At 40.1% G+C, this 72,089-nt stretch overlaps 1 long non-coding RNA gene across 1 annotated transcript; it reads right to left on the reverse strand.

Moving 5' to 3' along the window:
• Positions 1-47,830: 47,830 nt before the first annotated feature.
• Positions 47,831-57,582, reverse strand: LOC306805505. The gene is made up of 3 exons (XR_013775232.1): positions 57,546-57,582; positions 49,701-49,838; positions 47,831-47,952 (listed from the first exon to the last, which is right to left on the reverse strand). It is a non-coding gene; the product is annotated as an uncharacterized lncRNA (long non-coding RNA).
• Between the last annotated feature and the right edge of the window lie 14,507 nt (positions 57,583-72,089).

A 72,089-nucleotide genomic window follows, 5' to 3' on the forward strand; every position in this document is an offset into this window, starting at 1 on the left:
TGTGAGAAATCCTGCAGTCATAAATCTAGTATTTCTCATTACAAAATTTACATCAGCCACGAGGTGATTACTTCTAAAATTACAAACCCTTGTGGGCAGAAATATTAGTGGGTTACCAATTGCATTCTCATGAGTCATGAAAAAGCAGTTCAAGTCATAATAGTCTTGTTAAAAACAAAATATCAAAAGAATTAATTGTCTCATTATAGACAAAGTTTAGGGCATCCATATAACAAGCATGTGGGCATCAAAATACAAAGGCCAGCAGTAAGTTCCCACCAAAACTTTCAAACATTACTCTGGAATATCCAAGCAATACAGGCTTGCCACATCTTTCCAACATACCTCCATGAAAGCAGTGAATAGAATCATAAATAAAATAAAATCTGTTTAACTCATCTGGACTCATGCTTCATGTACATTAAGAAACTTCTCTAGTCCAAATGCAGAGAAAGCAGAAAGAAAACTCAAAACACTATTACCTAGAGATGGATAAAATTTAATAAGCATATTATGTGTCATTCAGCTTCATATTTAGTCATTTCTGCTTCTCATATTTAAAACCATCATCAGTTAGATTTTCTCTAACCTGGGGCTGAGGTCTACTGACCAGCACAGAGGGGCAAATATTCTCCTCCTTCCTGCTGGGGAAGATGCTCCACTACTCCTGTGATCAGCAGAACAGATAATCCAGATACTCTTAAACCCCATATTAAATTTTTCCTTTTATTTCCTTACTACTCTTAGACAATTATGAAGCACATTTCATTACAACCTCAAACCAGAAAGTTTTTACAGAGCAAATGCATCTTCAACAGCAGCCAAGCTACTTTCCCTGCACTGCTAATCCAGCAGGACATGACATCACCCATAATCAAGATCAGTCATCTCCACATGAAATTGCTTTTTGCCTCTTTTAAAAAGATGCTTAAAGATGAAAAATTATTTTTGATATTAAAGTTAAAACACTTCATCTTGAAACTGTCAAAATGAAAACTTCCAATTTCCTGGATTGTTTATTAAAAATCTCAAAATAGTTTTGCTATTTTTCAAAGCCTGGTCTGGCAGGGAAAGAACTGAGAAGCAATACTGTTCACTAGATCAACTATGGCTCTCATACTTCCACTTCTTCCCCTCTCCAATTAAAAACAAACAAATAAATAAATAAATATTAATATATAATTTTTTACCTTGTATTTTTTTGAAGACTCTAACAAACATGTGGTGAAAACACTATTTCAACTCCAAATCTTGCAGAATTCCTTTTGAACATTTTCATTACAGATTTTAATGAAGAATTGAGATTGATAATAAACTATTAAAATTAATTAGAGCAATTAGGTCAGGGGAATGCAAAGCAGCATATCTTTGCAGCATATTTTCACGCAATGAATTCCCCCCCCTAAGAGGCTGAACTAACATCAACAGCATCTGCACAACTGGTCACTCTTCAGATTCCATCAGGAGATCAAGTTATGAAAATTAATCTCTCACAGAGAGACTTCTTCCGACGTTGCCAGAGCACAAATCCTGTGCCTAGAGCATCTCTCAGTGTGGAAACACCCTCCAAACATCCTCCTGCAGGGTCTGTCCTCATACCTCAGGGCAGAGTTTACACCTGGCATCCAGTGCAATTTAAACACATTTTCCTCCTCCAAACACTGCTAATTTCACAAATCTGATTTATAACCCACCTTTTTAGGGGGTACATGACCGAGCTGAGCTAACAGGTGCTGTTGCTGTGGTTTGGAGGATGAAGCAATTTACAGGTTGCTTTCACATGGGCTTTTTCAGGGATCTGTGCTCAAGCTTGTGAAACTAAAATGTCCTAAACGGACTAGAAATAGAATGAATAGGGATATGAATGTTCTTACTGGAAATATTCCTTTCCTTGTCAAATACTGACTTGTCAAAATTTCAGGATTGTTCCAAAATTTTTGGAGCAGTCAAAAATGCATATTAGAAATTATTAGGAAAGGAACAGACAACAGAAAGATAATATCTTGGCATATCTGCATAAAAAAAGGAATATTTGCTGCTTGAATTCTCTCGTGTACTTCCACTTTGCCACATACTTTAGCTTGAAGGTGTAAGAGGAAAGTTAAAAGGTGGAAAGCAAATTCTGTCTGCAATATGATGAGATAGACCACAATGCCTCAGCAGGGCAAAGACAACAGAGGTGGTGACAGACAAACATCCAGGTGACAGAGACAGTGGGAGGGAAATCATGGGTCAAAAAGAGACACTGGAAATATCAAGAGATGTCACTTCATCCAGTGAATAACTGAACTGAGGGAACTGTCTGCTAGGGGAATTAGGTAATAAAGATTTATCTAATCTGGGGAAGTCTGGAGAAAATTCTTCAAAAGCTGCTTCATGTAAAGATGTCCTTCTGGCTGAGGAAGTCCTGAGCAAGTTATAATATATATCCCCCAGTCTTTGTTGGGGGATCTTGTAACATGTGCCAGGGAAGTAATCCTACACTCCTGAAACATTCCTTGCTCTTACCTACTTGGATTTCTTTAAAAATAATCTAACTGTACCAGCTAGAGAGTGTGAAAAAATAGACACATTAATTGAAAAAAAAATTTATTCTTCCCAGATAAGACTACTGTTACCAAATTATCCCAGTGAGAAATTTTAAAAACTGGCATGGGGTTGTTGGTTAGACTTTATTGCTAGTGAAATATATGTTATTGTGTCATGTCATAAACAGAAAACTGAAGCACCCTTTTTAAATCCTCAACACTGCTGACACTTCCAACAAGTACTTCCATATTGGTTTTGGTCTTATCTGTTTCTAACAGACAGCCTCGTGCCTTGGAAATCTGACCTGAAAGAAAAATTCAGCCCCAAGTATCTGCTGTCAATTGTGCAGAAAATAGGAGATGACAGCAAAGTCACTCCTGCATGCCAAATTAGATCTCCTTCCAACATCTTCTAATGTCATTATTAGCACTCAAATACACTGTGTCACAATGTGTCTGTATAGGGAGATGGACCAGGCAACATCAAATTCATCTCTTAGTCAATATGACAAGCTGGTTTTGATTCAGATTTCTGGATAGGAGAGCCTCTTAGGGAAAAATATCTGCTCCATCATGAAGGTTTGTTTACCAATATGGATATTATAATAGATGGAAACAGGAAAAAACTGTATTATGCAGTTTAATTGGACTTCTGGAATCAATAGTGTAATAGGAGTTACAATCATCAGTGTGAGCCCTAGGGCCAACACTCCAAAGAGTCAATGGTGCAATGCAGAGCTACAAGATCAAATTCAAGAAGACTGTCTGCTTCAGAGAAAGCCTTTACAGAAAATACTCATTCTAAAGCAACCACATAAATGGGAATTTAAGTGTACCAGATGGTTTTAGAGCAACATTCAAAGGACTGAAAAGGGAACCACATCTGCAAAGATTAAATTCCAGTAATTTCTTCACGGTTTTATTTCTGACTAAATGCACCCAAATAAAAGTGAATACCCAGACACAAAAGGCATTTAACTACTGACAGAAAAGAATTCCTGGAAGATCAAAGTTTTTCCCTGTAGCACTAAGAAAAAATAGTGTATCATCTAAATACAGTGTCACTGCTTAGTATGTAGCAAAACCAGTAGACATTACATCTGTACAGCAAAGTTCAGAAGGTTAATAGAAGAAATTAAATAAACCACAATGAAAAATATCTGGAGCCTCATACACATAGGACTATTAACTAACCTAAATAGAAGAAAAGACTGCTTAATCCCACTAAATAAATGGATATCAATAAACTTCACCTTTTCTAATTAGCAAGATTCTTCCTGTTATTTCATCTTTATATGACTTAACACCCATTTCCTTCCACCCAAGGCCAGACAATTATTATTTCACAGAAACAGAGTTCTGAACCTTCTCATTAAACTTGGATAACTCTTAAAAAATTTAGAAATTTTACATTTTACAATTTACAGTTACAATTTAAACATTTAGGAATGTTTAAGTACTTTGTGTTTTGCTCTTAGTGAGCATGGGAAGTGGCTGTAAGCCATTTACACTTCCCATCCACAACAGAGGTGATCATATTCTGCCTTCTGACCTGGGCTTACAGACCCATAACTAGCACATGGTGTGTACTGAAAATGCTTAGAAAAAAAAAATACAGTAATAGCCAAAGTAGTACAAACCTTTCCATTCTTTAATCAAATTTAATCCTGTATAACAAGAGTAAGTTTGTGCAAATTTTAGCATTCTAATTTCTTAACTTCTTAAGGCATGGGATGTTAACCATGATCAATGCATATTTTAGCACAAAGTATCTCATTATCTTTCCTGAAGTGACTTTTTACTTTCTCCTATGTTAATTGCAAGCACTTCTGAAGTGAATTTCACAATACAACTTTAACACAGATTTTAATCATCTCATTACCATAAAATGACACAGTTTCTCATACCACAGAATGGTACTCCTTAATAGAGGAGCATGGTATCATTTCACTTGCTGTGTATACACTCTATATATGATGCACCAATATTGCCAGCTACAGCAAAATGAACTCTTATTGATTCAGCTCATTGCCAAATTAAGACTGAGCAAAAGACATGCACAGATGTTTGCTCATAACCTTTCCCCCTTTCTATTCCTTTTTCCAATAACCATTTTTTCAAATAACCATTTGTATGTAGGTTGCTTCCAAGGTTTAAAGTTTTGACTGTTTGTCCATTTCTATGAAAAGAGTAAACTCACAGTTGGTTTATTTGAAGGGATAGAGCGGCACAGCTCTACCACCTCTCCCCTAAAGTAAAAAAAAACCCTCTGCATTATTTTTAATCTCATCACAGAAGAATAAATCCAACCTAGCCTGGCTCCACACCAGGAAAGAGAAGTCAATATCAAGCTTATTTTGGGGTAGGGAGCAGGGGCAAAAGGCACAAGGACAAACACTGGCTATGGTCACTGTCACTCAGATAAGCCTTTCCAGGCTGTAAAATCATCTTGATAACCAATTAACTCCTACAAAAACAAGCTAGCATAGTCTTGAGCTATATCATCAGCTGCCAATTGATAAATCTTACACAGGAGTCTCAGGCTAGTGTTCCTCCAACAGACGTACCAAAGAAGATCAAAGGTTTTTGACAATAAATTGTAACAAGATGTGGGTACAAGCAAGGTCCCTGCTGTAGCCAAGGATGAATACAACAAACAAGGCACTGCTTCTAAAGCAGCTCCTGATAAAGGCTGAGCAGGGCCAGGCACTGCTCCACAAGGGCACAGCTCAGAAGTGAGGGTGCAGACAGGAAGGAGAAACCCAGGAATTACTGAGGGGATGTAAACACTGTGGCTGAGAGAACTTGAGCTCAGCTCAAGCTAAGAGCTGCCTCAGCGGGCACAGCACAGCCATGGGCTTCAATGGCTCTACTTTGGTCCCTTGACAGGGCATGGAAGAGATTTTTCACAGATGGACAAGTACAGGGAAATATCTGGAAATTCAGTTCTAGCAAGGATGACACAACAGGAGCACCTACACAACACAAGCCATCATTTGCCAGAGCCTCTACCCCAAATAACACAATCTCTAAATTGAGATTAGGTTAGGAGAAAGCTGTCAAGTACTTCTCAAATGCACTAATAAAGAGGCAGCCAAATTAATCTGTATTCCTAGCTTTCTCTTCTGTTTTCCCACAGACAGACAGAATTTTAAAAATAAAATCCTTAAAGTCTAGACCACATGATTTTAATCCTGTTAAGCATTTCCTGAGAGAGACAGATAGCTGTCAGGGCCACACAGTTAACCCTGGAAATCAGCTGCATCTGTTTTTTATTTCTCAAAAAGTTTCTAAGTTATGAATTAGATGAAACAGTCACCTTCTTCCTGTCTCTGCCAAGTAAATGGCAGTAACAGTAGAAACCAGGAAAAAAAAAGTTAAATTGAAGAATCAGGTAACTAAAACTGATGAAAGATCATAACAGTCTTCATAAAAATGTAATGTTTAACATCAAAATGCAACCTCCAGGCTCCTCCTGCACATGAAGGAACCAACAGCTTGAGGTGGTGACATGGGATGAAGTAAAAGGTGAGAAAAAGGCACATAATGAAGCACTGAGTTAGCACAGATGAATTACAGATACACTGCTTACCAAACATGTCTCCATGCCAATATCTTGACATTTAAGTTTGGTTTTCAAATATCTCCTGTAGCTTTAGCCACAATTACCCTACTAGTAACTTTCAAATCCTCTGCACAAGATGACAAACAACCTTGGTATGGTCTGTGACCAGAAGGAATGAACTGAATAATTGGTGACTTTTACTGGTGCTTTTGGCTGCCTCCAAACTCAGTGACACAGCAAACCAAACACAGGAAGAGCCACAGCACTCTTACCTGTCACTACCCAAATCCACTGCACCTAACCTCAGGGGGAAAAAAAAAAAAAAAAAAAAAAAAAAAAAAGCAAGGGGAAAAAAACCCACAGGAATTACCCAATATCTCTTAAAAAATTATCAAATCTAACAAGTAAATAATGAAGTCAAAGCAACTCCTCTGGGTACTAAGTACATATAATACAGTACTTGATCTTCAAGTCACACAGATCTCTACTCAATAAACCAATTGTAATGGTACATAGGATGTGTGAAGCTTCCCTCACTGTGCAGCAGAAGGAAGTTTCTTGCTCAAGGAATAATTAGATTTCCCTAAAATGATCTCATCTCTCTCTCCTGCACAGGGGAGCCAGGCCCACTCATGCCATTCTACCTAAGCAAACAGATTCCCAGAGAAAAAAAAAAAAAAAAAAAACTGATACAAATTAGCATTCCTCACACTGTAGATGGCCATGAAAATAGTCACCAAATAAAATTAAATAAATCACTTTTTTCCATTTGTGTGTGTTTAGATAAAACATCAAAGCAATCAATAACACTTTTCAGACTATTAAATTTAATTAATGGGAACATCCATTAACAGAGTAATTTCTGAACCTGTAGATATTAATAATTTTCTTTCAAAACCTATTACTCATTTTTATGACTGGAAGGCTATTGTGCACCCAGGAAAATGGCCATATTAATGCTCAATATTTACTCTCTGTTTTACAAAGTGTCTTCCAAAGAGCCTTACCAGACAGATCTAACAGGAATGTACATCCCACACATCCCCCAGCACTGCCTGTCCTGGCTAACAAATGGGGTTTTATGGCCTTATACTGACCATTATCAAAGTTCAACTTCAGAGCCTTTCCATAAAGCCACCTGGAACATCAGAGATAATACAAAGGTCCTATAAGAATTCAGGATCTATCTAGACTACTTTTCTATGTAATTTATCTTTCTGCATAAACTCTTAAGAGAATTAATATACTTTTAATGAAAGCTAACTATTTTTGAAACATTGCAGAGGATGTTTTGTTTGGTTTTGGTTAGTTAAGTTTTTTTAAAAAAAACTTGAGTTTCACTTTAGGAGAGCTAAGATTTTGACTTCTCATAGTAGAAAGACTCATGAAAAACAAAAAAACAAAAAACTGCACAGCCACAGTTATAAAGAAACCAGGTCCATGGGTATCCTCATATTTCAAAATGAGGCAAGTCAGTCAGACCCAGGCTTTGAAATAAACCCTAAATTCAATCTATTTCCATTTATTTTTCCACAGAAAAGCCATATTCTAACAGCCAGAGCAGATTATAGACTTTCTGTTGATGATTTGCCTAGGAATTTTACAGACACTCACATTAATAAAAGAAACAGCATTCTCTGTATCAAACTTATAACTAGTAATGTCAATTTTGCTTTAACTATGCTCAGTCGTGGTTTTGGGACCCACATATAATGTTATAAACAAATCACCCCACTGCCTAAGGGAGAAAAGGGCAGAAAATTACTTCAGCAAAAGTGAATGAAAAACACACTTTCTAGCTATAAACTCATATATTTGTGGTCAATATTTAATAGTATTTGTGTAGCAATATTTCTGCAATTAAGTTTATGCACACTGTGCACCACAGTCCCAATGAATCAACACAAATATCACTTTCATTTGCAACAGTTTAATTTCTGAAAAGAACATAAAATTAGCTACCATAAAGTTGGCTGGTGTTTGGGATTTTTTTTTCTAAAAAAGTCATTTCAGAAAGAAACTAGTTGGAAGTATATTTCTCTCAAGTTTGCAGGTCCAGTAGCACAAATTTGTGTTTTATTTCTCCATTTGTTAATTAATTAACACATGCACAGAGGGCAAAAAAGACAAAGATCGACTTTGATAGACTCATTCCCACTTTATGCTCTCTTCCCAAACTTTAATAGTCTCAAAAAGAAATGGCAACAATGGCATTAATTTCCTCCAAAATCCCCTTGTTCAGGGGCTGAAGGACTTCAGGACTGTGCAAACAGTTGTACATTCAGTTTTTCTACCATCCACTTACCTTCACATTCTGCTCCAAGTTCCATGACCATGATACTAAAATCATCCAGTCTGTCAATCCAGCACCTCAACTGCAACCACTAAATTTGTATTACCAACTGCTGGATCCAGAAATGTGTTACCAATGCCTTCAGCACAATAAAACATAATAAAAAGAAAAACCACACCACCACCAAACACAAATAAGAAGTAACTCCTGTGAAAGATCTTCCCAGCACCTTCAGCAGCAGAACAACTCAAATAATTCACTGACCATCTCTGGCCAGACTTTCCACTGAGTGCCCCCAGTTATGCTGCTGTTCTCAAGCAGCCCCACTCATTTCCTGAGTTTGATGTACTAAGCAGATGTACTTCAGCACCTTTTATAAGGCACCTTTCTAATTCCTTATGAGATTTTTCATTTCCTGTGTGTGTTTGAGCTGCCATGTTTTAAGGACTTTGCTGCTAATTTGAGCAGCTTTCCTTCTTTCCAGGCCATTTTGCTACAGTACCCTCCACTGAGGCATCTAGTGAGGTGAGCTCCTGAGATGTCTTAGTAATCCCTTTACTGTGAGACACATGTGGGGGCTTCTGATAACTTTATTCTAATAACTGTATTGTTAATAGCCCTCAGAGTGCTTATAGACCTTTTAGATTAATTCTTTAAGGGCTTGTTTCCAGTTGTCTGCTTGCTCTGCAGATTCTCTACTTGGAATCAAATGACCATGTGCTGCATGAGTTTCTTGGGCTCTCTTCAGTTATAGTGCTCAATGTGATCTTATGACAATCACTAATTACCAAGCAGCACAGTGCCCCACTCCATGTCCAGAGTTTCACCTTTCTGGATGCTCAGGAAGCAGACACTTTGCACATCTGGATGTATCCTCTCTTTTTCCCATCATGATAAGGCACCAATCCAGTCTCTACAGGGCACCTGGTGAAATATCTCACTTTTGCAGCCTGTACTGAATTTGAAGTTTTCTATTCTCATTCCACATTTCCTGAGCACTATTACAGGTCTGAGCAGGGGACTGGTAACACAATCTTAGTACTGCACTTTCATTAGAGCACAAGATTTCTCCCCACAGTGGTTCTATGGACCTGCTCTTCTCCCATAATATTTTTCATGCTGTTGTGCTCTATAAAATGCTTCCTCTACAGCACCACTCCCTTACAGCTGTATGTTGCTCTCATCTTTCCTATAAAGTTGATATAGCCTGGCAGCATTGACTACCCTCCTTTCACCAGGTCTGTTTTCCAAAGTTAACATTTCACACCAAATTCCCTCATCTTAGGCCTTAAATCTGGTGGGACAGAGCTCAAGTTTTTCTTTCCTCCATCTCTCATTACTGATTCTTCCTGCCACTGTTAAGTGGCATTGCAGATTGTTCTGAGAGGACTCCCCTTCTTCTTCCACTGTGCTCCTCTGAAAATCAGCCATGCTCCCATGGCAGCCTCTGACATCCCCACCCCTGAAGATGCCCCTGCTACAGGAGCAGCTCACTGCAAGAAGATGCTGCAGCACAGCTGGCAGCAGCTGCATCTGAGCAATCATCAGGCCACTCTTTCCTGGCAAGGGCTTCCCTACCCAAAACTTGCATCCTGCACAGCAGAGCAGAGGCTGCTGCCCTGGTGGAGGCTGCACCTGCAGCCTTGCTGGAGTCCCACTGCTTTGTGCACAGCTGATTGAAGGCACACAGAGCAGCTCCATGGGGCTTTTCCACTCAGTGTTTAAAACAAGTCATTGAAACAAAGCAGACAAGAAGAACGAAGAAGAAAAAACACCGAATGGGCAAGGTCAGGCTATAGGAAATCAGTCCTGATCCCACTATTACAACTTAACTAATATTCAACATCTCATCAAAAAACCCTGCCTACATTCTGCACTCCTTCCTCAGCAACATCCATCTGTCAAATGATGCACTCCTTGCTGAGACCAGGATATTATGGCTGCAAGAAAGCATTTAGCCCATCGTGGTTGCTATTTCAAAGTAATAAATAATACTTAAGGGAAAGGAAAAAGAAAGTATGAGGCTTTTTTTAATTCCATTTGACTGAGTTGATGGCCTTCACCTCTTAATGTTATGTTGTTATTGCTACAGTAGGAAGACATTTAGCTTCCAAGAGTGTTTGAGACATCTGTGAATGACTCATTATCGCTTTCTTTTCTTAGAAAATATTGGCTTCTGGCTCAACTCCAAAAAAAACCCCACTGGAACACCTGGACACCAGAACCACACTGCTGTGGCTACTCATCCATCTGCAAAACAAGCTGGCCACCTGCCTGATCCAGGCCAGTTCAACAGGGAGATATTTCTCATGATTCCCTGTAGGGATGCATCCCTCGGCCAGAGACAAGGGGCATTTTGTTAGCTGCTCACTAAATCCCTTTGTTTCTATCAAGGCATTTTGGGAATCAAGTAATCCCTAAAACATGGCACAGGTGCAGGTCAGGTGTTGCAGTGCATCAGAAGAAGAATCAGAAACAGATTTTAGCAAATGAACAGGGACTTCAATGTAGCAATTTATTTTCAGTGGGAGACATTTGATTATTGACGTGGTTTATCAGTTTATATCCCATATTGAATTCTGATTGCAATAAAGGCACCTGAACAACTTTAAAATATTTTAACTGGTCTGCATGACATAACTGATAACCAGAATTTATCTAGAAAGACAAATTGCCTTTTGACTGGCTGTCTACTATAATAGTTACAAGCTGAATAATCAAATCCTTTCAAAATAGCTTCCTTTTGTCAAAAAAAGTATGGAACTAAAACAGACATAACATGCAACTTCTAATGTTTTTCTCTTTTTCTCCCCTTATAATTAAAGGGCTTCACATTCCAATAGCTGTTTTGTTGTTGTTTGTATTAAAATGGTTTGGAATTATTCTAAAATCTCTTTCGTACGTAGACAAGCATTTTCATGATATCACACTACCACTAAAAATAAAAAAAAAAATTACTCAATCAGCAATTCATTTTTACTTCTTACAATGGACAAAAATATTTCCCACTGGCAATATCTTTTTACCCCCAGCTGAGATCAACTAAAGCCAAAAGTAGTTTTCCATAAAAATAAGGAATTATAGGAAACATTTGCTTTTGGTTTGAGAAGTTAAATGTTCTACTTGCAATAAGTCATTTTCAACAGCTTCACTATTTCTAACTCCTAAAGCAAAACAGGTCATGGCTGGAGAATTTTCTCTCTGGGGCACCATCCTCAAGGATTACATTTAGAAGTTCAGCCTTCTGAGTTAATGGGAAATCCCAGTTCTCAGTCCAGCATAGCAGAAGTATGGAAAAGCATTAAATAAAACAAAAAATATTTTTAATAATCAGCACACTAATCTATTACCCATCATTATTAGATCAGTAAAAGCCAGTGGTATATCTGACTAAAGTTAAATTCTGCATTTTGCAATGATGAGTTTGAAGTGACAAGGCAAAGGGGGATTGTTATGAACACAAAGTGCTAATCTGCTGTCTAAGTCTTACTGAACCTCACCCCTAACACTTTATCTAAAATCCTTTCAGCTCTTAAATTCACCTTCTAAAACCAGTAGGAGGTTAAAGCAGGACCCAATGGGAGGTTACATTTATTTAATATTCAGTTCTTTCTCAGATGAAATATTGCAGTCTGTCCTCCCAGGTATTTGTCAAACCATTAAAGTAATGGCTTATAACTATTACTTGAAATAGTAGTTCTATTTGTAACTACCACTGACAAAGGGTAAGCAAAGTGCATTAATTTTCTTTGAAAAATACCCAAAACCTTTGCTGCAGAGCAGTGAGGGAATGTGCCCCATTAACTCATTCAAATCTGCAAGCTGAGGCAATGTTAGCAAATGTGGTTTAGCTAAAATGAACCTGCATCTCTGTAAATCTTCTCCAGCTCTACCCTCTGTGCTCACAGCTATTCCTCACTACAGGTGCCTCCTGCAAGCTCTGGCACAAGTTCAGTTCCTGTATCTTCACATATTAAAAGCACCTATAAAGATAATATTCATAACCAGATCTAGAAATTGGCTATTTTAACAGCCACTACATTTGACATGTATTATTGTACTTATATTTTTCTAGTATCCATTAGAAATAAGATCATCAGAAAGAAGCAACAATAACACAAAATTCACAGAACCATCAAAGAAATCTTTCTGTGCCATTTCCATGGCATGCAATGCACACAGCTTCCCTTGATTCTGCAGATCTCAATTTCAAATCTGCACTTATGCACTGTGATCCATTTCTAGAAGTTTAATTTTTACCTTTGTCTCTATTTTTCAAAGGAGAATTTAAAGAAGTAACTAGAGAATAACATACTTATCTTGTTCAAACAGGAATCTTAAATGTGGCAAATGTGGCCAGGCAGTTTTGACTTACTTGTGTTAAAAAATTTTCATTTATGCATCATTCTTAGTGACAGTAGATAAAAGAGCAATAATTAGTACTTGTTGCTACCACTTTGAAAGCTATCCTTTAATTAAAAGCAAATTTGATGTGCAACACTGCCTTTTCATTGAGAACATCCAGTTCATGAATTGTTTTCTTCAATTCTGCTAAAGAAATCCACAAATCTAGTATTTTTATAATTTTGCAGTCAAGAAATAATTGGTGATGAGAATAACATATAGACTTTGCCACTTTATTTTGATTCTTCAACAGCTTTTCCCAAAGAAAACCTGTTTGCTCTAATTTAGGTTTCTGCTTTTAAAAAAAAATATTTTAAGCTTGAAGCCAGCTGTGTCCCTTCAGTGTCACAATGAGCACACCCAGGGCACAGCTCTGGGCCCTGCCACCCCCACTGGATGTGGATGGTGTCTTCAAAACACCTGCATGTAAGGACAGATAAAAAATTCTCAGGTTCCTAAGCATGACATTCTTCCCTTTGCACCCAGCCACCATAAAGCTGAAGCTATACTGCTGAAAATTAGGTTGTTTTTCTCATATCAGTCCCTCCTAAAGAGACTTTCCTGTTACAGCATCCTGTTATACTCTCTATGAATATCTGCATATCCAGCTGCTACTTTTATTATTGTCTCAATTCCAGAATTTTTAACATATTTTTCCTTTCTCCTTAAAAAAAAAAAAAAAAAAAAAAAAAAAAAAAAAAAAAGCTACACTTAAGGTATGGAACACCTATAATTACCTTTTATGTATAGTCAATTAATTATGATGGTTAATCACAGCCTTCTCAGGAGGAAAATGCTGCCGAGTTACACCATTACAAATGCAGACACACTGCCAGGCAGACAAACTGACTCCCAACCACTGCTTCCCACACAACCTCCTAGCCCTTTATTTTTGTTCACATCTCCCAAAACTGTTAAGTCAACAGCATTAAAATGCTACAGGCACAAGTGCAGCATCTGTGCCAAATCCAGACAGATTCATTTTCACCACTAGCAGTGACTTTACGATGATTTTATGAAATAGCAGCAACAGCTGATGGTTCGTGTGCTCTGTCCCAGCACCAGGCACCAGAGGAGCCAAAGCCACCACAGGGGCTCAAGAGTTCCCAAAACAGGGACATCCCTGCTGGCTGCCTGGCACCAGATTGCACCTTGATACTCTGCCTCAAGGGGAACTAAATGGGTCCTTTCTGTTCCTCTTAATGACTTTTTACAGCAAAAACTAAGTGGGAAACACTAACACTGATGAAGACAGCCTGTAAAGTTTCCAAGGATGCCAAGAGCCACCCTGATGTCACACAGCTTGCCCTGTTGAGTACAGTCCTGGAAGCACAGCCAAAACAGAGCTCCTCAGAGGTGCAGGCACACTGGCAACATAAGGGTTATATATACTAAGGATTCAATTGCTAGTTTGCTTCTTGGCCTTTGATAAGCAGAAATCAAATTGCTTTTCTGTTGCATAAAGTATCTTTCAAATTCAATTGCTTATCTCCTCATTCACTGAAGAAAGGGAGACCTCAGATTCACAGAAATGAGAGCCCACAATAGAAATATACTATATTAGACACAGAACAGACACCTGAAAAATAATCAAAACACACTCTATTGATTTTAACCTTCAATATCAAGGTATCCTTCAGCAGTCTCAACTGGATCCAGGCTATAAGAATTTCCAATTATTTGAATATCATTACACTGGATAAGCATTTAGTTATCAACACCCACAATAAAACATATTTTTGGCTGTTATTAGGACACTATTACTATGAAGAACTGACTGCATTGCTATTTCAGACCACACTGCCACTGAAGGGAGAGCAGCTTCAGACAAAACCTCCAGTGCCAGGGTGGGCACCCTGAGCAGGGCAGGGATGCTGCCAGGGGGGCAGAGCAGGGGCAGGGATGCTGCCAGGGGGGCAGAGCAGGGGCAGGGATGCTGCCAGGGGGGCAGAATTCCCTGCCAGGCTGCACCAGAGGCACTGTGCTCACACTCTGTTCCAGCACCCCAGTGTGTCAGGCTGTGTGAGGATTTGCTCAAAGCACCAGCAGCTCTGCTCACTGAAAGGTCACGTTAATGTGACAGGCATATGTGCAACTTCATGTTCCTTGAGTGTCTGCAGCACCAGCAATGACATCTTCTGCTTCTTAACTTCCAGACTCTGTGGTTTTGAAGAATTGCTGTGAATGAGGGGAGCAAGGGGGTGTGGGTGGTCCCACATTGGATCAGGGCAGCCCCCATGGGGTCTGGCAGAGCCTGCAGCTCCTGCCTGGGCACCACCAGCAAGAGCAGAGGAGGAGCCTGGGGCACAGGGGCTCTCCACTCCCACCATAAATTCTCTCTCACTGCAAGAGAAAAGAAGGAGGGGAACCTTTCTCCACAAATACTTCTTGCCCAAAATCCTCTGCCACAGATAGCCCAGAGGGAACATTGGGGTCTGTAGCAGAGGCAAGCACAGCTGGCTTTCCAACACAGGTGTTGAGGGGCTGGGCTGGCACATCATCCTGCTGCAGCCACAGCAAGTAATGGCTTCAGGGTGGCAATACTGCAAAGAAGTACTAGTACAGATATATTCAGAGATTAAAATAAATAAATAAAAATCTTATTTTAAACTTTTGAGCATTTCCACAAACACCAACCCAGAGTTTTACAAACTTACTCTAAAAAGGTAAAACTGTCTATTCAAGTAGCACTTTTGATAATAGTAAAAAATATATATATATAAAAATTTTAACTAGAAATAATATAAAAAAATAAAGTACTAATATAAAATTCTCATTGATTGATGCTAACAAAACATCTAAGGCACTGTTCCTGATGAAAGGACAAGCACCACATCTGAATGCAGAATAAAATCCTCCAATTTGTACACAAACTCTAAATCTACTGACTAATAGACTACATTTTCAAGGTTACATATAATTCCCAAAAATAAGTTTCTGATATTTCTCATCATTTTACTTTAACTTTCCCATCAGAGGTATTGATAGTTGCATTTTTTTGCTCATGTGGCAGATCTTAAAGAGTTTCTCCAAGCTATTTGATGTTGGGGTTTTTTTTCCATATCAACTCAAACATCACTTCCCTAATTGTAACCTCAGTAGCCAAGAGAAGGAAACAAGCTCTAGAGCAGATGTCTGGACAGCACTATCCACCTTTGCAGCCTCAGGCCACAGACAGAGCTCCTTCAGCACAGAGCATCCACCCTGACCTTCTTACAAGGTTTTTATCAGAGCTACCTTTAAATTAACAACTGATATGAGACAACCCTATTTGGAGACAGGGATACTTTTATACTTTTTACACTTTCTGACCAAGGCTTGAACAGAACACTTGAAAAGCAGACACTAAACTGTCTCCAAATTGTAGCTGCAGAGCCTTGTCAGACTTCAGCTCTAGACAATTATAGCACATGAAGCAGCTCTCCAAAATTCAGGGGAATTTTGATACATTTCTGTCTGTGTCACCTTAACGTGTACGTACAGCATGCATTAGCTTATCTTGAGAAAGACTGATATTCCACTTAGTATCAGACACCTCTACCTACTGTCATTATGAGCTGTAAAGTCTAAAAGGATGATTATAAATGAACCTTCTCAAGGTAAAAGTAATGATGTAACTTTTAATAGTTTCACAGTTGCATCTTTATAATAAAAAAAAAGAAAGATATAGTGTCTGACCTTTATAAATTTAGCTGATTTTAAACATCCAAAGTAACTTCTAATAGGTATCATTATGGAAAAACTGACACTAATTACTGTGGGTTCACAGTTTCTCATTAGAATAGCTCTTTTTAGGTAATCCTTCGGATTTGCCAACATCTTTATTATTTCCTGCACTGAACCTAGGAGCAGAGTATCTTTATTTTATGTTTATTTTAAATGTTGCAAAAGGAGTTTGATTACTTGTAGGCCAACTTACACCTAAAGAGAGTTCAGAAAACAATGATGTTAAGGTAGTAGTTAATAGAGAGGTTTGATGAATATCCTTTAACAGCAGCGAAAAGAACCACATTTTATTGTACTCCCATGACACCACCAAGCAGCAGCAGCAATAATCCTTCAACACACTGTATAATGAAAAAAGCACTACAACTTAAAAAAAAAAAAATTACAATTCACTCTAGCTTTCCTTTAGAGTGCTATAAAATGCAACCACATTCACATGACAGTGTGTGCGTGTATGTGTCTCTTAATAAAGCTTCTCTGAAGGGCAGTACAGCACGTACCATGGAAACAGGGGTTGCCATGGAAAGAGTGCTTTTTAGTAGATGGCAAAAGAAATGAGGAGCTGATTCCCTCCTTCTCACTTGTCTTAAAAAAAAATATATAAATCTGTGCAACTATTGACATCAGCAGAGTTATTCCTGAAGAACGTCAGCACGAGCGAACAGACGCGATACGCTCGCGGGAGAATTTCTGTGCCAGGGATGCGGTGCCGTGTGTGTGTCACAGGGATGCGGTGCCGCCCGTGTGTCACAGGGATGCGGTGCCGCGAGTGTGTGTGTCAGGGATGCGGTGCCGCGTGTGCGGCACAGGGATGCGGTGCTGTGTGTCACAGGGATGCGGTGCCGCATGTGTGTGTCACAGGGATGCGGTGCCGCGCGTGTGTGGCACAGGGATGCGGTGCCGCGTGTGTGGCACAGGGATGCGGTGCTGTGTGTGGCACAGGGATGCGGTGCCGCGCGTGTGTGGCACAGGGATGCGGTGCCGCGCGTGTGTGGCACAGGGATGCGGTGCCGCGCGTGTGTGTGTCAGGGATGCGGTGCCGCGTGTGCGGCACAGGGATGCGGTGCTGTGTGTCACAGGGATGCGGTGCCGCGCGTGTGTCACAGGGATGCGGTGCTGTGTGTGTGTGGCACAGGGATGCGGTGCCGTGTGTGTGTGTGGCACAGGGATGCGGTGCTGTGTGTGTGTGGCACAGGGATGCGGTGCCGCGCGTGTGTGGCACAGGGATGCGGTGCCGCGCGTGTGTGGCACAGGGATGCGGTGCCGCGCGTGTGTGGCACAGGGATGCGGTGCCGCGCGTGTGTGGCACAGGGATGCGGTGCCGCCCGTGTGTGGCACAGGGATGCGGTGCCGCGCGTGTGTGTGGCACAGGGATGCGGTGCCGCGCGTGTGTGTGGCACAGGGATGCGGTGCTGTGTGCCAGGGCTTCATTTTCAGGGCACTCCCCAGCTCTCTGCTGCTCACAGCAGCCAGCTCTGCAGCCAGCCCCCTCGGGCAGCCCTGTGACACGTCCTTTGGAGCACTGCAGAGCCAGAGCCACAACAAGCCACGGGAGAAGGGATGTGCAAAGCTGCTGTTCCTCACTCGCTCAATCCTCGTGCAGAAAGTGCCAGAACCTTCTACCTGCCAGATCTTCTCTTTGCTGGAGTACAAAACATTTTCTGTTATAATATACGTGGTGTTACAAATGAATGAAAAGCGTGAATCAAATTAACTTAAGGCATATTGGTTTTCAGACATGCTTAAAACGAAGACTGTATTGATGTGTTTCATCCAACTTATTCATTAAAATGGCATTCCTAATGTCCTCCTGTTACCATAATCTCTGAAGCACTGGACAAACAAGTACATTTGTTTATCACTCTTTCCTTACTAAAGAACAGGGTTTTATTAAAGAGATCAATCACCTGTGTACAGTTTAATAGCCTGAGCCGTGCATGTAAGACAGAGCTTGCTTCAATAGCCCACAACTCCCAAAGTATAGAGGGACATGTAAAACCATTTGTTGCTTTAATAAAACAAAATATTTCTCAGAGCTAGCAAGCAGCCTATTAAAATTAGCAATCTGAGACAGAAAAACAGTGCTTAGAAGAAACTAATTCTAATAAAAGGTGCAGAATCAATCCTGTTCACTTACTTCCATGAGACCCTATGCTTCCAACCAGAAACACAAAAACACTTTACATGCTTAATGCACTGCCTTCCTTCTTATTGAATCATGCTTATTGTGGAAACAGTCTTTTGAGGCTTCTAGCTGGTTTGAGGTAATTGGAGGATTGCTGCTTCTAATGAATGGTCTCCTCATAATGGAGGCCAAAGTGTTCAAAACAATGTCAGAGGCAAAGCATACAAAGGAAAGCCTGTCAGAAATGCCAATGAACAATCTTGAAATACATTATTCTACTAAAAGATGATCTTTCTTACTAGGCTACAGCTATAGCGTAATGAAGTTGTATTAACAGAGGAAATAATGTTTTACTAACACTGCTGAATTTTACTCCAAATTGCAACAGCCATCCCTTTTATGATGAAAGGCTGAGAAGAAATCTAACATTAATTAAGATCACACCTTTGAAGACTTCCATTTTTCACAATTAAGAGTCAGTAAACAGCCAAGCTCCAAAACTGTCCTTTTACCTACATTAGAGTGAAGAACAGGAACTTTCTCATTAGATAAAAATGTGCAGTGCAGTTCCCATCAAGTTTTTGAGAGTTCTAATTAATTTTTTAACTATTTAGCTTTATAGCAAGATTATCTGTTTCATTTGGGGAAAAAAACCTCCCTTTAACTGCCAACTTTGATTAAACAGTGGTTTTAGCAAATGGACATGCAATGCAAAGAAGCTGTTAGCAGCTGTAACATGAAAGGTAAAAGCTATTGAAATCATATCTTATAAGAAAACAAGCCCAATATGGGTAGCAGCAACTAAATAAAACACTAAGATGACCAAGAAGTGTTCCACAGATTTTGAAAATCAAGTCAAAAACACAGAAGAAAACCAATCCTCCATCTCCTATCAGCTGTCCCTGTTGCCAATGATTATGGCAATATTTCACAGAGAACATATGGCAGTGTTTATAGCCATCAGGCAGTATTTCACAGAAGCTGCGACACCATGTGTCCACCAACTAGCCTTTCTGATTGCAATTAATTAGAGAAGAAGCAGGAGGCACTTTTTAAATAACATTACATCTTAGAGATTCCTGAAGTTTCATGGCCCATGTACCAGACTAAGTGACAGGAAAGTGTATTAAAACTGTAACAAGCCTAGTACAGTGAGTCTGTCCTTGAGGAACAAGACCTAATAAAAAAAATACCTTCCTTAAGGAGCATAAGAAAGAAGAGAAATATAATAAGCCATTCAGGGTGGTGCTTTGGAAGCCTGCCACAATAAGGAAATATTGAAGACCTTTAACAGGCCATTTTATGAAACAGATTCTGCAGAAAAGCTGCCATAGTGAAAGCTATAGAGTTGATTATAGTTGCCAGACCCAAGAGGATGTGTACCAAAATTACATGGGGATCTATTAAGGAGCCAAACTCACAAAATATACTGTGGCAGTCATTTCATGACTCCTATTTTAATAAAAGCAAAGAAGAGAGGAACACTAAGGGTAATAACTACCCAATAGGTTTTCATATGGAAGTGTAAAGCTGAGCTTCCCCAGCCAGCCCCTGCAGCTGCATCCAGCACTTCCAGGCAGCCCCACTCAAAGATAAAGCAGGGGCTGGCCAGCCCCACCCCACACAGCAGCAACTTCAGCAGCACTGCACACCAGAGTACAATTACTACCATGAAAAAAGCTTTCCAGTGCAGAGGTATTTTCCCAACTCAGTGCAACCTGACCCATTAGGAATGAGCCAGGTGAATCACACAAGCTCAAAATTGCACCAGAACTGATCCAACAGGCAAGACACAAGTCAAAACTGATGTGAAGAAAGTTCAGCATCAAGTTCCTGCATTTGGGATGGGCTCACAGCATCCTCTGTCCTTATTGGACACCTTTGCCCCATGCAGCCTGCTTCCCTGCTGCTCCTTGTCTTGACATGGGGTTCCATTGCCTGGAGAAATGGAGTAAGACAGCAAGTTTGGAGGACACCTGTCCAGCTGTAGCCTTAGCAGAGCTCATTTTTTCCACATCTCTAAGCTCTGATCATATAACTGAGCTCACCCTGCAGCTCTTCCCATGGCTGAACTACAAATGTATCTCTCTCAACTCCAGACTCTTATTGTCATACAACTTCTAGAAACTCAACACCTTTGAGATCCTTATAAGTTGCCCAGCAGCCTCAGAAGTTATTAAGACATATTAACAGTGCAGCCACCCAAGCCTCTTTTCCTTTAGAAAACAGGCTTTTATATTCCTCTGCCATTACATTCTTGTTATTTTAGTATTTCCTTAATTTTCCCAAACCTCTAACCTGTAATTCTTATTACAGAATTCTTATCTTGGGACACAGGAAATGCAAATGGCATTGGTAATAATGGATACATTTATTTTTATTATTCTTAAGAGCAAAATTCCACAATATACCCATGGTGGATCTTGAAAAGGTAAACTAATGACCACAATACACCTGTCTAATTGTAATACAACAACCTAGGATCTGTTGTCACACATGTGACATGACAGAAAATACAAGCCATGTTTAAAACTGTGTCAGGCTGTTGAGATTGGAGCTGGACATGTTATTTAAAACTCCAGGTGCAGACTCAACATGAAGCAGCAGCCAAAAATGAGCCACCATTCCACCCACCACTACACTTGCATGATGACAATAGGGTAACTTTATAAATAAATAAGTACCAAAATAAAATGACAGCTGGCAACTTCACCATCCTTGTCTACACTTCCCTAAGAGCAGAGCTAATATTTTGAGCTGTGCATGCAGAATGCTTTCAAGGTTTGTACTCCATCAAAAAAGTTCCCAAACTGCAAGGCTGACAGCTGCCACCAACTTAACAGCTATACTAAAGTTCCTGGCACAACTTGCAGTGGCTTCCCCACTTTAGGAGCAGCTTCAAAGATGAAAGAAAATTGCAATATATTCCTTAATGAAACATATTTCAATGGAAAGAAGAAAAAGCTCAGAGAGAAATTCCAGTGCAATATGCACCCCCAGTTGTGGTGCCATTTCTACAGCACTTATAAAGTTATTTTTAGAACAGTAACACAAATGCCACAAAGAGCTTTAGCAGGGATCACCCTCCCCAGTTAAATCCCCTTCCAAAAGGCTCCCATGGGTGCCCTGCTTTCCATGTGGGTTGGGAGCTGGACAGGCACACACCCACAGCCCCAGGATGGCCAGAGGCTGCAGGCTCTCCCTTCCCTGCTGAAATGCACAGGCAGTGCAAGGCATAGCTTACAGCCTTGGACTGGTCCAACCCAGTGATCCAGGTCCAGCAGAAGCAGCCTAAAGCCAGGAGAGGGAGGGATGAAGACAGCAGGATGGGGTCTGAGTGTGGGCAGCAGCACCACTCTACTTCAGACTGAGCTTTTACCAACATCAGCACAGCTTTGGATATGACCCACTACATACAATTGTGGTCTTTTGGGGAGGGAAAAAAAAGAACCAAACCAAAACAAAAAAAGCCTAAAAACATTAAGGATTTCAGCAGAAAGGAGGCATCACACACAGAGATACTCTACCTCACACAGTGGCTGGTCTGAAAAGATAAGCAGATGAAAAGTAGAAGAGTAATTTATTTCCCCGCTAGCTAAAGTGGGAAAACGATAAATCGTCCCCAAAACACCAGGATGCAACTATACAGCCTTTTTTTTTTTTTTTTAGGAAAAAAAAGTATTCTTGACTCAACTACATGCATAGTTATCCTTGTAACAGTCATGTCAGCAGAAATAGTCATAGCAATAAAAACAAACATATATAGGATACTGTGAAAAGCTGCAGTTTGAGCCCCAGCACTCTGCACTAGCCAGCCTCCTAACAGCAGACACCCAACCAATCCCAATGCCACATTTGAAATGTTTCTTCTTCTGAAATCTGAGCTGTACAACCTGGCACCCCCCTGGTGAGGGATCACTGACTCCAGTCCATCACCTGGTACCCTGCCAGGCCACTGAGTGACCAGATAACTCATGAGAATGAAATGGAAAAGCAAGATGGTTCTGGCAGTGACACCTCACACCTCTGCAGCACTGACACTGCCCCAGGAGATAACAGAGCAGCTGATGATCAGTGCCCCATCCATTCTGTATTGCACAGACTGGGCCCTGCCACTAGTTCACATTGCACAAATGAGAAATAATTAGGAGATGTAAATGGTCATTTTAATGAATAATTGACTGCTACTGTAATTATTAGAACTCTGATCACCTCCAGAATTTATTTGTACAAGTACCTCAACACCAAGATTAAATTAATTTTCTCTTAGGCTAACAAAGGAATTAGATGAATAGTTGAGTTGCAATAAGTTTTCTTGATATCAAGCAAAGCTGTGAAAAACTGAATTTCATAGTTCCTTTCTGCACACACCTTGAAAGAGTCAAGTTGAAAACAAACAAATGTAGATTTCCAGTTCTTGTTTAACAAAGCAAGTTACACTTAAAAAGTTCATGTAATTTTTAGAACTCTTAGTAGCTGGAAGAACACACATCAGTCAGTCTGAATGAACTGTATCTTCAGTGTAGATTAATTAAAGATGTCCCTACACACATCACATGCCATTATCTGAACTACCTTTAACAAGAACAAATGGATAAGACAAAATATGCTCTTTTTATGCTTATGGAATTTGGCAATATCCTAATTTCCTGGCACAGGCTGTTTAGAAGGCAGTGCTATTATCAGATGTCACAGGCTACTGAACACCCTGCACAGATCTCACAGAGGAGTGACCAAGGGCACCAGAATTCTTCACCTGAGCCATCTTAAACATGACACACTTCAGATTCTCTCTGCCCAGAATGGTGAGGCTGCAAAACAAACAAACCATTTAAAATCTAAGCTAGATCAAAATAAGTTTTTTTCACTGCAAAAACAGCTACAGAAACCACACTGAACAAACTGTTTTGGAAGAACTTTTAAACTATATTTCTTGATCATTACTTCATTCTTCAGATGCTTTAAAAGTTTCTAATTGAAAGACATGAAAACAAAAAGCAAAATAGGAATCAAAATGAAAGTTGCTTTTTTACTAATAAAGAATTTTCATTTGATTTTTTTTTTTCCCCTCAGGAAAGGTCATTTAGATTGAAATGTTAAGATTTTTCTCCCTTTTAAACAGGTGCTTCAATTAAAATGATCTGAAAAATTTTCCTTGTTCCAACCTTTCTTTTGGTCAAGACTGAGCCAGAATCAAGATCATTAATTACAACAGAAATTCAGCATTAATTAAAAAATGAAGGCAAAACCCATCTTCAACTAGATAAAGAAAGATTAAGAGGAAGAAATATGCATTTCTCCATTTTCTGGGCTCTATCCAAGAGCAAATGGATTCCACTGGATTATGGATCAGAACCTCAAAAACATCACTGATCACAAAGTCATGTGGACAGATCAGGTCAGACAGAAACAGTGCAGAAATCCCTAAAGAGGAGCCAGCAGCAGCTCTCCTCTGGCCAGACCCTAATTTGAAGCTCCTCTGACCTCTCCAGCCATTTGTTGGCCAGTTTGGTCAATGCTGCTCCTCTGACAGAAAACTCAACAGGCCCTCAAAACATATAAATAAAAGCAGAATTTTAAAGGGAAGTCACTTCTACTGGGACTAATTAACATAGTGGTGGAGCCTAAAGAGAGAACACACTGTGAACAGTGAATGCATCCTGACAGTTGTTTATTTCTTGGTCCCCTAGTTAAAATAAAGCTCTTCTCTTTTTCAGTGTCATGTCAGATTGTCCTTCCTTTTCAGTTATTTTTGGGTTTGCATGTATTTGATAGGATTTTTTTTAATAAAAGTGGAGGTGTTCTTGGCATTTCTGCCACAACAGCAGGGCTTGAACTTGAGGTCAAATTAAAGGAACAGTGTGTTCTGCTACCATGACAACCATTCCAGGCTAATATCAGGTACTGAGATGCCAAGAATGAAGTGATAAAATCACTACATTAGTTTAATAAACAGGTTCCATTGTCATCATTTTACTATATATATGGTTCTTTGAAAAAATATCAAATTTCAGAACTTGTTCTGCTTGGCCTGTCATTCATTATGTAGCAAAAAATGAAAAATTATTACCTTTCTCAAGAGCTACAGAATTACAGGTATATTGAAAACTCATTAAGACTGCTATAGATTTTAAAGCCATATTCTAGGTACACCAAATTTTGCAGACCCTAAAGCAAACCCTAATATGACATTTAATTGCAATTCACACTTTACATATTCATACTCTGCCTCAACCTTTTAATAAATGTATAATTGAATTTTAAATATAAATCTTAATGTGTCAAACTATGAAGTTAAGGGCACACCTTAGAAATTCTTCATACCAGGAGGACAAATGAGAATGAAAAGCTTTCTCAGCAGGCATCCAAGAGATGCTGCAGTGAGCCAAGACCTGGGCATGGCTCCTACATCCTTTACCTTAGTCCTGCTGGCTTTGGCCCAAGATAGAGCACCCACAGAGCTGCCTGGAGCTGGGTCCAGCTGCCCCTGCAGCTAGTGAAGGGGACAGAACTTGCCAGGCCTGGGTGCAAAGGGTTTGAGGGAAGCACCTTGAGGAGCTCCTGGAAACCCAGGCCAGGGAGACAGGGAGAAGATGCTGCTGCATTTATCCCTGGAGTGAGAACATCCCAGCTGTTCTTGGCCCTGACCTCCTGGGCAGCCTGGAGTCAGATGGGCAGTGGAGAGGCACAGCACCCTGCTGGATGAGTGCCTCTGTATCAGAATTGCTAATGAGACAAAGATTTAACACGTCATTTTTGGCTACTGCTGACAATAGTGGCTAGAGAAATAATTAACACTGATTTCCATATTACTGATAATTCTGCAAATGAAAATGAATGGGGCCAAATGGTTCTGAGAATTTAAGATAACTCCAGAAAGTCAGGAAATCCAACAGAGTCTGAGCACTTTATTTGCAAAATAATTTGAAATTACTTTGCATAGTAATAGGATTCTGGAGATATGTTGTTAACCATGCAGAACAGCCACATTGATTGAGAGCTGCAGCAGAGAAAAATAAAAGTTTTTTCCACAACAGAGGATTACAAGACATTTTTGTGACCTTTTTAACCAGATGAAAAACAAAAGTCATCCCAATTCACCCACCACAAATCACCAGCACAGCATCACTCAAAGGACAGAGACAGGTCACCAGGCCCCACCAGAAGAGACACTGCATGCTTCCATCTGCCAAACGAGAGCAGCAGGTCCAGACAAAATTCCTGTAGCATTTGTTCACAATTTCCTCATGTGCCCTAAGACATGTTCATATGAAAGTCACATCATCACTGCAAAAAATTAATCTTTTCAGTATATGAGAAAATATTTATAAAACATGCTAATAAATTAATCTTATTTATCTTTTAATAAACATATATACCTAATATTTACCTTTCAAATAAAGCCAGAACAAAATGAATTGCTGAGTTACAGAAACATGCTCATAAGCTGCTCTCAGAGTGCTGCTGGTGCCCTTCCATCTCATACATCCATCTGCTCCCTGGAACATGCAGTTTGACACTGATCTAATGCAATTGCATCAGCCTGGCACCAGTGAAGCAAACACTACACAGGAGCAGCCTCTGTCCCCCAGCCACAGATCCATGCACTGTAAGATGTGACTGCCAGTTCCTCCTAAAAGTCTCAGGGCACGAGGACTAGCTGAGCTAACTGTGGGCTGTTTGAATAGGTTTTGCAGGGAGGACACAGCTAATCCTTGGTTGACAGGCCAGGCAGGGGATTTTTATTTTTTTTTTATCTGTGATTAATGGACTTGACATCCATGTTCCCACAGCTTCTGCTAAACATGCAGTTCAGGCCTTATTGTTAAATACCACCAAGATCCCAGAAAACTAAACTCTTGTGACAGCAGAATGACTATGCCAGAGGGCAAACTTTTCTGAGACAAGTATTGGATTATACCAGAAATGTTACACAGACTAATAGTGCACTACAGAAAGGTTCATGATCTTGGGCCCCTGAATACCTTGCACACTTAAAACTGGACTGACCTTTTTGAACAGAAAAATAGATTGTGATAGTTGAGAGATCTAAAGAGATAACACGCTATTTTAAATGATACTAGGAGATCATACTCACATATAAACTGTTTATTCTACTTGAGTCAGGGCCATATGCAACCAACTTGACCTTTCATTTCGTATTTAGTCACTACTCAAAGCAATATGACTAAAGCATTGATGGAGATCTCCCTCTTATGGAATTCACAGGTTGGAATGTGAGACAAAATGCAAGATTCAGAAATCCTAATTTCTGCTTTTCTCTACATTTTGCACAGATGCCAATAATAAAAGAGTTAAAACATGCCAGTCTGGAATAGAAAAGCAGTGTCAGTTCATAAGGGATGCTGTTCAAACAGTTAGCTCTGTCTGAACTGTTCCTGTTTTAGACTGGAAAGTATTTTAAACATTAATTACTACAGTCTGCAAGACTGTGACAGATCTATCTTTTTCTTATGGGCATCTTGCCAGGATGAAGCATGAATTCTTTTAAGATGACCATACTTAATTAGCACTTGAGCTAACTTTATGGTGCCTACATGATTCAATTGACTACTCCTGGCTTTGGCAAGTGATCTGACTGTTGCAGTTTGGGAGCTTCTAAGGTCAAAGCTATTTTTCATGCATTTTCATAATTTGTCATTATGTCTCATTTGCCCATGGATTTTGATTTCTGTATGTAAAGTACAGACTAGGAAACTGTAATTTTTTCCTGGACCAAAAAAAACCTCACTTTGAATATTCCTTACTGTATCAATAGTCACTGCTCAATTGTTGGTTGAAAATGTTACAGGAGTCAGATATATATTTACAATAACAGCTCTGTATGGCAATAGAGATAATAGAGATGGAAGAGCTGGGTTACTGTCCAGGAGACTATTCCAGACCCTGAAAAGCAGAGTTGGGACACAAGAATGATGCATTAAAACACAGGAGGAGGCACAGATCACCTGGTGAGCACAGTCTTCCTTTAGCACTGCCCATCTCCTCCTGCAGAGCACCCCAGCACCAAGCCATGACCCTGCAGAGTGCAGCAGGGTCCTGTGGCACAGGGGGGCCACCCTGCCCTGGCCCAGCCCCCAGCCAGTGCCAGCCCCAGTGCTCCTCCTGCACTCTGCTGGCTGTGCCTGCCAAGGGGACACGATGACTAAAGTGACAGTCGAGACAGGAGCTTCTTTTAGAACAGGCCTGTCTACCCCAGTAAATCTCTGGCTTTATCAGCTCTGTGCAACTGGCTCATTTGCACCTGCTGGGTGGCAGTCCATCCCTGCAGCCCCTTGTCAGTGACAGCCTCAGGTGCTGAGCGTGGCAGGCTCCACACAAGTGAGACCCTGCTGCGAGCAGATTAACCTGCAGAACCACGCTGGGCTCCTTCTGGGTGTGTGTTCTAGCCAGGCACAGCCAAGCTACAGACTCCATCAGACTTGGGAAACTTGCTTTAGCTCCTCCATTTCCTGAACCTCATTTACATTCACTCTGGAGGATGAATAAAAATAACCAGCGACCCAGGCAGCCTGACTACTCTGCAGAAATCACACGAGCCAAGAAACTTCTAAACAACCTGTATAGCCAAGGACTTCACCAGACAACACTGCAGTGGCTTTCAAAAATCTGCACAGCCATATAGAAGATGAAATATTAATCAATTTAATCTTGAAATATTTGATTAAATTAATATTAATTCACCATTAAATTTTAAGAGTTTCATATTTCCTAAGAAATATCACAGTGAAACTACCAATAGGGATTTAACATGCGAAACCAATTAAACAAGATCATTAAGCAATGCCTCAAAAAACAATCCAAACATTTCTCAGTGATAAAGATGAATTAAATGAATTTTGTTTACAAACTGCTGTTTGTGCAAATTCTCACAAATGTATCATGTATGTTACTAGAACATTAACATATTCTTCAGTTCTGTAATATACACACATGTTCCCATCCTTTTTTTTTTTTTCACTACAGCAATAGAGTAAACCCTCTGAATTCTTCCTATGGTTATTAGTGAATGTTCTTGAAGAAGCTGACTTATTGATAGGTGAAGACAAAAGTATGATTGGAATCTACTATCTTCTGACAAAGCAAAAGGAACAATAGTGGAGGTTTCTTCAAGTGGGCCTATTCAATTTCTGCTAGTAGTTCCAAGCCTTACAGCTAATTTATGCTTGAGGATCCCATTTTCCTTCCCACAAGTACACCTATATTTCTTCCATCAGTGTTATTCTTAAAAAATCATCTTGATAATATCAGATGCATTTAAAGCATAAGCAATAGATTTTGTTCAGTTATTACCTTTCCTTTATATCTTCTTCTAAGGCAGTTCACTTTTGCCCTCTCAAGTATTCATAGCATCCAACAAACTGCAGCCAGAACATTTCAGTCAGTTCACTTCAGATGTGAGCTACCAGCTCAAAAACACACAATGCAGAGTCTTTCACTGTAGCACAGTGTACTCAGACTCAATTTCAGTAACATTAAAATCTTGTTTGTATAACGAGCAACACTGGGCTGAAATGGTGCATGGGGTTTGATAATTAGATAAAGCCATTGTTTGGAGTCAGGCAGAGCCCGTTCACAGTTCAATAAACCACTTGTCACAGTTGCCTGCTCAGAGCAGACCTGGTGTCAATGGAAACAGTTATCACCGAGGTAGCAAAATAAATTGGTCTCCTGGGTAAATAAATTGAACATCAATATGAATATGCCTCATCAGTAAAGACTGTAATTTATAAAGGCTTTATAAATACTGTTTTATATACACTGACATTTAAGGCAATGTCTTGATGCCTTTTATGCTTAATCTTTTTTTTAGAAAGGCTTAGCAATGGTCTTTTGCTCATGATCATACATATTACTGCAAACAATAAAAAATAATGCCAGCACTTACAGCAAAACAGCACTTTGAGTATTTTTCTTAATAAACAAGTACAAACAATTATACCAGATTAAGGTGTGTTTGCATTTCTCTTGTTGGTTTTGCCATTTGGAAGCACCCAAGAGAATCAGACAGAAGCCCACTGAGCACTACCCTGCTTCAGCCAAGATGAAGTGAATTCCAGCACCATCAGCAGGTGAAACCTTGCACACAATTCTCTGGAACTAGAACACAATTTTAACTTTCCATTGTGAGACTGCTTTATCCATAACTCTTCAAATAGGTTAGACTTATTTAGACTTTTGCTTGTGAATAATCTTGAGAAAGGCATTGGTCCCACACAAGATCATATACTCTTAGATAGTCAGTGCCTCTTAGTTCTTACTTGACCAGAACTAGATAAATGGCTAAGAACACAAATAATGCTGAACAGACTGCAGACTAAAAGATGGTCAAAGAAAATTTCATGAACATCTACTGACTTTTAAGAAAACTGGCATGTTATAAACAATCTGAACAGAAAGAATTTTTTTATTTCTGTGTGTGCATAGAAATATATATGGACACACACCCCATAAATTGCAGCTGTTCAAAATCATGAAAATCCCAATACAAAGGTTCCTATTAATACTGCACACATTTTCAAAAGAGATCATTATTTCTGGCCTGTGTCTAGACTGAAGAAAAACTGATGGATTGCTTTTTCTGGAACTCTTCCCAAACCAAAGGACATCAACAATGTTATTATTTCCATGGAAATAGTTTGCTTAGGCCTAAATCAAATTTCCATTTTAACACATTAATCCATGTACATCTATAGAAAGGGAGGGTGGAGAACAATAACATTAGTAAAATTATACATAATTTGGGGAAGAATTAGAGAAACACACTCTGTCTGGCTGTTTCCTTTACTGTTCATTGTAGTTCTCCCTTTGACACTACTATTGTAAGGATGGCAAAAATTATCTATTAGGTTTCAAGTCTAAAGCAATTAATCACATGAAAACTATTGAACTATTTTAAAAGATTCCTCTTCAAAATGCATAACATGTTTGTTCTTAAATGATCATTATTTTATTTCAATGCTATTTATAAATGACTTATCAAACTGAATTGCCTCTTACTTTCAACTCTCAGCATATATTCCAAGGCTTCTGAACTCCCTCTGCATTGCTCACCTAACATTGTTTTTCTGTTCTTTTCTAAAGAAATCCAAAGCATTCTCTTTTGTACAAACTGCAATACTTCCATTTACCAACCCAAAGAAACAATAAATTAATTTGCTGCTCTTTCTTCAGAGGCAATTCTTAGATTCTTTTTTTTTTCTCCAAACATCAAATATTGAACTTTTTATTCTAATTCAGCCCATTCTGTGATCAAATACCAAGTTCATTTCACTTGAGAACAGTTAGTTTTATCTCTCTTTCCAAAGCAAATCTCAGAAAGCAACTCAGGTTCAACTAATTACAAGCAGGTTTATTAGAACAGTCTAGATATGGGTAATTTCAACAGAGATCTCTGCAGGAAGGGAAGAGCTGCACATTCCTGTGGAATATAAGTGACAAGGTCATTACAAGCCCCCTGTGCCTCCCTGAGCACCTCAGGTCTGCTCTCCTTCAATTTCTGTGTCCTCTTTATATTCAAACACAATGTCATGGTTTCACTTCCTCTCTCACTTTCTGCCATGTTGGAAAATTAATTTTTCACTGTACCTGAAGGTTGGCTTCAATGACCCTGATACATACTGTCCAAAACAACTTGGAACCTGCATTTCCTCACAGCCTTGATCTGACAGCACCCTTTCAGGGCAACATGACTTTACTTGCTCAGAGCCATATTTCTATTAAATACTTGCTCTTTTTTTTCCATGCAAATGCCTAAAAATATTATTTTAATAAAAATTCCTTAGATTGTCTAGCTGTCAACACATTTTGTTACAGTGAAACACAAAAGTAGAAATTCTCTGCTCAATACTTATATAAAGCTTGATAATTCAGAGCCAAACTGCAAATAATTTTTTCTAGACATGCCATTTCTCTGTCTTCATACTTTTCTTCTCTTACATACACACAACTCACCAGCATAACTCTGTCTGTACCCACCACAAAAGGAAATTCCCTCCAGGAGGGAACCAAGCTACAGTTCAGGCAACCAAGGAAGAGAAACCAACACAAAGTCAGGAGCTGGGGAATCTGTGAGCATGCAGCCTCTTCTAAAAACATGTCTTTCATCATGATTATTTCAGTGAGTTAATAAAAAAGGTATTGTTGCCACAAGAATAAAATGGTAATTTGATGAAATAAAATTCAGAGACATCCCTAAAATTACCAAATATCATAATCAGATAAATATAGAAACCACAATTGAAACTAAAGAGCTTCAGTCAAAAATCAAACACTTATTTTTCCAAGCTGGACGATAATTCCATTCAGCTGTTTGATTTCTTTTTTCATTTGTAATTGATTTGCAGTGGAGGATCTGCCACGGATTAACCTCATTTCCAGTTTTAAGTTTTTATCTCTAGGAGATAAGTAACACCCCACGACCAAAAACAAGCCCCACCTCTTTCCACACGAATACCACTCTGTCTTCCTTCAATCTTTCCACCATTTCTGGTTCAGAAGTTACAAAAATCAGACTTCTGCCTTTAGCATTCCCCAAAAGACCTACTGTTCTCATAATTGAAAACCATTTTAAACTGAAATGGCATTATGAGCACTATTGTACCACTGAAATAGTATGCAAATTGTAACAAAAGGCAGTACCATAATGCCTGAGTGGGAAAGCCCTAACACATGACACTGACCATGTTAATGCTGGAATCTCCTCCCCCTGCTCAAAGTGTGCCTTTGCAGCCTTCATGTTCCCTTTGCACAGCTTTATTTTAGCACAGCAAGTCAAGGGAAACTCTTTCTTCTTGATTCAGGCTGGTTTTCCTTAAGGTAGATGAACACTGAAGTAGAAAGAAATTGTCAGTGTCATACCCTGCTTGAATGAAATCACTATGCCTCTTATCACAGAGCAGAACCAAGAAATACATCAATAAATAAAGATGTATTATTCTAGACTGTCATTTTGGTTATTAGGGTAATGTATTCCAGAAGGAAGGGAGGAAGAATAGAGTGCTCTTCCAGTAAATATGTGGCTCTGCAGGTATTAACTGAACAGAAATACTGTAGCAGAGCTCCAATTTGCAGGAGCCTGCAGCAAGGTTGCATTCACAATAAGGTCAGTAAAAAATGGCAAACACATTAGCAAGTAAGCTACTCCCATAAGTGTATGACACTTTTCCCATCAATATTTTGTGGGAATTTAAATCACAATGATTTTATTATTTTATAAATCTAGGTTAGCATGTGTATAATGACATGTCAGCTCATGCACAGTGCCAATATTAAATGCCAGTTTTGAATTCAATCAGGCATGTTATTAAAATGAAAACTGATTGACATTTCCAAGAACATTAGCTCCCCCATAAGTAACTCAGAGCAGCCCCCTAAAGAGAGGGAATTACATCCACTTCAGTGTCCAGGAGGCCTCCTACATGGGGTATGAGCAACCACTCATTTCCACACACACCACTTCTGGATTTAGTCCAATAGGATTCTATTATTTTTAAAATAGGGGTGCACACTACCACAGAGATATTGGCCACTGATGGAAAGGTCCAGAAATACTTCTGGCTGCAAAGGAAATAGCACACAGTCACTGTGAAAAAACTTACCAAATTGATTTAAGCATCATGCAAAGCTTTGGCAACTTAAGAAAGAGTAAGAATAACCTGTAAGTGATCTGATCATTTCACTGCTATTTTTCATTTGATTCGTCAGTTAGTGGTTAAATCTTGGTGTCACTGACTTCAACAGACTAAATATGTCCCACCACAGAGACCTTTCCTGAAACTGTAGTCAATAGAAATGTTATTAACTTGTGCAATTGCAGAAAAGATGCATTATTACATCCACCAGTCAGTACATAATATGACAAATCATACTTCATTCAATATCCTGTAATTAAAAATACTTCTTTCAACAGCTGGATCATTAAATGCAGCAAGGCAGCATTCTCTTTCACACTGCACAAACAATGCCTGGCTAAAGGAACTGAAAACAGACCATACCTGTGCCAGCCATAACAATTGCAAAGCTGAGCATGAGAGGACAGAGCAAGTGGAAGTGGTAAAAGAGCCATTGAGTCATGGCTGGGCTCCACCAGCTGAAGGCATTTCAGCAGGGAAGAGAAAACATGGTTTTTGTGGGTCTGCAGAATAGGTCATGACAAGGGTCAGTGAGCAGTCATGTGTGAGTGCAGCTGAAAGGAGTTTAGGAAATCTTGGAAACTGTTGGTGAGAAAGAGATGACAAGTAATGGGTTTTCAGGGGGAGGGGGTGGAAGCTAAAAGATGCCAGCATGGTCCCCAAGACCATGACCAAGGCTCTTGTTCCAGGTCTTCTCTTCAGCAATAAACCTAAAGATTTCTTAAATTTATTTTTATTAAAGTTTTTTTGCCTAACTCTGTCTAAAGCTCTGACAAGATGATTCTGATTAGTTCTCTAGGCATTTATAAATAAATGAAGGCAAGATCCTCTTGCAGATATTTGTCTTCTATACACATACTTTTCCCAAATGTAAACAGCCTGGAAAATCCAGCCATTGGCTGCCTGCTTCTTGCACAGCTAAAAAGACATAACAAGGTATTGACACAAGTCCCTGAACTAATCCATCAAAAACTGTCAAGAGAAGGCAGTGATTACTAAAGCTACCTTATACTTTTCACGACTAATATTATGAGGAGGAGTTATCAGTTATCAGCTGGAGTTCAGGGCAAAATTAAGTGAAGAGGATGCAAAGTAGATATCTGGAGTTTACAGGAAATGTGACTATTAGTAGCTGTGACAAGGAGAAAACCTGAATACCATGACTTTACAGTGGTAGCTGAAAGTGGTACTTTTGGTGGTACAGCTCTGGGTCTGTACCCAGAACAAGTGCAAGAGAACTGGGAGATGATGAGTGTGCACTGAAGCCCAGATGTTCTTAATCAAAGGGGCAGGCAACCAGCTGCCCCCCTCAAAGAGCTTTCCACCACTGGCTAAGAGTACCTCTGGTTTTTACAGAGCAAGATGGGTATTTTTTAACCAGTTCTCATTTTGTGCAATCCCATCAGTCATGCCTGTATTTATTGAATCTACTGCACTGAGAGCACAGTTGCCCTTGCCCTGGGACACAGGGCTTTTCTTCCTCTTAACTCTACTGCTGTTATTATCACTATGCACATGACCTCAGAAACCAGGTATCATTTAGAGCTCCTACAGTGGCTGCATTTCCACCTGACCTTCAGTTTATGCTGCCCACAGACCTGCATCCTGCCTCTCACCTGTGCTATGGTGCACATGCTTATCCAGGTCTGCAGCTGCTTCCCTGGAGCTGCACTCTGGATCACCTGTAGCAATGAGTGCCTAGTCAAACAGAGGTAACAGCACTACAACAAAGAGCTCTGGTTTACATTGGGAAGCTATTTTCCAGTGATTGTCACACCCAGGTTTCAGTGTTTGAACTTGTCTCTATTCATTGCCCTTCCAGGAATTTCTAAAGCTTGATGTGAAGTGTGGCTTTGTCTCCCCACAGAAGAGAGCAGCACAAACTCCTTTAGCTCCTTTACAGTCCAACTGGAGATACTACCAGGGCAGGGGATTTTCACAAGTTTATTATTCGATATTGAAAAACAATTTGCTAATAAGCGATTAAACAGATGTGCTGTTCTAGAGTGTGTAGATATTTTGTTTGTTTTTGATGAAGAGACTATCTTCACCATTAACAAATAATTATCCATTTAAAATATAAGATGTAGATGTAAAAACTTTGAGTCACTTACTACAGTTGGAAATTACTGATGAGTACTGTTGATTACCACTGCAGTTTTTCAAAAAGCTTTAAGATTAAGAGACATTCACTGCTCTTCTTCTGTCAGGTGCCTCAAAAAGAAGCCATGAGAAGAGACATACAATGAAAAACAGCAGGTTATAGCACATGAGACTCCTTATTAAAAACATAAAATGCCTTTCACTCTTGCTTTTATTAAGTCTACTTTTCAAGCCAAATGAAAGTTAGGTGAGCCGATTATAATACAAGTCACGTCCAAGTATTTCATTATCCACGTCCTGCAGCACCATCGCCCACAGAATTCCTTTTGAAAGCTCTGGAGTGACGGCAGCAGGTTGGATATAATGAACAGTGTTACAAATGGGGACATGAGACGACAGGTCTGGTGAAGAAGGAGTCTCCTGGAAACTGTATGGCTGTAATTACTGAGTGCTGGTGCTGTCTCAGTTGGCTTTGAACAAAGGTAACCGCCTTCAGCAAGTTATATTTCCTCAGCTAGCTAAAATGAAACCAGTCAGAGACACAAATATTTATGATACACAATACATAACCAAAGTCATTGTCTGCTTTTATTACCTTATTTTTGTTGTCGCTCTGAAGTCTCCCACATCAACAGCACAAGAGAATTAAAGAGTGAAGCACTGAATTATTTTTAAATTAGACTTCCAAAACTAGAATGTTGAAGTCACACTTATAGGAAGATAAAACATTCTTATTCTGGGCACTTTGTTTCTCAATAACCCATTCAGTTTGTTACTCAATAATCTGTCAAGCAGAATTCAGTGAGAGCTGAGACCCCTGCAAGGGCATGTGAGCACCCCTCAACAAACAGCCAGCAGGAATAGTTTGGTAATAAAGGGAGCATCTGGTGCAGGCAGCATTGGAGACAGCAAGACTGAGGAGAAAGCTCAGGCTAATCTATGTTTTCTCATCTATGATCTGTTAAATCTCAGAAATGGGCTCACCTGCCCATACAGTAAAATACCAGAGAACAGCAGACAATCATGTCATAATTAGAGAAGACACAAGGTGAGAAAGAATATCTCTGTTGAAGTTATTTCTGTTATTATCTGCATGCCCCAGCTCCTGTTTCCCTCTTACCTCTTTTCCTGGAGAATCATAAATCGTGAAAATTCCTTTTCCAACTCTAGTGATAATCATTAGGTTGTATAGGAGAGAAGACAACTGAAGCTATTATATCATTATTCTTCATCTTTATACCAGTTATGGTTTAATGCCTGCTGGCAGCTAAGTACCACACAGCCACTCACTTGCTCACTCCCCCAGGCAGGATGGCAGGGAGAATCAGAGAAGTAGAAGTGAGAAAATTTGTGGGTTGAGATAAAAACAGTGTAATAGGGAAAGTATAAGCCATACACACAAGTAAAGCAAAGTAAAGCAAGGAACTCATTCAGTACTTCAGGCAGGCAGGTGCTCAGCCATTTCCAGGAAAGCCAGGCTCCATTGCATATGATGGTGACTTGGGAAGACAAACACCACCACAGAATCATTGAGGTCGGAAAAGACCCCCAATATAATCAAGTTCAATCTTTCACCAAATGCCACCATGCCCATGAAACCATACAGCTGTGTCACTCCAAACACCCCTCCTCCTCTTCCCCAAGCTTTGTGTGCTCCATGAAGATATCCCTTGGATCAGCTGGGGCCACCTGTCGAGGCTGTGTCCCCTCCCAACTCCTTGTGTACCCCCAATCTCCTCACTGGTGGGTGAGGTGAGGAATGGAACTGGCCCTGATGCTGTGCAAGTGCTGCTTAGAAATAGCTAAAACATCCCTGTGTTATCAACATGTTCACAGCACAACTCCAAAACACAGCCCCAGAGCAGCTACTGTGAAGAAAATTAACTATGCCCCAGCCAAAACCAGCATAATACTGTATTTTATCATGGTCAATTATTTAAAGGAGGCAAAAAAAAAAAAAAAAAAAAAAATTTAAAAAAAGCAAATCAAAATAGGTTCACAGAGGTAAAATGATAAGTACTACAAGTACGGGGGAAAATTTATAATGAGCAATTAAAAGGAAGGGAAAGTTAACTAGTGAAGAGATGAATAAAAGATGATACAAAACAACATAAAATATAATGAATGGAATGAGAGAGGTCAGCCAGGTGCACCTGTACAGCTCTTCAATGTTTTCAAAGATTTCATATCACACAATGCTCTCAATGATACAAGGAGGCAACATATTTTAAAGTGGACAACGTGACACAGAATGAGCCTGCAGAAGTTACTGCAATAGTATTTGAGTTATATCCAAAAAATCCAGAATTTCATTTTATTTGTGGGTGACCAGTTGTGGTTTACCTTTCACTGTGGAGTCACAGAGAATTATCCACAGCAGCTCTCATTACCCAGTTATGGCTCTGTTATTGTCATGGTACAAACACATTGGGAGCCCACATGAAAACTGTTCTGCAGAAGTGGACTAGCAAAGAATTAAATATCAAAGCTTTTTCATATAGACATCATGAAAGAAAAGTTATTTTACCACTATTATCACAACAGGAAACCAGGAAAAAAATGCAGCACAGATTTACAAGGTAAAATCAGAGCCCACACTCTCCATCCCACTTTCACTACCTTGCAAGCCCCACATTCTCCTTTAAGCTTTATGAATGAGAAATTCATTTGAAAGGGGGGTTTCTATTCTTTATTACTCTGTTCTCCCTGAAGAGGCATAACAAAAGCCATAACCAAAGGGAAGCATCTTTTGTCAGATCAAGCATCAAACCTGGGGAGAGTCCAGGACTAGCATCAGGACCAGGGGACACAGGTTTTCAGAGGAGGCTTAGGTTGGACATTAGGAAAAAATTCTTGAACACTGAAATGGGATGCCCAGGGAGGTGCCAGAATCACCATCCCTGGAAGTATTTAACCAAGACTGGACATGGCACTGATGTCTGATTAACATGGTGATGTTGGATCTTATGTTGGACTTTATGTCAGAGGTCTTTTCCAACCTAATTGATTGGTATCCTGTGACTATTTGGGAGGTCAGCATGCAGAATTGCTGAGTCTTATCCAGAAACCCCAAATGGGTAGAAGTTGCTACTGAGCCCCCAAGGACACGTGAGATGAGGAAACAGGGGCCAGCCTGGACAGTTAACGTGCTTCAGACAGAAAGCAGGAGTACAATGTGGCAGGTTTGGCCAGTGAGGTCCCATGTCAGAAGCCAGACAAGTAAGTAAGGATAAACTGCCTACGAACAAGAGTGTCACAGAACTGACACCAGCCCTAGAACACACCAAACAGCTTTTGGAGATTGACACTGTGTGTGTATGCTGGGTGGTGAGCAGCCATTGCATGCAGCCCTGCACACTGGAAAGTCTCCCATGCAGCTAACTCAACCCTTCCCAAGGAGCACCCACACTTCTGCCCTGCTTACCACCCCACCAAAGCACTGCAGGACCAAAGAAATACAGGACCTTCATATTAGGCAAAGAAAGCAGTGACTGTAAAACTTCACACAAATACATAAAAGTAGAGAAAAGCAAGTCTAACTGTCAGTACATATACTCTAATTTTTCCCCAGAGGCTCACATCTTACCACTGCTATAACTACTGTGCCCTAAAGGCCTCTGTGCTGCAACTACAGCTCTGGGTTTTTTAACAGATTCCTGCCCTTCATCACACCTATTAGCACATTACATCTTCCCACTGCTACTCTAAGCACCTTCTATTCACAATACTGACAAAAGGTGATCTCACAAGGAGGGTAAAATAAAGCAGCCATGCTTAATCTGGAGCACACAAATTTACTGAGTGCAAACTATGTTCATACTGTTGGTACTACTTAAAAGTGTTTGGCACTGCCAGTGGCCTGAGAGGCTGAAAATCAAACCTGACTGAGACGTGAAATTTCAGCTTCCATTTCCTCCTGTGCAAGCTGTAAGTATCCTGCAGGTGGCAAAAGGTAAATACACCTGAAATGTCAACCCACTAATTTTCTAGATTTAAGGTCTTGAACTCTCCATCTCAGCTGATAGGGCATTAGGGATGGTTCAGCATTGGACATGGAAAGCAGCAGAGGCCCCAGGTAGCACAGCATGGAGACCTGTGGAGCTGCTGCCTTGCCCTGGCACCCTTCCAGCTGAGCCACCTTGCTGAGAGCTGCACTGCTTGGCCAGACCCAGTTCAGCCCAAACCTCAGTGTCCTGGGGAGCAGGATGGGAAAGGGATGCTGGATCAGCAAATCTGATCCTACCTCCTCCTGTCAAACCACAGCTTAAAACTACTTGGGTAGGTAGAAGGCAAGCTAAGGTACTGCTATTAAACTGAAATTATTGCATCTAAAATTGACAAGTGCTTTTAACCTGTGCTACTAACAGGACAACTGAATTTGCTTTTGGAAAAAAAAAAATAAAAAAAACTTTCTTGAGAAGCTGCTCATCTCAACTACAGATAAGCAGGAAGGTATAGTGCAGCTTCACTCCAAACACAGAAACACCAGGTGATTTCAATCACTGACTCCTAGATAAAATATTCAAACAAATGAAGTGACAAAAGATTGAGAGTCTTTTGCCCTCTGATAACAGTGTGTCATACATGGTAACTGAGGGCATTATTAACACACACATACACTCAGTGATGAAGATCTGAAGGGTTTCTATATACAATATGAGTTTGCAAATTTTTTCATAGGAGAGGCATTAAAGGCATTTCTTATCAGCTTTCTGTGATGATAATATTTTATATGACTAATATGGAGGATAAAGGAGTTTTGCCAAATCAATTTCTAGTTGTACCAAATCAAATACAACAACAACAAAAGTCTATCAGGACAAAAACACCCATCAGGACAAGTACAACAAAACTATCTATCTGCTACCACGTGATTTTTACTACACAAACCATTTTAGGTCAGACTTACAGAAATTTTGACTGCAAGAAAAAATTCAGATCCTAATTAAAGGCTTCTGCATTTGTTTTGAAAGTAAGGTGGCACTGCAAGAACTGTACAAATAAGGAAATCAGCCTGAAACATGTATCAGTAAAGTCAAAAGCATGACCAGTTTTGTTCATCACAAAAAAAACCCAGAGTTCAGAGGTTTTGTCTAAACAGTTTAAACAATCTGTGCACTGTATTACTAGTGGTAAATATCCACTGGCTAACATTTAAGAGACCTGAATGGCCAAGAGGAATTACTCTTAAAATAATGTCTCAAAAATCATTTGGATAAAGGTTTATATCTCTATATTCCTGATCAAAAACTTAGGATTCAACTGAGAATACATGGCAGAGCAGATTTGCCCTACAAAAACTTATACTAGGAAGGAGTTGCAATAATTTTGAGCAGTGATTTTGAAAGAGGAAAAACAAAGAGCAATATAGGCAGTAATTGCTACTGTTAGTCCATTCAGACAATACTATCTGTTATCTGCAGGCTGCCTGTAACACTTCCAGTAATGTCTTGGTAGGCAACCAGCAGTATCTTTTGGTTCTCAGTTAAGAGTATCCCTTCCTATATGCTACAACACTAATATTGTTCCTACTGCTGGTGCTATCAAGCATGTTAGGCTGCCAAGAGTGCTGAAGAATTCAGCATCTGTTATGTATCTTTCCCCTATTTAGGGTAAACAGTGTGTATTTATCAAGAACCCCTCTCTGCTGATTAACCACTCTGTTTCTCCCCTGCTTCCCCATTTGCAATTCTCTTCCACAAAATTTCTGCCTGGACTGAATCTTTGCCTGCACACACCATATGGCACAATGATATAAATGAGATAAGACCAAGTTAATTGATTGTATTCGACCCTACAAAACAGATTTTAAGTTCAATGATGAGCATTTTTTCACCTATGCAGGACACAGAGGTGTCACCCAAGCCATGGAGCAACAGGGTCTTGCACACAAGTTATTGTGCACAGAAGAGAGGAACTCTTCCTTTCAGAAACGGGAGATGAAAGAACAGCAGCCTTTCTATGCATATTTTCTTTATGAAACTGTATTTTTCTCCCTGAAGTGTACATACCTAAGAACTGACACAGCCATATCTAGAGCTCAGAAATATGTGAAAACCTTTACCAAGCAAAGCAATAAAATACTAAGAGTCCAGCAACCACATTCAGTAGCTTTACTCACAGAGAAATTAGAACCAAGCTGGGAGAGACTGCAAACAAGTGACTTTCTCTGCTTTTCCTGTGGGTTTCTTCTTTAATTACTTAATTCTGGGATGTAGAGATACACACAAGCCCCACAAGCATCTCTCATGTAGTTTTACTATTTTTTGCATCGCCTGTGATGAAATCCAAGGAAAAGGAAATCTGTAACTTTAATACAGCTTCCAAATAACATATAACAAGGTATTTTAGAAGAGGGTACTTTATATCTATTCAAAGAAAAGAACAAATGTGAAGCATTTTTCTAGACAAAGAAGAAAAAAAAGGCATAAAAAGAACCTTAATATGCAGTAAAAAAAAGAGAAATACAGAGCTGCTATTGAGCATGGACATAAATCAGATGCTGGTATGCTCCCTGCTGCTTATGTGTGGTGTTGCTCATCACTACCATAATTTATACATGGAAAAAAAGTTCTCATTAAAAAAAAATTAGGGCGCAACTGATTTCAATGCAAATTTAGGAACGTAAACAATGATACTCACAAATATTTTCTACCGAGGTCACCAAGCAAATAGGAATTCTCACAGAGCATAACCAAATTTAGTGCATGAGAAAACATCAGTTTTGAAGATTTTTTAACTTCTAGTAACTCAAAGTAGGTACAGGAGTTCTCAATTTTTGTTTATAGAATACAAAGTATACTAGTTGTACGCTCATTATTTTGTTTAAATGAAACTTCACACGACCTGTCACTACATCATTTTGCATTATTTTTATTCTCAAAATGTAAATAATTTCATATGGAAACATCTTCACTTTCTGAATATTTCTAGAGCCCTTTATACTAAACCTTGCAAAGTAGTTAATCTTTATTTTTTTCCTTTTTCCTCCCTTGCCAGTAGAGGAAGAACCACAAGAGATACAGGTTGCAACTCCAAAGCAAAATTTGGCTCTGCATCAGTGAGTCCCTGCCCTTGGTAAAAGATACTCATGGATTCAAGGGCCAGGAGGGTCCCAGAACCCAGTCAAAAAATCAAGTTTTCCCAAGGACAGTGTTCTCAAGTTAGACTGGGGCACCTGTCTCCTTTAAAAGGCAATCAAACTTTTGCTACAGCCCTTCCTCTGTGAATTGGGTCATTACGGAGCAGGGAGCATTCATGGATGCTCCAGAGAAAAGTGGTTTGCTGTTGGATCAGTTTTTTTCTCAGCCACAAGGGTTAAGGCTCTGTCATCCAGAAAACCAGAACAAATAACATGAGGCTGGTGGCAACCCTGCTCCGAGGGGGCGGAGGAAAATTCAAACCAAAAGAAATAAATGCAGTTTGCAATGTCAAGTCATTACCAAGAGAAGGATTGTGGGGTAAAGTGCTGCCTGAGCAGGTTTGGGAGTGACAAGTGTGTCCTCACTGGGTGCAGGGGAAGGCTGTACACACAGCCCAGGTACACAGCATCACATCAAAGGCACACCTGACTCCACCAGACATTTTCCTGCCTAATGGGAATAACCCCCAGGACCCCAAACACTGCCTAACAGCTTGGATCAAAGAGGACAAGGAAATGTTTGCTGTACTCCTGCAGAACTGGAGTTTGCACTACAACAAAGATAAAAGAGTATTTGTTTGTCCTCATTACATGAGGGTTTTTCAACAAAATAATTAACTGTAGCATAACAGAAAGCCTCACTGGATAAGAATTTTTAAAGCATGTGTTGAAATACAACTACTGAGAATGGATTTGAAAGGCCATGTAGGAATATGGAAAAAAAGATGTGAGCCTTTTTTTAGAACTTTATTTTTTTAATATTTTCTCCCCGCTTAAAAGCATAACCATCAAAGCAAATAAAAGTTTAATAAGTAAAAAAACATTTTAAATGAAAAACTATGATTAACTTATTAAGATCCATTAAGTGTATAATTACAAGGATTCTATTACATTAAGATACCAATTTCTTTAAAGCCAGAAATAATACCTGCTGAAACTTTAATTATTTAAATGAGAAGAGAAAAAGGCATGTTATCTTCTCTGACAAAGATTAAAATCAATTTAATTGCTTCTCTGCTGCATTGACACGATTCTTGCTGTGAGTCAAGCAACCAAAAAGGGAAATTAATACTGCAGCTGTTAATCAAGTGATATTTGTGTGCTTCATCTTATTATAGCAGGAGCAAGAATAACTATGACTTTGGAGAGTTTGTCCACACTATATTTCATAGAATTTTTTTCTTGAAGGAGCATCTTTACTTAATTTGAGTTGCAGGCATCTCCAGGTGACATTCAGCCTGAGAAAATTGTATGTTACATTGTTTGATCCCCTCATAAAAATTGTTCTTCCAAGAGTAAGGTTTATTTCAAATAAATTTGCCCTCAGGTATGTGACTCACTAGTATGAAATTACCAAGTCACACCAAAAAGGGACAGAAATACAGCTGGAGGAGAAGGTTGCCTATGAATCATACTTTCAAGGAAGAAAGCAGGTCAAAGAAATCAACAATTTCAGTAAAATTAGAACATGCATTTGAAAACACATAACAGCTGAGCACACAGCACAACCCATGGCTTCTATCTGCTGATTTAAAAATGTTTATCCTTGCAGTGCCTTTGTTAAACTTCTGCACCAAGTGAATATTCAGCAACATCTACAGACGACAAATTAATGTATCTGATTGTAAGAAAAATGGTATTGTGAGATATTTATGAGTTCTGAAATACAAACCCGTGTGGTGCCTCATCATCTCTTATCAGCCCTTGTTAACTTTACAGATGATGAGAAGCACCAGAATAACTGAGGTTGTCAAAACTAATAGATCTCAGAGGCTCAGCATCAGCACAGTTCAGTTCCATCCACAGTCCACTTTTGAGAAATTTTAACTCCTTCACATCTCTTCACTGAGCAAGAACCAATTCCATTACCTGAGCTGTTATTTACTGTTGGCAGCATCGGGCACTACTCCAGATATTTCAGGAAGAGCAGGCAGCACTTGTGTTTAGTGGCAGAAAAATACCAAGCAGGTCAATTTAAATACAACCTAAATTACTATCTGCATCTTATTGGAAATTCTAGGATCTGGGAACAGAAAAACAGAGGTAAAAGTTTTTGAGAAGGGCATTTTTGGGATAGTATGGGTATATTTGCTAACAGAGTAGAACCATCTGTACCACTAATTATTCACTTAATGCACTAGCAAGCATTAAATAACTAGGTACAGAGCTAAATGACTTTCCCCACTGAAGAACTGGTTTGAGCTTCGTTTATTGCAGGGTCAGTGAATGTGAGGAGTCAAATCTTTTTTTCCCTTTTATACTACTTGGGCAGTTTCATTTTAATTTAGTGCTTTAAACTGAGTATCTGGTCCTTTCACAGCCCCTGCTGTGGCTGACTGTGCTGCTACCAGACCAGCAGGTTATATTCAGTTTGGCCAGAAGTGGCTGTGATGGATCCCAAAGGTTGGTTTTTAAGAAAGAAAAGCTTCAGTGAGTCTTGATACCAGACTGCAGAAAGCAGCCTGGGTGTGGGTTGTGACAGACTCCTAGAGTTCTTCAAACTGAAAGCCAGGGAGCCCTATTTAGAAAGGATTTGGTTCCATTTTAAGATTTGCAGATAGGCTCAGGACTAGGACTGCTTTTGAATGCTTATCTTCTGGTTCACTGAGAGGAAAAAAAAAAAAAACCCACATCATTGCTGCCTCAATTTTATTTTTTACAATAAGTGATGGAGCTCCCTCCATCATCTTGGGATAACCTTGGGAAAACTCCCCTAGCAAGACACACAGACAGAAAATGTCACCAACACAAGAAATGTGTTTCACCTGTGCACATCCTGCCACCCTCAAGGACTCACTATGGAAAGAGACTGGAAACACTCTGGACAGAATATTTCTGCTCACAATGTCAGGGAGGAACGAAAACATCAGACAAGCCACTAAGGATGCTCGTGAACACAGCAGCAATCCACAGCAAGTTTATTTACTGTCTCAAAAACTTGGTCCATAGAAACCTGAATTTGTAAGCCTCCTGGAGGCTTTGCAAGCTCCCCAAGGAGCTGCAGGAAGTGGAAGAGCATCAGAGCAAGTTGCAAGACTCTCTGCACTGGGCACTGGTGGCTGCAGGGAATGCTGAAAACTCAGCCTGGCACACTGTGGAGCAGCACAGTGGGATCTTGGACAAGAAGCCAAGAAATTCAAGTTGCTATTCAGCAGGAGAACAAAGCCAAGGAGCCCAACAGCATCAGCAAAGAAGATTTTCCTCCCTGCATTAGATCAGACTCAAAGAGAGAGGCTGGTGACACCAATAAGGACAGAGAACACGAGCAAGAGTCACTGCAACCATGCAGAAGAAAATAAATCTGTCATGGAGATGAGACAGCAAGAACAGCAAGCTCTGATTGTGCCTGGCAGGCACGGGCAGTGCCCACACGTGCTCACACACCCACAGGCTCAGACAGGAGCCTCAGCTGAACACCACACTGCCAGGGGCTCAGAACAAGCCACAGCATCAGAGGAAAACTTCTCACTCATCTGGCACAGCAAACAAATACATCCAATAACCATCATGTCCTCTGGGGTGTGCAGCAGAACAAAAAAAGAAAGAGGTTTACAGAGGGAGATTGATAGAATGAGTCCAGTCTTATTTCCCAGAAAATGTGACACAGCAAGCTTCACTTGCTCTGATGCCTGTCAGAGGGTCTTTGTCACCAAGAGACAGTCTGTCCATTTTCTAGGAGAAAGTGGGATTGACTTGAGTGGCTGCTTCTCTTAAGAGTCCTAAATGTAATCCTGCGTATCCAGGAATAAACAGACGTGTTCCATCTTGTTCGACAAGGATAATGTTGTGTTGCCTCTCTCCTCTCCCTCACATCTTGTCCATCCTACCTCTAGGATGCCACAGGAATAAAAGAGTTCTTGGAACATGCTGTGAAAGCTAAATATTTGGCAGCAACTTTTTTCAATCTACATGATTACATCCCCATCAGTCAGGGTACCATTACCATTTATATTGGTCTGTATGTGGCCAGCCTCCTCACCAGAGCAATTGACCAGAAATACCAAAAAATAAATTTTTTTAAAAAAATCTGAGAGCCACAAAACTTAAGTCAATAATACCCTTTTGTCATTAAAGCAAAGTGCCCAGAATTGCTGGGTGCACACAACTCAGCACTTCCCAGACAGTCTGGTACCTCCTTTTGGAAGTGCTGCAGAGCCAGCAGCTGTGTCCCACTCCTCCCATGGTACCAGGGCACAGGCCTGCAGAAGCAGCAGAGGGATGCAAAAGAGAAGGATATTTACAGGACAGGGAAATCTGGTGGGAGGGGTGGAGCACCATAAAATCCTCCTGGCTCTAGGTTACTCTGAATCTGCCATTGGGGGATAACATCTAAGCTCCTTGGTGTACCTTCAGCAGCTTGCACCAAGTGGGTTTGAAGCTGTGATCCAGTTCTCAGCAGTGCCCTCCCAAAGCCAGCCCCTGGCCCCAGGGAGCACCTGGAGTGTCCCTGGATGCCCTCACCAGCTGTAACACCAGCACACAGACAAGAGACACAGCACAAGGACTCAGTGATGCTGTCACCCAGCCAGCACTGCCCACAGACCCCCTGGAAATGCTTAGTGCCTCACACTGCTCAGATCCAAGGCTGAACCAAAGAGTCTGGAGAAAGATGGGAAAAATATCATTTCAGGAGTTGGCAGTACTACTCTTTTGGCAGAATCTACCAAGCAAACCAGTTTTTGATATTGATTTCAAATGAAAGACGACAAAAAGTAGATTCAGGCCTTTCTTCTGGACAAAAATATTTTCAACTTGTATTCTACACATTATCATGAAGGCTCTTTCAGAAGGCATTTTACTTTTTCCAAGTACTTCACTTCTACAAATAGCAGACAAACATAGTTTGCAGTTATTAGCTTTAAATCCTCCCACTCCTCTCAACAGTACCAATTCCAATTAGAATTTTTGTATTTCTTTCATCTCTGTGTAGAAATGAAATGTTCTCTTTCCACTTGGCATAGTGCCAGGATGAATATTTGCAACAATTATAAAACATCACAGTCTAGATCCCACTCTTGCTAGAAGTTGTGGTGTTTTGCAGTAGAGGCAGGGAGATACTATAAAAGGAAGCAAAACCTGGTTTGATTTTTCTTGTGCCCATAATTTCACAGAATAAAAGTGGGTCAGAATCAAAGGAGATTTTTAGATTATTAGATAATTCTTAAATTATTGATTATATTTTAAATTTAATAAAGTACAATACACTATTTATATTATTGGATAATAATTATTACTATTAAATTATTAGAGAGCACATCAGTTTTCTGTTATGGAGAGAGCCTAATCTGTGATGGCAAATGTGTAAGAGAACTCCTGCTCTGGTGTGCTGAGAATGGAGTCACATTTCTCTATATGTTGGCATAGAATACCAAGGATCCATCTGGAACATTTGCTTTCTCTGGACACTATCAGCCTGAACAAAAGGAGAGATAAAGTGTTACATAACCAACATTTCGGCTTCAGTATTCTTTTTCTCACCCAACAGCATTTCATAAAATTAGAAATAATAAAAACAGATTTCAGGTCCTTACAGGCTGGCAGGAAGCTAAAGGACAGCAGGAGCTTATCAGGTTTCCAGCATCTCAAGCTTTCCTCTGTCACACGTTCATCTTCCTTTCCTCATGACTTCTTTCAGCACTGATAATTTGCAAAAGGCTTGCAGAAACAGGAAGGAGGGAGGGAGCAAAAGGTGTCCTCACATCTTTCACCATCAGTAGTTTTTATGTTCTGACAGTATGGAAACATAACTAATAGCAAGGCATACATCATCCTGGATGAGCAGTCATCATCAGGGACACAAGGAAAACACAGAGGGGAGCTCTGAAGATTAGTGGAGCAATTTAGGGGTTGGGAGCTGAGAAGCCACACACACTTCAGATGTCTGACAAGATTCTGCACTTGTGGTTCTACAAGGATGCTTGCAATGATTAATTCATGCTTTGCTGCTGTATCACTACATCTGCAGCAAGTTAACATCTCTGCCTCAGTTTTAACTTCTGCAAATTACAGATTAGAATTATGGACTGGGGATTAGTTAATGTTTTTAAGGGACCTAAGGTTTGAAAAGGCACAAAATTGTCATCAGTTATTGAGGGGGGAGAAAACATTTTGTATGATGCCCATAAAAGTATAATTCAATACTGTATGAAAAGAATGCACCCAGGTTTGTATATGGGACATACTGAATGAAAGAAGAAAATAGAAGCCTTTAAAGATAAATAGCAATTGTGAAAAGTGTATAGCTTGCTCAGAGCCCTATAAAAGCTATGGATTTATGAAAAGAAAAACAATATTATTGTAACTTAGACTATCCTTAGATATGGCTCCACAAACATGTTCCACCTGGGAGGTTAAATGTGAATTTACAACACATTTACTACTCTACAGTAACTACCCACATGTATGCTTTTACTGTCCAGTAAATACAAGGCAGCTCATAACACATTCATGGTTCAGCTCATGTAAATTCAACTATAGCTGAATCTCAGGACACTATTATTAAAAACACATGTATCTGAGGTAATAACAACAACAGGTCCTGTATGACACCAGCAAACAAAACCTGAAATGAAATTCAATACAGCATAATGTAAGGCAATGCAGATGATGTGAAAAGGGCCTTCCTGCAGATCTATGAGCTGAACAGGCATTTAAATCTTATTATACCCGATCATATTGCACTATTTGGGCACATTTCTAGATAGTATAAAGAAACATTATGCCTAGTACTGCTAATTCCCCACATGCAGCAGATGGTTTCACCACAGTGAAAATGTGTGTTTCAAAATCAGACCCTGTGTAGGGAAGGTAATGATGGAAACCGTGGCATAACATTTCAAAGATACAGAGCTCAGTAAAAAAAATATAAAAAAAAAAAAAAGCCAAATGCTACTTAGGCAGAGAATATGGCAATGATTTACTGAAACTTCTGCAACAGGTAGGGGAGCCAGAAATGAGATGCTGATGCTTTTCTACCTTTATCATGTAGAAGAGGGCAGCTGCACAGAGCACAGCTAAGACATGGGACTCCAAACAACAAAGTTATTTTATGTGCCTGGGGTATCAGAAAAGTGAAACTACCAATTCCAGTGCTGAAGGAAAGCTCAGTAAGCACAGCAAGCAGCAATGCCACATCCATAACCCAGTGAAGGTAATAAATACCTTTCTGAACACCTCATGCAGCATAGACATATCAAGTTCTGACTCCACTGGAGCCCAATGCAGAAACACCTGGTGTTAGAGGAGACAAACTTGGAATTTCTAAGAAATTTCTCCATAAGGAAAGAATGCCAGCTATTCCTGTTAGGAATTAAAGAGGGCAAAGCATGTACTTAGGGAAAATTACACCATTTCTATCAAACTCCCTGCCAGAATGAGATTGTTTTATTTGATGGAGACTTGCATTTTGGCTCACAAGCATCCTTGTGAGTTTGTCCCACCCTCCCTTGCATGCAGCCCTTCCTCAGGACCTGACAGCAATCTGAGAGGCAGCTGCCTTTTACAGATCATGACCTGAAAAGCAAAGGAAGATGTTTTTGTGCCCCTTAATCCTATAAACCTTAAGGTAGATAAATGGGCTTGGCAAACTTCTCAGTAGCTCCTGTGAATTTATGTTCTTTGAGACCAGTGTGAATGAGGACAACCCAGTCCAGCATTTTAAGTTTGATATCCAGTGTTCAAAAGGAATTAAATGAGCACAAGGTTTGAGGCAGGGGGGAGCAGGGAGGAGTTGGGGCATGGCTTTTCCCCAGATATCTTCAAAGAGACTGTCAGAAGACTGCATTGTTTATTCCAGCCCTGACTCCTGGCCTGGAGGAAGCCTCTCATACAGAATTATCCCTGTACCCTCCTGGCAGGGAGGGGGTGTCTGTGGAGTCTGGGTGTGATTTCCAAAGCGTGGCTGAGCTGCAGGAGGAGCCAGGACTGTCTCATGAAGCCAGGGCAGGTTCCAGGTGCCCAGTGCTGCCATGAGCTCTGTGTGCAGCACTCAGGGTCAGCTGCAAACGAGCCAAAGGGAGAAGATTCACCAGGATCAGCTGAACATCTATATCAGCTCCTTCATTTCCTACACCCCAGCATAGCAGTTCATTCCTTCCTCAGATCAGAGCCCATACTGAAGGCATGTCAAAGTTTCTCAGAAAAAAAGTTTTCCATTAAAAATTCCACATTCCCTAAGAAAGTTTTAACAAATTGCCACTTTGACATTTGTTTTGTTGAACAATTTCTGACCAGTTCTATGAATATAACATTACATGTGCTGCACAAAAATAAACACTTAGAGATAGCTAGATAATATAAATTTGGAAGCATCTTAATTAGAGCTAAACATATGAAACATATGTCAGTTACTGATATATATTAAAAACACAGTTAAATATAGCAGCTTGTTTTCTATCACTACAGCTATGTAATAGCTCACAAAAAAATGAGACGTGTGAGGGCAACATCTTGAGACAGCACATTAGTGTTCATTTTGGTCATTTTATTGGTGTCCTATGTATATGTACTGAAGACAAAATATCGCTGCTTTTCAGGGACCTTCAGCATGTAAAATGCAAGAACTAATTCTGCCTTCTTTATCATGGGCACCAAACCCTGAATCAAAGGTATTTTCTGAGAGCTGCCATTACCCAGCCATGAGAAAGCCTGAGATGTCTTTGGTCAGGATTTGATTATACATACAGCATCTATTACCTTGGAACAGGTGTTTGTTGTGCACAAAGTCCAGTTCTGGTGCTTCACCAGAAGCTATAGACACTTCCCTCCAAAGCTGAGAGAGCAGTATCAGTTTCAAGTGAAGGATGTGACATTATTACAGAAATGGGCCAAGCAGCCTCTTCCTCTGAGTGTCATTCTTTGCTGGGCAGCAGCCAAACTCCTCATGCAGATGGAGAAAAGGTGACAAACTGTGTGTGCTCTGCTCTGGAGCCCCCAAAAGCAGGCTGGCCACTGCCTCATCAGCTCTGCCACAGGCAGGGAGCAGCTCTGTCTGGAGCCAGCCACAAGACCCTGCAAGCACATGTCTGCTCCACATCACAAACTCCCCAGCCAGGCTGAATGCAGCCCAGGAAAAGACATCTTTTACACTGGTGACCAAATGTATTGGATCCACCCATCAGAGCATGGCAGGAACAAAACCCAGAACCTTCAGTTACAGCCATACAAGTTACTACCTCCAGCCCCCAAATTAAAAACTCACAAACAGCAGCAAAAACCCAACAATAAAGCAAATGCAAACCCCAAAACCCAACACAACTCACAGATATGTCTGACCTAGTTTCCAGCACAACAAAACGACTACAATGAAAAATTACAGCAGAATAAAGACCCTTAAGCCACAGAAATTCTGGTCATATGTGCTCACTAACCTGAAAATCTCATTGGTATCCTCCACAATGGAGCTTGCCCTTTGCCCATCAAAGCTTAGCTAAAAAGCAGGAGCAATCAATAACCCTTCCAAAACAGATACCATTCTGCACATGTCTAGAGTTTCTTAAACCATTTGTATACTACACTTGGATTTTCTCCTCCCCGTGCCCAGAGGCCAAGTCCTCATTACACTAAGAGGAATTATGGAAATCTGGAAGTGTTCATAATATGAGGTGAGCTGTTTCTATGATAATAATGACTTTCCTAAATCTAGGTTTTACAAATCTAGAACAGATATCTGTATAAGAAAATCAAGTGCTGTAAAGTGAACTTGACACTCCTAACTAGTAGCTAATGAATTTCTTTGATAATAAAGAGAAAAGTTAAAAATAGTAATAGAAAAGTATTTGTTCCTTTATAAATAATAAATACTGCAGAAGAAAACTTCTTTGAATTTTTATTGCATTTCATCCTTGCTGAATAGTCGTGGCTTCAGCAGCTGCTACATGAAATGTGTCACTGCAGTGAATAAATACATAAGCAGCACTACAATGCAGCTGCCCTGTAACAGCATTAGTGTAAAGACTTTAGTGGTCACCACAGCCAAAACCAGAAATGCACTCTGACTTTATAAAGATGTGCTTTCATGTCACTGAACATGCTAGCCCATAGACTATAAAGCTCATGTACTAGAGCTTAGCATTAATTTTTCCTCCTTCAGAAAAGGGAGGTACCTTGTTCACTGCTTATTTTGGCTTTCTCCCTGTAAGATATTTCTAACAAAAAGACATGTTCAGGTCCCTTTCCCCTCTGGCCCACTCTTCCAGTGGTGGAGTTCCTCTCATCTCACCCCCCAACCAGCACCACCTCAACTCCTCTTTCCCCTTTCCCATGTTTTAACACAACCCTCACACAGTAAGAGCAAAACGCAGACCCTGGAACAATGCCTGTGGGAAAAGGGACAAGGTAAGAGAGTTCCCTCATCTATGCTGGTCTGCAGATTTCATCAGAATACTGATTTCAGGGAGAAAAATATCCTGCTTACTTTACCAGGAAACTCCAAGAGCAAGAGACCTACACAGATGGACAACAGTGTAATAAACAGAAAGTTGGCAGCATGAAAAGAACACCTGTTGCTGACAAATTATTTTTATTACAGTTTTAAGTCTGAATAGCTTGTACTTATTTCATTTTTTTTTCATTCTCTTGTAGATCTCAGTTACATATAATCACAAGTCTTCAAGCTAAATGATTTCCTTAGTAGACAAGCTCTTTTCAAAGAAATGAAAGATGATTCTTTTATAAGGTCACCCTTGGAAAGCCTGCCCAAATAGAGATGAAAACATTAACAAGGGCCTGCTCTGTATTCTAGAGGAAAATAATATTTGAAAGCAAGGGAAAAAAAAAAAAAAAATCAGACAAGCAAGAGCCAAATGGGAAGTCTTGCTATCTACCCATTCAGCACTTCTGCAAACAAATTGATTTAGTCATCTGCAAGCTTGGCCATAAGCTCCCTGCAGGAATTGCAGCTCATGCATACACAAGCCCCAAAGATTTTTGTTCAAAATTTAATCATATGACAGAAAAATATCACACATTTACTGTATATGCTACCTGGAGTTCTCATAGCATCACATTTTTGAAAAGGTGAAGGAACCATGCAGCACTGGCAAAGTGACAGAAATAAATTTAAATGTTGATTCATCAGTTATTCAGGATATTCTCACAAAGGGGAAAAAAAACCAAGGGCAGTTGTGAAGGAAGGTGTGCAAGTGTGCAGTTTAAGCATTAAAGAAAGGAGCACGACTAATACAGCAAATATTAAATTCCAACGATTCATTAGGATTTCCTCCTCCCACCATTGCAAGAATGTTGACAAAAAGATCAAGAATAAGTAAGTAGCTGTGTTTTCTGAAAGGAACCGTTTCATCTTGTTGGGGTTTTTTTTGTTTCACTTTTTGATACCAGTGGTTACTATCCCTCCCTCAACATTATTCCAGGTCTAGGTAAGAGTGTCATGAGTACATCTAGCACATATTTTAAAGTACTTGATTTGCTTGTAACTTCACATCTCTTCTGTTTCAGCCTTTCCTCTGCCTTACTTTGTAATCTAGAAAGATTATGAGAAACCTGAAGAGAGAGGCACAGTCATCTACCTCAAAAGAATCTAGGGAAACAGCTGATTTGTCTCTAACAGCATCTTTTTCCTCTGCAATTGCAGTTCAATTTCACCTATCCTCGGGGAGCCTCGTTCCTTTTTCTAAGGGAAAATAGCTCAAACTAGGAAAGTCAGTAAATGGTTTATACACCACAGCTATTACCTAACAAGTTGGTCAAAACTTCCTCAGACTTCAGGAGCCAGAGAATGGCCCAACACCACACAATAGTGCTCAGGTAGCTTCATGAGAGAATAAAGAAAAACATGCACATTTCCTAAAAAAAGCCCACAGGTGAGGTGAGGAAGCAGTACTGAGGAAATAAAGGCAGGGTACCACTGCTCAATATCATTCTTCTCCTCAGCTGACATATAATCCAGAGGGAAACTCCCTGCTGCACGTCACTTCAGGGCTTGGCAGTGGCCAGCAAGGCTTTCCTGACATGCACTTACTCCCCACCCACCAGTTATTTGTAGTGCAGGATCTCCAAAACATTTCTTAAACCATTATGGGGACTATGTGACTATATCCAAAACTGAATTATTGACATATTATGTAGAGACTTCAGGAGAAAAACAATTATACTAAGCCCAAAGGGGGAAAAAAACCAAATAAAAACATAGCCATTCATACAAAGGCACACTCTGGAAATGGCTGAATTACATTCAAACTTTTTTTGGAGAGAACAAAAGGAGTCCAGCTGAAGTGAGACAGTTGGTTGGAAAAAAGGTACAATCAGACAACACTGTAAGAAATAGGAGTCATGATATGAGCTGTAAATTTGCCCTTAACACTTACATAATGCCAGATGCATATTTTATATCATTGTACAACAGAGTTGCAATAGTAGACAACCACATCATAGAGGGATCTTGAGCTGTGACTCTGAGCCCCAACTGCACAAAGCACCTCCCCTCCTCCATCTTCCAAGATTATTCCATTTCACTGGAGACACAAAAGCCAGCATGTACCAGCCCACTATCACTAAGCCTGATCTAGATGAGAAATGCTGTGTTTCCACCACATTTTCCTTCTCTGTCAGCCATTTCCTCCTCCTCAGCCTCTTCTCCATTGGTAGGAAAGCAACCACACCTCAAATAATTTTAAACACGTTTTGGCTTCTCCAAAGTGGGTCTTAAATCAGGAAAACAAAAGTGAAACCAAATCTCTACTATGTTACCCTACATGGTAAGCAGTACACAGAAGCAACCAGCCAGCTCAGTGATATAAAGCTGAAGGCATCAAGGAAAAGCCTTCAAGAAGTTCCAGATGTGCATATTGACAGCACTGGCAGCTTTTCTAGAGCAAAACAAATATCACCTTTGAGTCGTCATAGCAAAACCTAACTTTTATAAATGTACATCCATATTGCCTGGCAGAGAGACAACTTGGGCCCAAATTCTCCCTTCCCCAAGAGATATACAGATTTGAAAAAAAAAAAAAAAAAAAAAAAAAAAAAGAAAATCAGAAGTCTTTGTGATTACTCTGTGGCACACCAAGCCTGTAAAACTAAACCCATTTTATTTCATCATATTCAAATCCCCACAGCTCCACTGAAATTTAATTATACCTTCACTTTGCATAATTAAACAGCCATTTCATGGCTTTCTAAAGCATATAAAATGACTGATGAGTGTAGTGGTAAAACTTTCAAAAGTACTGAGAGATTTAGGAGGCTACAGGTATGTCTAGACAGCAGCTAACTTGCATAAAAGCAGCAGTATTATTTTGTTTGCCCAGTGGGATTAAATAGCTCTCCACATATGCCACATTTCAGCAGTTCAGCTATTTCTGGTATTTTATCTACCCCATTTACAGCTAGCACAAGTAATTGCATCATGTAGAATAGATATATGTAAAATCCTGGTGATTTTTCAGATGGGACTCAATATTTTTTCCCAAAGGAACTTTCAGAAGGTTCATAGTTTGGTGAAGCAGCAGCTATGAACACTCAGTTGAACCTTTAGCACTGCTTCATGCCAGTACATTAATTAAGAAAGAACATTTTTTCCCTCCCTCCACACTGAAAAAAAACACTATGTGACATTTTTTCCTCTCATTTTGTAGATTCCCTGAAAACTTCTTAGATCAAATTCACCATATTTTAGGTCTCTTCTTTCCTGGTTTTCTGTGCCATGTTCATCCTTGTGATATCCAAGTCAGCTGTCCTTTACTCATTCCTCTTGGAGGAGAGGTGGAAATGAGCTGTGGCATCTCTAACAGCAGAGCACAAAAGCTTTTCCTAACTTTTTTCCTTTTGGAAAACTGACATTCTGTAAGCAGCTAGAATAGGATGCACACATATCAAGTAATATCTGGGGTTTTTTCCTCTCTCGTTCCCTTGTCTTTTCAAAGGGACTGCCTCTGCTGATGGAATGGTTTATGAAGCTAAAGGATTCATCTTACAGAACCCCAGCACAGGTGATGGGGACTTCCAGTCAACACACAGCACACAGAACATAATTAACCACAGTCTGCTTTGAGAAAGCATTTGCTTCACATACTAGGTGAAAAGTAATGGTTTTTAAAATTCTCAGAAACTCTACAAAAAGCCTTTACTATGCCCAGAATGCTACCACTTTATATGCAAAATTATTCAAATAAAGCAACCAAGGATAACACAAGTTGATTTGCCTATAGCAGACTTTTCTTTTTAATTCAGTCTTGTTTTAACAAGTCAGTAGGCCATAACTTAAGATAGCATTTCTATGCCCAATACATAATCTTGTATCTTGTAAGAAAACCAGAAAAAACACTAATTAGGACTCCTGCCTGAAAAATACATCGTGCTGCACTTCAAGTAGTGCAACAGGTGTTTTAACTTATTTTGCACATTTCTATTCAAATACAATCCTAATGTAGAATGGTAAAGACTAAAAGGGATAAAACACAGATGGAGTAATATATACATAACGAAATGTGAAAGTATAAATAATGCAAGCATATGGCATACATGTGGAACTTGCTTAGATGATCAGGCAAAAGTCAAATGAAAGCAGCATTCCCTGTTTTAATCTTCAATCATAAGGTGGGCAGTCTTCTTGCATTATTTACAAAGGTTAGAATAGTCTTTTTTCTTGAAAATTACCACACTCCCTAGACAAATCACTTTTTACTCAATTTCTATTACTCAGTGTCTAAAAATGCACCTTAACTTGGCCCAGTCACTGGAGATTGTGCAGAGCACCCAGACCTGATCACAGCAGTTCTGTGATTTAGCATTTCCAGAGATCCACATGTACCTCAGAGCTGTGCCCAGAAAAGGTCACCTAAGTTTATAGCACACACATGGATAGAATAACAATACAGGAGAGATCTCTATTGAGGAAAAACAACCTTGAAAACCCACCAGATTGCATAAACTAAAAATGTTGCCAGAAGCCAACACAGACAGAAGTAGAAATTGCTGAAAAACAGTTCTCCAACAAACAGCTGACATACACAAATATAAAACTGAATTTAAGAAAAATAAGGAACCTACTTTTTCTTGGACAATCCAGCTTGAGGAGCTGCAGCCCTAAGCACACCCTGTGACCTTTACAGACCCACTCAGCTGAGGGAGCCCTAAAAAGCTCTTTTCTCACCTGGAGCCCGTTGGATCTTCAGGCAATTGGTGCCCCAGATCAGCTGCTGTAGCTCACAGCAGCCCCACCCCTGTTCTGGTTCTGGTTCTGGTTCTGGTTCTGGTTCTGGTTCTGGTTCTGGTTCTGGTTCTGGTTGGGATGGAGAAAAGGTCACACACCAACACCTCAGCTGCCCTGCCACAAACCCAGGGCTTCAGTGGAAATCTGCCTCTGACAGCAGCTTAAGCTACACTCCCTGGACTGGCTGAGGTAAAAGGGTTTTGTTTTTTGGTTGTTTTTTTTGTGCAGAGAGAAAAACACCAGCTACACAAATTTCTTACACTGTTGATGGAAAATTTGCCATCACCAAAATGTCAGAAGTGTTTCATCCATGGCAATGGAGTAAGTGCCTGAGGAGCACAGCCAAGCACCAGGGTCCTTCTCATCCTCCTGCTTTGGGTTATGTCCTCTTCTGTGGATGGGAGGTGACTGCCAGCCATCCACAGGGAATTGTGTCCTACTTGCCTGGGCCACAGGCAATACTGGAAACATTAAGCATTTGACACCCACATTCCTTTTACTCAGGAACAATGGCAGCTAGGATAGGCAGAAAAAGAAAACAGAGGAAATTCAGTTTCCTGCTCCAGCAATTTAAGACTAACTCTTGGAAACAAACTGTAGCATCCCCTGCAAGTGTCATCACTACAAAGCCAGCAATGAACACAAAGGATTTAAAACACAATCCTCAGTTACAAATGCACATTGATTTTCAATAAAGCCATTTGAACATGGTTACAGGTTACTCTGTCACCACTGATTCACCAACAAGATATCCCCATGTAATATTATTACAACTGTTATTTTGTATGTGTTAAGTATTTTTTAAGTATTTCTATTTCCAACAGTGGGGAAAGTAATATGAAAGAAAAAAAAAAAAAAAAGAGAAAAATGCCATTTGATTTTCTTTTATTTCCTGTTGGAATTGCTTGGAAAGCTGAAAGAACACATAATCTTAGAAGATAAAGAGGCATTTGTTTTGAAATAGCAACACAGATCATATTGGCTTTCCACCTGCAATGTCACTGACAGACTGACCGCAGGAAATTAAGAATAAAAGCTCTGAGAAAGCTCTTCATGATTCATATTCAAGGTGAGTGGCCAGCTTTTTCTTCCTCATTCAGCAACTTTCCACCACAAAACATCCATATACCAGAAGGCTGTCATGCAAGAGGCAGAGGTCATGCAGAGAAATTAAAGTAATACAACTGGCTGATATAGGTCAACCTGGTGATTGCAGACCTTCCAATTCAGGACTGCCTTAATTTGTTCAGCTATCAAGGATAGCCCCTGAAAGACCAATCACAGGAAAAAATGTATGAATAGGAACATGGAAAGGAAGCAAAGAGCACCTGTTTGTTGATTCTGGATGCTTCACACACGCATCCTGGGAAATACAAAAGGAGGAAACCTTAGAACAAAACTCTTGACAATTTTTCATCCACACACAGTACCTGTGGGATCTGATTTCACTTTCCAAACAGATGTAACTACAGCTGCTTCACTTGCAAGGTGTCTCCTAACACTGCTGATGAATGGCCCCACATTTATCTCCCAGGGACGTTGATCAGAGGGGAATCTGCTTTGTGCTCCAGATTTCAGTGAAAGTGCCTAAAACCATGAAACGCCCCAGACAGCCAAGGGCTCACCTGGGAGGGACGATGCTGCTGTTATGATTCCTAAATAGTTTTCAGACACTGTCAAGACAAAAAGTGAGCATGCTGGAATGGCTAGCAGTGACAGAGAGGGTTCCACACTGTGTTAGCTGTGCCTCCTCCAGGTGCCCAGGCCCTCAGCTCTTTGCCAGGACACCACAGTGAGGGCTGAGAGCTTGCCTGGCCTGCATTAGAGCCAGGAACCTGGTACAGACACCAATTCCACATTTTACCCATTGCTATCTATTTAATACTTACTATTAAATATTTTGTGTCAGTATTTGACAGGGGTAAATGAGATGATCTGGATAATGGCAGATTTCTCAGCCCCAATTGATACCAGAGGAAAATAATGAAGAATTCGATATAGAATGCAGCTAAAAAAAAGGTGATGAAAGGTGGTGTGATGTCAAACAATGTGAGTTTATGGAGAAGAATAGAATTTTTCAAACAGTTGTTACCTTTCTTAAGAAAACTACAACTTTCAGAGAGAAGGGCAATTTACTTAGTCTTCTGTAGGGTATTTGACTTGCTAGTCCTGATAGAGGAGATAAGATAATATGGGGTCAACACAGTTAGCACTTAATTTGTTAAAAACAGGCAGTCAGGTTTAATCTTGGTAATTTGAAGTAATTAGATAGAGTGGAGAAATCATCGCAAAGTAAGCACTTATAGGGAGGACCCCAAGGATTTGCCTCTTGGACATGGAGTGCTAACACTTCTCCTCAGGACATGAGAGAAAATAGAGAAAGGTGACAGAGCTGAAGGTTAGGGAGGTGGTCAGGAAAAAAACACATCTTTGCTATAGAGCATTCATGGAGTCACATGCATTTCAGGACAGCCAAATGTACATGTCACAAACCACAGACAGTCTAAAAACAAAGAGTGAAAGCCAAAGTTTAAAAGAAAATTAAAGATATTTAAAAAACATTTCTCCAGGCATTGGCTCCCACATTCACTTCTCCTTGTGGTGCAGCTAGTAATCATGCAGCATGGGGCTGGCTAGTTGTCTATGCAGAGTTAGTTTTCTGTTTATAAATTTTGGAGGCTTTAAATAAAAACACCGAAGAAAAGGTTCCAGACATTATGTGGCAGTCCCAAGGCTCCAGCTAGGAGGAGGGAAACAAGAGATGCAGAGAGGATAAAAGGGAATGTTACTTATTCCAGAAAGTGCCCCACTGATGGCCACAGACTTCACCTTGTTCCTCCTACTGTGGAAATGTCGTGGATGCCATGGGCATCCCTGCACATTCCCTCATCATTTTTGACAAGTGAGCTCTAGGAAAGAAGTGACAGGTCACAGAGTGGACCCAGAAAGCATCCTTCCTCAGGACAGCACCTCACTGTGTGCTTAGAGTGTGCTGCTGCACTTGAAATGTGGCTAAGAATGTGTTACCTGCCTCTGATTGTTGTGCTGAAGAATGATGGCTTCGGGTCCGTGCTTAAATCAGTGTCAGAATCCTCCACTTCTTGGCTGAGCAATTAGTGTCAAGTCAGGGAAGGGGAGCATATTTTTATTGTGAGAACATATGCCCAGAGAGAGTAGGACTGAGCCCAAAAATCATCAAATATGGTCCTGAATGTTGCCTGAGGGTAAATTTCAAGTTGTATCAACTTGGCCCACATTGGAAGGAGCAACTTCAGGCAGGAGTAACCTGCCAGCCCTGAGAGCCATCCATTACATCCTTCCTGACACAGAAGGAAGCAGGTTAATTTTGATTCAGACAGCCCAGCAAAATCCTACTTGTACAAAGTGAGCCATTCTTCAAGGCTTGTTTTGAAAGGCTTTTTTTTATAATGGTTAAATAACTATTTGTTTTCGTGCTGTTATCAATCATCATGGTGAACGGCCAGTGATAACTGAAAAAATTGGATGTGTTCAGAAAGGAAGAATACCTGGGGACCAGGCTATAAACATCCTTCAAAAAGAAAGCATCCTCTGTGGAAAGCTGATTTTCATTCTTTCCAAACACATGTCCTAGACACACTGGCACTTTATGAATAAACAGTCTAACTGCTTTAATTGAGGCAATACAGCTAAGCTATCATATCCAGAAAAGCTAATGTGGCTTCTGCTGAACATAATGGCAAAAGTATTATTCCCTGAAACTTGGATGAGGGACAATTTTACAAACTATTATTTTTCTAGTCTGTCCATCATCACTCTTGTGCAAGAACAAGTTTGTAGTCTCCTCTGTACTGAAACCCACTGAGCTAGAAAATGTAAAGAATAGAAATATCTAGTCATCAATCCCTGTTAAAGCATACTTCAGGAGATATCCAGTAAAAAATGTCCTGGTTTAAAAGCTGAAGTCTGACATCACCATTCTCCCCTCTCTCTCCTCTCCTTTTCAAGGCATACAGTTAGTTTCAGCAGTTTCAGAAGAAAATGTGTCTATCACAATAGTTGAAACTCTGGCAGGGGTATCTAATTATGGAGAAGGAAATGGCAGTGCTCTAGGTTTCAGTGCTTGCAGGCAAAGAACAATGTCTCATCCTTTAAAAATAAGGAATGAAAGAGTAATACTCTACATATTGTATAGAGAAATTCTAATTAAATAATCTAAAAAAAAAAAATTTATAAACATAAGGACAAAATCCAAGAGCAATGGGAGAATTTCTAAGCATAGGCAAAAACATTCCTGACAGGTACAAGCAGTGTGTCCTGGAGACTTCCAGCAAAATATCTGTTCCTTTAGTAAGAAACCAGCCTGAAAAACCTCATATCCAGCACTGCAAAATTGAGGGGCCAAGACCAAGCTAAGAATTTGAGCACTAAATAAAAAGATGACAGATTTTAAAGTGTAATGAAAATAGTTTCTGTAAGGATTTAAACATGCCTCCATGGCATGAGCCCCTAGCCCTGGCTACCTCAGCATGCAGTTGCCACCCCAGCCCACGAGCCACATCCCTGCACAGGCTGGAGTGTTTGAGTGGGCTCCAACATCCATGCAGCCAGTCCAGAAAAGCTCCCCCTGCACACAGCATCTCCCTGTTTGTGTGCAGATCCCTGCTCTTGGGTTAGCTTAGACGAGTTTACATGAACTGGAGTTGTACCTTTGAACTCTGGTGTAAGTATGAGAAATTAGCAGAGGTGACTTGCACAGCCAAGGCACCCCTGGGTGCTGCTGGTGACACTGCTGGGACATCTGTCCTCTGCACATGCATCCCTAGAGAGGTGCATTTGTCTCCCCTCTTTCTGACCTGAATCCCTCATGCCACAGCTCCTGGGGCACAACAGAGGAATCTGGCCAGATGTTCCAATTTCCTCACATTCACAGCTTTGATTGCATTAGACTAGACAGGATTTCTCCACCGGCACTACCCGGAGGTAATGTGAAATGAGTTATGAACATTATCCACTCTGGAGTGTACATATCTGATGCCAAGGAAACCTTAATGGGGTCAAGTGGAATTTCATGCTTGAAGAAGCTCATATGCTTGGACATGACCCAACTTCAGAAAATGAGATGGTTTTGTGTCTGTAAAAAGGCTTTGGAGATGTATTTCCTAGCAGAAAGTGACTGCTGTGTGAGGAAGCCTGGTATAACCCATCCCAAAGGGGAGCCCTGCACATGGAGGCAGCTTTTTGTCATTTACATCACAAACTGTTTGGCACATTAAATGGATCTTATTCTTTCTGAGAGACTGACTACAGCAGCCTAGCATGTTTGGCACATTTATTGAAATGGATAACACAAAGCAAAGAAAAATAATATGAAGTTTCCCTTTTGAGCAGGTGGTAAGCATGACTTGGCTCTTCACATGATCTCAGCACTTCAGCTACTTAAGAGAGAGCAGAGGACACATCATCTCTTCTTAAATGAAAAAGTTTTGAATGAAAAAGACTTTGATAAAGTCCTCTAAATTGCTGAGTAACAGCAGAGTGAAGCCTCACTGCTGCATCCACCCCTTCCCAAGGCGAGTCCTGCAGGCAGCTCCAGTGTCAGCACTGGTTTAACACAGCTCTGCCCCCACTGGTGTATCAGGAAGGTTTCCAGATGCCCATTTTAACACCTAAGGACTTGATGCCCTTGAAATCTTCACCCTCAGTCAAACCAGACTGACATTGTCTGAACCCAGCAGGTTCAGAAGTGACAGGGACAGGGGAGAGGAGAGAACAGTCAGACAGGAAGAGTGACCGCATTTCTCATTTGGTTGAGAAATCAGACCAAAAATCATTAGCTAATTAAGATGATCATTTTTGCAGTAGAAACACAATATGTTGGTATTGACTGCAATATGCATAATCAATAATAGTATTCAACATTGCTGTAGCACTTTTTGTATGCAGCATGCACTGATTTAATCACTGACCAAGCAGTACAGAAGACAAAATTCTGATGCCTGCACAGCTTTTACATAATGACAAGGGAGACTTTGATAAAGCCTGGACTAGAAGGAGTTAATACAGAGTGCACACTTATCATGAAAGAATGTGTAATTGTCTTAAGATAAAATATATTTTATTTTCTTCTAAGCACAGTAGCTTGCCCAAAATGCACTCCATTACATCTGCGTGCCAAAGATTTGATCCAAGCCTGCTCTACATTTATTAAGTTTGCTTTGTGTAAATTTGTGGATTTAATAACAGAGGAACTTGGGGAGCAGAGTGTCCAGCAATCCATTTACTGCTGGCAGAGGCTGGTTACCACATGCTTCAAAGGAAAGCACAAGAAACCCTTTGTAGACTTGCAGGGAATAGCCTGTTCAGAGAAAAAGCTCTAATTAGTTCAGAAGATGGCTTGTACCCTGAAGCACAGGAGGCATTCGACGGTAATTAAATAGAAAGAAAATTAGCATGTAGTTCATGAACCACACAAGCAAGACGACACAATGCCTGGTAGCACTGAAGTGAACCATTCTGGACGCCTAGAAATTAATACTTTTGTTATTAATGTGACCTTTTCCTCAGCCCAAATTTAAGTCTGCAAGAAAAGAAGGATGAGAATTCAGGAGCAACTGCAAGAGAAGCCAAGAGTTGCCAGTGACAAACATGGTTTGAGGAAGAGGCAGAAGCAGCAACTGCTGCTCGACCTTGACCTGGCACCCAAGGGCACAGGATGCAGAGAGCATCCCTTGCACCAGCTCTCACCCAAATCCTGGGGGAGACACACCAAACAGAGCACCAGATGGTTCCCCCTTTGAAGAAAAAGGTGGAAAGGATTCAAAACAGCAGCTGAAGTTATCCAGGTAAAAACAAAAAACAAATGAATGCATCATGAGGGAGGACACCAGCTAGAAAACATGCCAGACAGGCTGGATGGGTGCAGGGAATGGCAAGGAGAGGTGTAGGGAAAAGCAGCTGAAATGTGAATTTCCTACTGTACTCCAGTAAAGTACTGCTAGAAGCCTGAACAAAGAGACATAGAAAGAGCCAGACATACAGGACATGCAGGCAAGAGCCTGGCAAGCCAATTAAAAAGAAGCTCTGAAAGGATGAGAGACAGGTAAAATGATCTTGTCAGTATAATATGAGAGGTAAAGTGTGAGTGATACAGACCATGAGAATAAGAATAGCATCTCAAGTGCAAATAGATACTCCTCCCCACCAACACACAAGGCATTAGAGAGAAGTAGCAGTGGACATAAAAAGGATGTGCAGAGTAAATTCAAAACTGTGGCAAAGACTGCAGTGCTTGCCAACAGACTCTCCCACCAGGGCATGTCAGGTTGCTGGTTTTACCCAAGCCAGGCTACATTTTGTAAGGATGGGAAGCATGACTGGATGGAGCAAGAAGGCTTCTATGTTTTCCCCCTGCTTCAGCCTAAAGGAATCTTTCCTTTGGGGCTATAATGTCTCATCACAAATGTCCCCACAAAGGTTTCACTCTTCTCCCTATCACACCAGCACCAGAGGACCTTACATTTAATGCTATGAAACTCATCCCACTTCTGTATTTCAGCGTGCACCATGACCTATTTCTGCTCATGCAATAGTCTAATCCTTGTCTCTATTGAGACAAAATTGTCTCCTAATTTTTATCATTATATCTGCTGAAGAACATTGATTTTTTCAGCCCTGCTATTATTTTTTGAACTGTATATCAGTTCTCCTTTGGGAGTCCCTGTGAAATGAAGCCTCTTACTCTCTGGTCTCCTGTTTTTCCTTTGCAATTAAACTTTTATGTTTTAGTTCCTTGGCACTGCCTACAGCCTGAGATGTGATTTCAGACCCTTTTTCCAAGTGAGCATTTCTCTGGCATTTGACAAGGCATGGCCCCAGAACAAGCCCCATAAGTCCTGGGAGCAGCAATCTCACTGAGTGACCATCCTCCCTGCTTCACTGAAGAGTCCTGAAACTTTGGAAGAGGAGCAAAGGTGAATGGCAAAATCTCAACATTTTTCACAGGAGCACAATTCCTACATCATTTCAGTTTTCATCATTTATAAACCAAGCAACAAAACCCAGGAGCAGTGGGGAGGCAGAGCAGGGTGACTGCCTTGCCAGACCTGGCAGACAGCTGTGATCATGCTCCTGGTATCTGATGCAACAAAGGCATGCTCAGCAAATCCCTGCTGGCAGCTACCATTTCACTTTCTGCTTCTAGTGGCAGCACAAGGCAGCTAATATCCCTTTAAATGCCTGAGAGATTCATGTGAAAAGAAATATGGGCACCTAACTGGAAAAAAACACTACAGAGCCATAAATCCTGAGTTAAATTAGGAAAGACACAGTACTGCAGGTAAAAAAAAAAAAAAAAATGAATATATGTATAAATGGTGAGGAGCTACATGTTTACAGGCACCCATCTTTAAGCAAGATATCTTTTGTCTTTAATAAACACACACAGCTTTAATAAACACACACAGCTTTGTGTATATGCCAATGCAAACAAACAAACAAACAAACAAAGCCATCAATAATCCTGCTTAAACAGTAGATACCAAGCCTGAAAATTTTTTTCAGGAGTTCATCGAACTCTAAATGTGAAAGCCATAATGCTGCCTTTAAAAGCTATTCATAAATTAGGAATGACACAGACAAGGCATTACAAGTGTACAAAAAAGCAGAACCCACCTCAAGTGTAAGAAGACCACCATAATTATTTGTCTGTTATTCAGACTCTTTCTTATAGATGCTTATTTGTCTGCAGTCTCTGCAGGAAGTCAAGGTTTGGCAGGTAGGGGTTTCAGCTTGTCTCAGTTCCTCCCTGCAGGTTTGGGTGCAGACCCCACAGCCAGTTCCTACACTGAACAGCTCCAAAGTCTGGGGTAGGTGGTCCAAGGACAGCCTAGCCCCTAACTTTTAACAAGAGCTGACCTCAGCTGCAACTCATCTCATCCATCTCCCACCTTGGTACTGGTCTGGGGGTTTTCAATCACAAGCTGGAGTCCCTGGAGCAATAGGATTTTCAAAGAGCCTGTTTTATTTAGAGCCACAAGACTGGTGAGAATGGGTTGTGTTAGGAGTGGAGCCCAGGGTCCCTCTCATGCCTTTCCTGCAGGTCCCTGCCACGCTCAGGGCACAGCTCTCAGCACAGCTGGGGCTGGGGCACAAAGCCAGCACAGAGCCCTGGGGCTTGCACACCACAGCCCTGCTTCTACTGCCCTCCCAACCCAAAAAACATTCACAGCACTTTACACTTCCAAAGCTATCATGGCAAGGAAAAGCACCAGAAAGTTCCTTTGTATGAAATGAAAGCCTACTTTACATGTTTAGCTCCTCCAAACAAATGTAGCCTATACCATGTTTTGAGAAACCCAAAGTCTTCTCAAAATGCACATTGAGTGTTTGTGATTGCCAATGGAATGTGCCATAGCACTCATCAATCTAATTGTGGATGCAAAATGTCCAACTGGATGGCACACTGCTGATTTTCTTCTCCTTCCCTGTGGCTCCCTGCAGCCCCAGGACTCCCTCCATCCCTGCACTCCTCAGCAGCACTGCGTCCTGCACACTGAGAATTTGGGCACTGACAGGAGCCAGCCCTCCAGAGGAATGCCACTGCTGCCCAAGGAGCTCTCCATGAGATTCACTCACTGCAGCACTCTGCTCTCCTTCCTCTCCCTCTCCCCAGCCACATCTCTGCAAAATGTCCCAAGTCATTGCTGTCTGTTTCTGTCCCTGTGCCATTAACCTAATTAGCAATAGGAAACAAGAAATCAAGACAGTGTTTAGTAAACTGAATTTCCAGAATGATTTGCTACAGCTTTTGTCAACAAGAGGATGTCAAAAGAAAAGCTGAAAGTTTATCTAAATTAATCTCTTGGAATCAGAAATAAGAAATAAATACAAACACTCTATAGAAAGCCTTATTAATTTCTGCATTAGCCTTGATTTTAATTTTTGTGAGGAAAAAAAGTACTAACAATATGTTAAACATTCAATACTTAAAATTTCAGCATTATGCAAACCTGTAATTACATAGCAGAGATATTAAAATATTAACACCTTGTAATCTCTTTCTTTTTGAGGAGCTGGCCATGACTCTTTTAGCATGTATTTCCTGGTTTATCAAGTTTAACAATTGTGGTGTGTCTGTGGACTATAGGGCTAATGTAATTAAATCCTATTAACACATCAGGAATAAAATCCTTTAATAGGCACATGAGGCTTTGAGAGGCAGCTCATTCCTGAGCAGATTTAATATCCTTAAATTAAGCAAGTGTGAATGGGAGGATGAATCTTATTAAAAACTTAAATCTGATTATATTTGAAAATTATTGGTTTCTTAATGTAATAAATTATCCAATACAGACTAGAACAAATAATATATCCTAGCTTCACATAACTCCACTCTATAACAAGTGACAAACGAAATTAAGAATGACTGTGGGGCAAAAAAGAAGGTCTTTTTATAAAAGTCATTTTGCATAATGAAATACTTAAATCATTTTAACAAACACTGGGGGAGGGGACAGAAGATATATATGCAGATGAGGACATTAGAACAGGACTCATTTTTCCTCTTCAAAAAGGAAACTCAAAGACAGTCAGATTGGGTTTTTTTTCCTCTAAAAATGCCATTCTGACGAATTTGTTGTAAATTTTGAAAAGAAAAGATGAAGCTTATGTTGGTGGGAGCTGATTCCTTTTCCAGAAGGCTAATGCAAATGTAAACCATCTGCCACACATTCTGCTGATAAAGCTGTACTTCCGAACAATGGACCAACAGCACTGGAATACTAAAACATTAACTCAACATTAGGAAAAAGTTTTGAAAGAGATTAAAACTTCCATAAAATAGAGGTGCTTTTACTGCCCCTTCAGGCAAAGAGAAATTATTTATGATAGATAGATAGATAGATAGATAGATAGATAGATAGATAGATAGATAGATAGATAGACAGACATAGACAGACAGATCTGTATATACACACATTTCCTTATGTAACATAATAAGGTGCATAAATCAGAAATACTGGGGGAGAAGTAAGGGACTCAGTGAATGAGATCTTCTGCTAAGGTATAAAGCACATTAAATCACTTTTATAAACAGAAATGCCTCAAAGTTTATAAACAGCATTGCTACTTTAAATGAAAGCTGGAATTGCCATTAGTCCCTGAACACAATTAGGTCTCTTCCTTTCAGCATGGGGGCATTTCAAACCCTTAGCAAGAAACAGCCAAGCAAGAAGTAGCAGGACAATCACTCGTCTGAGGTCTTTACTCAGAATAGTGGACACCATCCAATTCCTAAAATATCCAGTAGAAAGTCCCAGTAGATTTTTAATCTGGTCCTATGTGACACATTTATGAATGCAAAAACTGGGTATCAGAAAGCTTTACTTTCAAATCAGAGTAATCGAAAGGATTTACTGTGAATGCATGCAAACAAATATAGTCGACCTAAAGAAATCACCACAAATTTTTTTATCTCCTTATGGAGATAAAAAACTACACAATTGATTAAACAACACACCCCAAAATGGTTTCTTAAACTACTTGGATGATGGTAGGCACCAACATAAGAATTTCTAGTGAAAGAATTTATGATATTTCTATCATGTAATGCATTAGCTTAAAAGAGTTGCCCTATTTCAGTGTGGTAAAATACTCTCAAGTGCATTTCAGGCTTAGCATAGGGCATCATATATGTATCCACCAGAGAAGATCTGGATAGAAAGTAATTTGATCTTAAATTGCTAAGGATTTATCCACAAGACTTCAATATCCAGCAGTTCACCTAACTATGTTAATTATTCAGGCATCAAGCTGGGGGTGGGAGGCCAAAACTGTATAATCACAAGTCAAAATTTCTCTAAAATGCAACTCAGTAATGCAATAAAATAGCAGATACCTACATGTTGAATACAGAAAATAGGTTATTCTAGAATAAACAAAGTATATAAAATAAACAACTCTCCTCCACCAACACCTTTGGTAGCCAGAATTCATTTCTCTTTAAATCTGAGGCAAAAAAAAATCCCAAGAGTTCTGGTTGTTTCTTAGATGGATGACAGATTTTGTTCTAATTAATCTAGAGCACTGTGTATAGAAACGACTGCAAAAGCAAACATGTCTATTAACAAAAAGCAGTGATTACTGCTTGGCATTTAGCCAGTAACTCTACATAAGCAATGAATTGATGCCTGCAACTGTCTCAGTGCCATATGGGTTCTGCTGTAGCAATGAATTGGATCCAACGCAAGGTTAAGATGTGTCAAATTTAACTGGGGTTTAATTGATACTGGTAAAGAGGCTCTAAATAAAGAAACAGTGTGTGTGCTATTAGAAACAGGATGCATGTCAGCCTACATCCCCCAGCTTGTTGGCAACAAAGCTATGCTTAGAGATCCAAAGGAGTTTCCAAACTCCTCTTTTTTTGCCTTTTTCTCTTTTTATTTTCCTTTTTTCTTTTTTGATTAAAAAACAAACAAACAAGCAAACAAACAGACAAAAGAGGCAACAAAATCTTTAGGTTAACAGGTTTGCTAACAGCACTTAATTGGACTTGAAAGATGGAACACTAATCAGGTGTACACTATTACTAGTTGTTTTTTACATGCTACAAATCTCTTACAGCAACACCAGTAATTTTGCTTGGCTGAAAATCCAAGTTAGTATTTCCATTCACTTATGAAGAAATATCCCTAAACTACACAAGTGGCAAGACTGCACAGCTTTCTATGGGAGCTAGAAATGGCAATGTTACCTCCAAGCAGGATTCTCTTTTCTTGAGTAGCAGCAGAATGCTGTGTGCCCCCTAACGTGCCTCAGAAGTTTCTCATTGTATATTCTATTCATAACCTCCATTCTCATGATGGCTATTTTTGTTCCACTGACAGCTTTGGGGCAGTGAGCCTTTTATCCAAAGTGACCTGCACTCAGAGTGTAAAGACCTGAATTGCTCAGTGGGAGCAGATCAGCGCCCAGACTGGGCAGCCAGGAGCTGCTGAGAGCTATTCCCACCCATTCTGTGCCTGGAGTGAGCCAGCAGTGTGGGGTGCTGCAAACATCCATAGCTCCTGCTCTGTCAAGGACCCTGCTCCCTCCGTGCTGCCAAATCTCACCCCAAGTGGCAGCAGCATCCAAAGGAAACCCAGCAGCAGTCACCTGCCAAGCCCCTTCCAAAAAGGCTGCCAAAGCACTACAGAAACCAGGCTCAAACCCTGAGCTCCCAAAGTGCCACTGTCCTCAGTGGCAAATGCTGATATTCATAACATCCCTTCTGCAGACATCAGGTGAGGAAAGGAGTCAAAGTGACACAGGAAGAGAAACAGAAACCACTCCTTGGTTTGCAGCTTTCCATGGCGAGGAACGAGGTGGTGACAGGAACAAAACTCCTCAGTGCCAAACTCTTAGCAGTACCCAGAGGAAGGATGAGCAGCAACACACACAAGATGAAATGCAATGAAGTTCACTGAATCATAAACAAATGGTTGTTTGCTCTCTTGCTGGGTTGGGTTGGGGTATTTCACAGTGGGAGTGATCAAACATAGGAAGAGGCTGCTCAGAGAAGTTGTGGCTTCTCCATTCCTGGAAATCTTTAAAATCCAGCTAGCTACAGTCTACAGCAACCTGCTGTGGCTGTCCCTGTCCTAGCAGGAGGCTGGACTGGATGGGCTCCAGACATCCCACCTCAACCATGCTATGATTTGGTGATTCTATAAATTAGCATCACTTTGACAGTGAGCCAAATCTCACCTTTCGTGGTACAAATCAAAAAAGAAAAATAAAATTATGGAGAAAGCTGGTAAGTAAAAATATGGAATGGAGGTATTTTTAACCTGTCTTCCACTTGTTACATTGCCAAAGATTTACTACTTCCTTCTAACTGTTCCTCCTGCTCCAGTGATAGCAGCCCATAAATATCTCTTGTTTCCTTAAAACTGCTTTGATTTACTTTCTTCAAAGAGAAAAAATAAAGAAACCACCCATGTTGGGTCCCTACTGTGCTGATACTGGTTCAACTACACTTACCTCCTGTATTCTAAATTTCATTTTGGAATTAGGTCACTGCTTTACCTCATGTTTGAGCAGTACCTGGCATAGTGAGATCCATGTTGTAAGCCAGGATTTCTAGGCATACATCTATTAGAAATAAGAATTACTTTATTTTAAGAACAGCCTTGATATCTTTGCTTCTTCTTCCCAGACTAGTGTCATCCAAGTTGTTTATGTCTAGTTTGGCATTTATACATCAAATGGTATCAAGCTTTTATTTTGTAGCCTTTAGCCCTTTTATCTGAGCATTGAGTTCTTCTGATATTCTGTGACTATTTTGACAATTCTTTATCAAGAGGCTTTGTTGTGCAACTAATTTATTTTTCATAATCATTTTGATGTCATTTTGGTATGTTTGC

The sequence above is a fragment of the Erithacus rubecula genome (genome assembly GCF_903797595.1).
Source record: "Erithacus rubecula genome assembly, chromosome: 10".
Classification (NCBI taxonomy): domain Eukaryota; kingdom Metazoa; phylum Chordata; class Aves; order Passeriformes; family Muscicapidae; genus Erithacus; species Erithacus rubecula.